Consider the following 72,089-nt stretch of genomic DNA (forward strand, 5'->3'; position numbering starts at 1 on the left):
AGAACCTCTGAGGGCCAGGAGAAAGATTTGAAACAGGCAACCTTGGAAGATAGGAGATAGGGGTACCCTCCAAAACGTACAAGAGATTTGGAAGGTGAGAGACTCTCAGGACTCAAAGGGAGGGGCCTTAGATAAAATGCCCTACAGTGAGGAGAGGGAACTTGATTTAATGTAAATATATTGATAATATATATAGAAGAATTAATAAATGTGCTTTGGCCACATACTACTTTTTTATCCTGACATTTCTTTTTGTTCTCATTTTTATTAGTTATTAGAGGGTTTTATACAATAAATTTTTATCATACTCCTTCAACATCTTCTAGGTCCACCATTTCCTTTTCCATCTAACTTTGACTTTGTCTGTCCTCTCTTTGTTGTTGCTGTTATTGTTGTTACAATTATTTCATATCAGTTGCAATTATTTGTGCTTGGTGTTAGCTATAAGTTATATGAAAGCGACTTATTTTAGGTTTCATTTTGTTTTTTTCCCATGATACATATTACAAGTTATAATCCATTCTTATATTTCTCACTTCTTTTTACTAAATAAAGTCAGAGATAGAGTAGAAATGAAGTCTATGATGAGTCAAATTATAAGAGAATTCATATATTTCAGTCTTTCCTTTTGGAACAAATAAGCTATAAAGCTAAACCTCTAAGAAAAGCAGCATTCAGCAAAATGTAAACAATGAGTGAATTCTCCAAATCACATCTGTCCAGTGGACTAGTCCACAGACACAATTGTGGGAATGTCGTAGAACTGAAACACATATTGTAACTAGTATTTTGAAAGAGTTCCTCAACAAAACATGTGAGAAGAACTTCCTATTCCAAAATTGCTGATGCCAAGAAGCACTTGATGACAGAAGGCTGGTATAGTTGTCCCCTGAGAGGCTCTGGCAGAGCCTGACCAACAAAGATGTAGATGCTCAGATGCTCACAAACAGCCATCAGACTGAGAACACTGGCGCCAATGGAGGAGGTAGGGTAAGGACTACAGGAGCTGAAGGCGTTTGCAACCCCATAGGAAGAACAACAAAATCAATCAACTAGAAGGCCCCCCTCCCCCCAAACTTCCAGTAACGAAATCACCAGCCAAAGAGTACATGGAGGAACACATTGTTCCAGCCGCATATGTAGAAAAGGATTCCCTTTTCTGGCATCAATTGGAGTGGAGGCCCTTGGTCCTGTGAAGGCTTGATGTCCCAGCATAGGGGAACACTAGGGCAGTGAGGCAGTGGGTGGGTGGGTGAGAGAGTACCCTCCTAGAAGCAGGTAGAAGGAGTGATGGGATAGGGGTTTTGCAGAAGGGGAATCAAAAGGGAGATAATATTTGAAATGTAAATAAAGTAACCAATAAGAAAGAAAAATTATGATATCCTGATCCATCCTAGATGACTCGCTGCACTCAGGACAGTTAAGCAGTAGAGGACCATCTACACTCAGAGCAGTTAAGAATCAGCTGCACTCGCAGCATTTGGACAACAGCTTGACTGCTCCACTGAAGACCCAACAGTCTGAAGGCCTCCCAGGAGACCTACTGGAGCCAGAGCAACAGAGAAGCCACTTCTTTGCCCCTGTGATGAGCCTCCAGGTGGAATGCCCCACATGTGGTCTGATACATCCAGGGCCTCAGGCATACTGGAGACCTGAAGAAACCCAGGGACAAAAGAGGCAGAATTCAGACAATCAACCAGAGCAACAAACACCAGGGATATCCAGATGGGGAAAGGCAAGTGCAAGAACAGAAGCAACAGAAGCAAAAATACATGGGCACCATCAGAACCCAATTCTCCTACCACAGAAATCCCTGAATATACCAACACACCTGAAAATTAGGAATCTGCCCTAAAATCCTATCTCGTGAAGATGATAGAGTCCTTTAAGGAGGATATCAATAACTCACTGAAAGAAATACAGGAAAACTTGTAAACAGATGAAGGACTTGAATAAAGCCAATCAAGACCTAAAGGAGGAAGTAGAAACAATAAAGAAAACACACATGGAGACAAAGCTGGAATTGGAAAAGCTAGGAAAGAAGTCAGGAATTACAGATTTACAGTATTACAAACTAAATACAAGAGCTAAAAGAGAGAATCCGAGGTGTAGAAGATATTGACACAACTGTCAAAGAAAATTCAAAACATAAAATACTCCTAACACAAAGCATCCAGAAAATTTGGACACAATAAAAAGACCAAATCTAAGAATAATCCAAATGCAGGACAACAAAGATTCCCAGCTCAAAGGACCTGAAAATGTTTTCACCCTAAACTCCCCCAACCTAATAAAAGAGATGACCATAAAGTTACAAAAAGCTTGTAGAACACCAAATAAATGGAAAAGGAAATCTTCTCATCACATAATTATCAAAACACTAAATGCACAGAATAAAGAAAGAAAAATAAAAGCTGCAAGGGAAAAGGCCAAGTGACATACAAAGGTAGATCTGTCAGACTTACACCTGACTTCTCAACAGAGACTATGAAAGCCAGAAGAGCCTGGCCAGAGGTAATGTAGACTATAAGAGAACACAAATGCTAGCCCAGGATACTATACCCAACAAAAGTCTCAACCAATACATATGGAGAAACTAAAAAATTTCCAGTACAAAACCAAATTCAAACACTACCTATCTACCAACCAAGCCCTACAGAGGATCCTAGAAGGAAAACTCCAACACAAGGAAGGTACCTGAACCATAAAAAGGACAAGATATTAAGTACTTCACAACAAATCCAAAAGCAGAGTCACAAGCACATAAACCTATAAAAACAATCATACCAAGAACCAACATTCTTTCTTTAATATCTCTTGATATTAATGGACTCAACTGCCCTATAAAAAGACATAAGCTAACAGACTGAAAACACAAACAAAAGCCAGCATTTTGCTGCGTGCAAGAAACATACCTCAATAACAAAGACAGAAATATCTCAGAGTAAATGGATGGAAAAGATCTTCTCAGCAAATGGTCCCAGGAAACAAGCAGGAATTGTCATCCTAATATCGAATAAAATGTCAAATAAAACAGATTTTTTTAAACCAAAGTTATAAAGCATGATGAGGAAGGACACTTCATATTAATCAAGGGGAAAACTTACGAAGAGAAAGTCTCAATTCTGAACATCTAATCCCCAAATGCAAGAGCACCCAAATTCATAAAAGAAACTTTACTAAAGCACAAAACACACATTGAAGCACACACAATAATTCAACTAATAATTCAAGCTATTTCAACACCCAACTCTCACCAATGGACAGGACATTGAAACAGAAACTAAACTGAACAGAGTGAAACTAAGAGAGGGTATGAACCAAATGGATGTAACAGATATCTATAGAACATTTTACCCTAAAACAAAAGAATACACCTTCTCAGAACCTCATGGTAACTGCTACAAAATTTCCCATATAATCGGTCAGAGAACAACCCTCAACTAATACAAGAAGCTAGAAATAATACCATGCATAATATAATATCACCATGGCCTAAGGCAAGTCTTCAATAACAGCACAACCAACAGAAGCCCACATGCATGTGGAAACTGAAACACTCTTTACTCAATGATAACTTGGTCAGAGAAGAAATAAAGTAAGAAATTAAAGACTTCCTGGAATTTAATAAAAATATTGACACATCATACCCAAACTTATGTGGGACAAAATGAAAGCTGTGCTAAGAGGAAACTTCATAGCACTAAGTGCCCTGGTAAAGGACCTGGAGAGATCTTACACTTACAACTTAACAGCACACCTCAGATCTCTAGAACAAAAAGAAGCAAACTCACACAAGAAGAGTATTAGGCAGGAAATTCTCAAACTCAGGCCTGAAATCAACCAAATAGAATCAAAGAAAACAATAAAAAGAATCAACAAAACCAAAAGCTGATTCTTTGAGAGAATCAACATGATAGATAAAGCCCTAACCAACCTAACTAAATGGTCAAGAAGCTGTATCCATACCCCGGAGCTCTTGACTCTAGCTGCATACGTATCAAAAGATGGCCTAGTTGGCCATCACTGGAAAGAGAGGCCCACTGGACAGGCAAACTTTATATGTCCCAGTACAGGGGAATGCCAGGGCCAAAAAAATGGGAATGGGTGGGTAGGGGGGGGGGTGTGGGAGGCTTTTGGGATAGCATTGGAAATGTAATTGAGGAAAATATGTAATAAACAAAATTAAAAAAAAAAAACAAAAAACAAAAACATAGACTTAGCTATAGGTCTGTTGGTAGCAGATCCCAAGCTAAGTCCATGTTTTAGAATTTTATGCCAACTGTATTTTGTGATAATTTATCAAAGTCATGACTTATAACCTTCATTCAGATGATTAGTTTATCATAGCACAAGCAGCATATCCAACCCTGTCACACCTTTGCTTATGCCCATGACATACTAATAAAAAATTCAATTAAGAAAAAAAAAAAAGAAGCTGTATCCAAATTAACAAAATCAGAAATGGAAAGGGAGACATAACAACAGAAATGGAGAAAATTAAAAAAAAAAAAATCATGAGATCCTACTATAAAAGCCTATACTCAACAAAACTAGAAAATATAGATGAAATGTATGGTTTTCTAGACAGATGACACATACCAAAATTAAATCAAGTACATGAAAACTATCTAATCAGGCTGATATCACATAGGGAAATAGAAAAAATCATTAAAAACTGCCCAAAAATGCCCAGGGCCAGATAGATTTAGTGTAGAATTCTACCAAACCTTCAAAGAAGACCTGATACCAATTTTCCTTAAACTATTCCATAAAATAGAAACAGAAGGAAAACTACCTAACTTGTGTTAAGAAGCCAGAGCTACTCTGATACCTAAACCAAATAAGGACACAACCAAAAATAGAGAAATTCAGACCAATTTTACTTATGAATATCTATGCAAAAATACTCAATAAAATTCTTGCAAACTGAATCCAAGAACACAACAAAACAATCATCCCCTATAAGTTTCACCGTCCCTGGTTTTATGTGGGATGATTGTCTTGTTGTTTTCTCTACTGGGCATATACCCAGAAGATGTTCCAACTACTAAGAAGGATACAGGCTCCACTATGTTCATAGCAGCCTAAGTTATAATAGCCAGAAGCTGGAAAGAACCCAGATGTCCCTCAACAGAGGAATGGATACAGAAAATGTGATATATTTACACAATGGAGTACTACTCAGCTATTAAAAAGAATGAATTTATGAAATTCCTAGACAAATGGATGGACCTGGAGGGCATCATCCTGAGTGAGTTAGCCCAATCACAAAAGAACTCACATAATATGTACTCACTGATAATTGGATATTAGCCCAGAAACTTAGAATACCCAAGATACAAGATACAATTTGCAAAACACATGAAACTCAAGAAGAACGAAAACCAAAGTGTGGACACTTTGCCCCTTCTTAGTATTGGGAACAAAACACTCATTGAAGGAGTTACAGAGACAAAGTTTGGAGCTGAGACAAAAGGATGGACCATCTAGAGACTGCCATACCCAGAGAGCCATTCCATAATCAGTCTCCAAACGCTGACACCATTGCATACACTAACAAGATTTTGCTAAAAGGACCCTGATATCGCTGTCTCTTGTGAGGCTATGCCAGGGCCTAGCAAACACAGAAGTGGATGCTCACAGTCAGCTATTGGATGGATCACAGGGCCCCAATGGAGGAGCTAGAGAAAGTACCCAAGGAGCTAAAGGGGTCTGCAACCCTATAGGTGGAACAACAATATGAACTAACCAGTACCCCCGGAGCTTGTGTCTCTAGCTGCATATGTATCAGAAGATGGCCTAGTAAGCCATCATTGGAAAGAGAGACCCATTGGTCTTGCAAAGTTTATATGCTTCAGTACAGGGGAACGCCAGGGCCATGAAGTAGATGTGGGTGGATAGGGGAGTGGGGGGAGGGTATGGGCGACTTTGGGATAGCATTGGAAATGTAAATGAAGAAAATTCCAAATAGATAGATAGATAGATAGATAGATAGATAGATAGATAGATAGATAGATAGATAAAACAATCATCTCAGGCTTCATCCTCGGGTACAGAGGCTGGTTTAATATATGAAAATCCATTAATGTAATCCACTATGTATAGAAACAAAAAAAAAATCACATGATCAACTCCTTAGATGCAGAAAATGCATTGTACAAAATACAACCCTTCATGTTAAAAGTATTGGAGAGATCATTAATTAAAGGACTATACCTAAACATAATAAAAGCAATATACTGTAAACAAATAGCTAATATGAAATTAAATGGAGATATGTCGCAAGCCGGCCTGTGGCTTACAAGAACCCGGATACCCCTGGGAGGCAGGCTGGGCCTGAAAAGAGAGAAACTAGATGGTCGAGAGAAATAATGGAGTCAAGATAAAGGTTCTGATCAAGGCCAACGAGTTTATTAAGAGACTGTGCTTATAAGGGGGAATGCCCATACCCCACCCACCCACCCTCTTCCATGCCAGGCTTCTTGATGTATTGTTGCCAATTTGTTAGCACTAGTCTGCCAGTTCCACACTTGATGTCTGGAGCCATTTCCTCAGCACTAGGTCACCAGGCTGGCTGCTTATTCAGGAATCTCTCAGGAAAACAGGTTCAGCCTCTCAGCAGGTAGCAGAAGAACAGGGCAGTTGTCACTTTAAAAAGGAGCCAGCCAAGTCAGAAAGCTGCACCGCAGGTGGCCCCACCTCTGTGGCTACTAGGTCTGTACTGGTCAGCTTCAGGCTGGGGGAGCCTACAGAGATATACTTGAAGCAATCCCATCTGAAATCAGGGACAAGTCAAGGATGCCCACTCTCCCCTTATCTAATCAATATAGCACTCAAAGTGTTAGCTAGAACAATAAGACAACAAAAAGAGATCAAGGGTATACAAATTGGTAAAGAAGAAATAAAAGTATCACAATTTGCAGATGATATGATTGTATACATAAGTGACCCCAAAAACTCTCCAGAGAACTTCTCCAGCTGATAAACAACTTCAGAAAATTGGTTGGATATAAAATTAACTCAAATAAATATACTAAGGAGAAACAGGCTGAGAAAGAGATTAGGAAAACAACTCGCTTCACAATAGCCACAAATAATATAAAATATCTTAAAGTAACTCTTAACTAAACAAGTGAAAGACCTATATGAAAATAACTTCGTCTCTCAAAAAATAAGTTGGAGCAAATCTCAGAAAATGGAGAGATCTCCCAAGGTCATGGATTGGCAGAATTAACAAAGTAAAAATGGTCATGCTGCCAAAGGCAATTTATAGATTCATCAAAATTCCAACACAATTCTTCAAAGACATGGAAAGAGCAGTTCTCAAATTCATCTGGAAAACAAAACAAAACAAACAAACAAACAACAAGAACAACAACAACAAAAACCAGAATAGCGAAAACAAGTCTTAACAATAAAAGAACACCATCCTTAACCTCAAGCTTTACTAAAGAGCAATAGTGGTATAAACTGCATGGTATTGCTAAGGAGGCAGACACATTGATCACTGGAATAGAATTGTAGACCAGAAGTGAAACCACATACTTATGGTCACTTGATTTTTGACAAAGACTTCAAAAATATACAGTGGAAAAAAGAAAACATTTTCAATAAATGGTCCTGGTCTAACTGGCTGTCTGTATGTAGAAAAATATAAATAGACCCATACTTGTCACCTTGTACAAAGCTCAAACCCAAGTGGATAAAGGGCCTCAATATAAAACCTGATACACTGAATCTAATATAAAATAAGTGAGAAAGAGTCTTGAACTTCTTGGCAAAGGGGTATATTTCCTAAAATGAACTCAAATGGCTCATGCTCTAAGGTCAAGAATTGATTATTAGAACGTCATGAAACTGGAAAGCAAAGGACATAGTTGATAAAACAAATCAGCAATCTACAGATTGGGAAAGATTCTTCACTAACTCCACATTCAATAGGAGGCTAATATCAAAAATATATAAAGAACTCAGGGAGTTAATCACCAAAAACAAACAAACAAACGAACAAACAACCCAATGAAAAAATGGGGTATAGTACTAAACTTAGAATTCACAACTGAGGAATCTCGATTGATTGAGAAGTGTACATAAAGAAATGTTCAAAGTGCATAGAGATCAGAGAAATGCAAATCAAAACGACCCTGAGATTCCACATCACACTAATCAGAATCCTTAGGAGACAGTCCATGATGGACAGGATGTGGAGAAAGAGGAACACTCCTCTGTTGCTGGTCTGATGAAAAACTGGTATACACACTCTGGAAATCAATCTGGAGATTCCACAGAATCTTGGAAATAGATCTACCTGAAGATCCAGCTATAACACTCTTGGGAATATACCCAAAAGATTCCCCACCAAGCCACAGGGGCACGTGTTCCACTATGTTCATATATGTCTTTTTGGGGATAACCAGAAGCTGGAAACAACCCAGATGTCCCATGGCAAAAGGATGGATACAGAAAATGTGATTCATTTACACAATGGAATATTGCTCAGCTATTAAGACTCTAGCTGCATATGTATCAAAAGATGGCCTATGCGGCCATCACTGGAAAGAGAGGCCCATTGGACTTGCAAGCTTTATATGCCCCAGTACAGGGGAATTCCAGGGCCAAAAAGTGAGAGTGGGTAGATAGGGGAGTTGGAGGGAGTGTATGGAGGACTTTTGGGATAGCATTGGAAATGTACATGAGGAAAATACCTAATTAAAAAAAATGAGGACATTCTGAGCTTTGCAGGCAAATGGATGGAACTAGAAACCATCATCCTGAGTGCGGTAACTCAGACCCAAATGACATGCATGGTATGTACTCACTAATAAGGGGATACTAGCCCCCAAAAAAAAAAAAAAGTACAGAATGCCCAAGATACAGTTCACAGAACTCAAAAAGCTCAACAAGCTGAAGTGCCCAAGTGAGGATGCCTAGTCCCACTTGGGAGATAGAAGAAAGTTATCACAAGTGGGGAGGAAGGGAGGAACCTGGCTTGGGGAGAGGCAGGAGGAGGGGAACCTGATCTGGAATTGTGTGAGTTAAAAGGACTGAAGCCCTGAGAGTCAGCAGAAGGAATGGAAACAGGCAACCTCAGGAGATAGGAGGTTGGGGAGACCCTCTGAAAGAAAGATGAAATTTCAAGACCTGTAAGTCATATAAAGTACTCAAAAATTGCTGGTTGTTTGTGAGCCTAGAGGCTGCCTGGGGCTGAGAACAAAGAAAAAAGAAACCCGGGCATGCCTCATAGTTAAAGCTTTCCTGGGAACAGCTTGACCATAAAGATAAAGAGGAATGTGAGGACATAACAGGGCTATCTGAACTGAGGCAACAACTCACAGAACCCTGACACCCTGACTTGCATCTTTTGCTGATGTTTGAATAAGCCAATAGTGTGCCGCTATGCTGAATTCCCCACCCCTAAGCCCTTTAACCTATAAAAACCCCTAGCTTTCGAGCCTCGGGGTCAAATCCACTGTCTCCTGCATGAGATACTTTTCAACCCAGAGCTCTGTCATTAAACTACCTCATGTGTTTACAGCAAGAAGGATTCTCGTGTTTCTTTGGGTGTGCTCTCTCTCCTGAGACTAGAGTGGGGGTCCTCGAAAGGGGTGGATCTTACACCTCCAGAATGCACTGGAGCCCTAGGAGGTGAGAGACTCTCATGACTTAAAGGGAAGGATCTTAAATGAAATGCCTGACAGTAGGGAGAGGGAACTTATAAAGCCTACCTCCAACACTGAGGGCATCAAATGAGGGAGAGAGGGTTGCCATCCCACTGTCACAATTCTGACCCATAATTGTTGTCTGAAAGAATTATTAGGTTGGAAATGGAGAGGAGCCTGGAAGGGGGCGGGGGGGTTGGGGAATGTCCAGCGACATGCCCAAAGTAGCATCCAGCTCAAGGGGAGGTCCCAAGGACTGACTATCAATGAGGCTATGGAGAGCTCACAAAAAGAGACCTGACATGACAGCCTTTTGAAAGGTTCAACAGCAGCAGAAAGAATCAGATGCAGATAATTGTACCCAACCAATGGACAGAAGCAGCTGACCTCTGTTGATGAATTAGGGAAGGCTGAAAGAAGCTGAGGAGAAGGGAGATCCTATAGGAGGACCAGCAGTCTCAAGTAATCTGGACCTGTAATATCTCTCAAACACTCGACCACCAAACAGACAACATATACCAGCTAATATGAGGCCCCCAACACACATACAGTAGAAGACTGCCAGGTCTGTGTTCATTCAGAGATGATGCACCTAACCCTCAGAGACTGGAGACCTCAGGGAGTTTAGAGCTCAGGTGGGGCAGGAGGTGGAGACATCCAAATGGAGACAGGTGGATGGGGAGTAGAAATGGGTTGGGGAACAGTCAGAGGTTGGATGGGGGTGGATAAAATATGGAGTGTGAAAATTTAATAATTGAAAAAAGAAAGGTGTATATATATATAATAAATTATTTTTCTGTGCAAAAAAAATAGAAAAAAGTTATTACAAAAGGGCATCTTATATATTAGCTGATTAAATCTTAAGAAGTTTTAACAAAAAGACAATTGTCTCTTTCAAGCATCTATGTCATTAAGACACAGGGTGCTACTATTGTAAAGATATTTTTTGCAAGTGAGATTTATTTCACATCTGAAATGTTATGCAACCCCTAATGTTGATTTATTTATCAAATCTTAATTATCATGATTATATATAAGTCATTAAAATCTTTTTCTCAGTTATTTGAAGTTCCAGGTAGACTTTTCTGGTTACTACTTAGAGAATATTTGGCAATATCTATAGATACTTTTTATCATCATGCCTAGGGTAAAACTACTGGTACATATTTGGTAGTAGCAGTCTTCAGTTTTCCTTTACCTTATTCACTTAATGGCTCTCTACAGCAAAGACTTATTAAACTCTTGTCGACCACTCCTCAGTTTAGAAATTCTACTGTACTATAATGGCAGTTTTTCAGGGCATTTTTATGACTTTTCTTGGTTAAAAATGTAAATTCAATTTTATACATTCATTTATTTGCTGATATCTTTGCACTAAGATAATTTGCTTCCAGAGAGGTTTTCAAATGAACTATTACAAAATACATATTTTTTAAAATTAGATGTGCTTTTAAAATTTGTTTTTCACTAAACAAATATATGATGGTTAACCTTGAATGTCAACTTAATAAAATTTAGAATCACCAAGAAACAATACTTTGGGAAAGTCCTTGGAAAAGTTGCTTAAAATAAAAACCTTTATTAAATTATTTAATTTGTTTACATTCTAAAAGTTCCCGCCCCTTACATGCCCTCTCTCCCTGAGTCTTTACCCCCTGCCCCCACTTCTGAGAGGGTGTTCCTTCACCCACCCACCCACCCTGTCCTCACCTTCACCAGTATCCCTCTTCCCTGGAATGTCAAATTAACAAGGATTAAATTCATCCTTTCCCACTGAGGCCATAAAAGGCATTCCTCTCCTATGGCAATGAACTAGACAATGTATGCTCCTTAGTTTTGGCTTGGTCTCTGGGAGCTCTGAGGAGTCTGGGTCAGTTGACACTGTTATTCTTCCTATGGGGTCAATTCCCTTCAGCTTCTTCAGTCCTTTCTCTTACACTTCCATATTGGTCCAGGACATCAATCAAGTGGTTTGCTATAAGTATCTGCATTTGTCTCAGTCTGTTCCAAGTAGAACTTCTCTGAGGACAGCCATGTTAGGCTCCTGTCTGCACACATAAAATGGCCTCAGTAATAGTGTCAGGTCTTGGTGTGCACATTTAGGATGGATCCCAAGATGGGCTAGTCATTGGGTACTCTTTCTTTCAGTCTCTGCTCCATCTTGTCCCCTGTATTTTCTTTAGACAGTAACAATTCTGGTTAAATATTTTAAAAATGGTTAGGTTAGGTGACTCCTTGCCTCAAGCAGGAGCCATGCTTATCTATTAGAAAAATGATCTCTTCTGGTTCCATCTTGCCTCTGTTGAGCATTTCGGCTAGTGTCATCTCCACTGTGTCCTGATAGACTTTCACATCCCAGGTCTCTGGGACTTTTTAATGGTTTTTCCATGCCCCCTAACCGCAACTCCCATGTATTTTGACTAATTCTCCTGGCCCATTGGGTGTGCCTCTCTCTCTTCTCATACGTGATCCTGCCTCTCCTCTTCCCCATTCCCCTCTCCCATCCAGTTTCTTTCCTCTACCTTCTGTGATTATTTTGTTCCCCTTCTAAGTGTGTTTCATGTATTCATGCTTGGCCGTTTCTTCTTGTAAATCTTCCTATGGTCTGTGAATTGTATCATGGGTATTTTGAAAGTTTGAATTAATATTCACATATACGTTAGTACATACTATTCATGTCCTTTTGCATATGGGTTACCTTACTCGGGATGACATTTTTTAGTTCCACCCATTTGCCTGCAAAGTTCATGATGACCTCATTCTTTAATAGCTGAATATTAATCCACTGTGAAATCAACCATATTTCTGTATCCATTCTTCAGTTGGGGGATATCTGGGTTGTTTCCAGCTTTGAGAGAATTTTGTCATTGGATTTATTGAGTTTACAAACCTCACCCTCAATGTAGGGAGCACCATGCCATGGGCTTGGATCTTGGAGGAAATTGAAATGATAAACCTAGTTAATCATCAGTATTTTATGTTTCTAATACCTGACTTGGCAATAAGACCAATTGTCTCTAGCTTTAGCCACCATACTTCCCAAAAGACTGAATCCTTAAAATCTGAGCCTAAATAAGCCATTTCCATATGGAAGCAATATGATTATAAAGAGCCAACAAATAACTGGTTCTAAAACATACGTACAGTTAAATTTGTTATAACATTTAAAGAAACAACAAAAATTGTTTGAAAAGGAAATATTGTATACCTAATATAGAAAATAAGAAACAAAAAATCCTGATTGCCTTAACTAAAAAGTAGGTAAGTTTTTTCCAACTATGTCTATTTAAAAATGCATTAAGATTTTTTAAATTTAAACATATTTCAGCATGCTGATTACTCACACACGCACACACACACACATTTAAAGTTGAAATTGTATATAAGGTCTTAACCTTTTATTAATAAAGTGGATTTTCACTTTGACTACAGTAGAGAGTTCTAAATTTGGTTTAACTTCAAACTATCACACTTGGAGATAATGAGATGGCTTAGTAAGTAAAGCACTTACAGCCAAGCAAGATACCCTGAGTTTAATCCTTACCTCACATAAAACAAAACAAGAAAACTGACTCCCACTAGTTGTTTTCTGACATGCACACAACCATTGAACTAACTCTTCAATAAATATGTAAATAAATAAATAGATAGATAGATAGATAGATAGATAAATGTAACATTTTAATAAAAATACACACTCACTAAAAACAAAAAAGAAACAAAAACAAAAACAATTTACAAACATTGAATAGGTAGTAATGAGAAAAATAGGCTGAAACTAATAAAAACCAGTCAGCCTAAATCTACATGATGCATACCACTGTCAATAGGTTTAGACTTCACACGATAAGCTATGGCCCTTCATAAAGCTATCTTCCCTCAGCCAAAAATTTCTCCTCCGGAGTTAGTCAGAGTGTATTCTCTTCTGACAAAGTGTAATTGTTATATACCACTGGTAACATGTGGACCTAAGCTAGTAATCATGTAGCCAACCTACATAATTTTTATTATATATATTTTTTTTATATACATTTCAAATGCTATCCCGAAAGTTCTCTATACCCGCCCTCTGCCCTGCTCCCCTACCCACCCACTCTCACTTCTTAGTCCTGGAATTCCCCTCTATTGGGGCATATAAAGTTTGTAATACAAAGGGGCCTCTCCAGTGATGGCCGACTAGGCCATCTTCTGCTACATATGCAGCTAGAGATACGAGTTCGGGGGGGGGGGGGCTACTGGTTAGTTCATATTGTTGTTCCACCTATAGGGTTGCAGACCCCTTCATCAACTTGGGTGCTTTCTCTAGCTTCTCCATTGGGGGACACTGTGTTCCATCTTATAGATGACTGTGAGCATATACTTCTGTATTTGCCAGGCACTGGCATAGCCTCATATGAGAGAGCTATAACAGGGTCACGTCAGCAAAATCTTTCTGGCATTGTGCAATAGTGGGTTTGGTGGCTGATTATGGGATGGATCCGTGGGTGGGGTAGAAAATGTTCAACATCTTTAATTATCAGTGAAATGCAAATCAAAACAACCCTGAGATTCCACCTTACACCAGTCAGAATGGCTAAGATCAAAAATTCAGGTGACAGCAGATGCTGGCGAGGATGTGGAGAAAGAGAAACACTCCTCCACTGCTGGTGGGATTGCAAGCTTGTACAACTACTCTGGAAGTCAGTCTGGAGTTTCCTCAGAAAATTGGACATAATACTACTGGAAGATCCAGCAATACCTCTCCTGGGCATATACCAAGAAGTTCCAACTGGTAATAAGAACACCTACTCTACTATGTTCATAGCAGCCTTATTTATAGTAGCCAGAAGCTGAAAAGAATCCAGATGTCCCTCAACAGAAGAATGGATACAGAAAATGTTGTACATTTACACAATGGAGTACTACTTCACAATTAAAAACAATGAATTTATGAAATTCTTGGACAAATGGAGGTACCTGGAGGATAACCTCCTTAGTGAGGTAACCCAATCACAAAAGAAGTCATTAGATATGCACTCACTGATAAGTGGATATTATCCCAGAAACATAGAACACCCAAGATACAATTTGCAAAACAAGAAAATCAAGAAGAGGGAAGACAAATATGTGGATACATCATTCCTCCTTAGAATAGAGAACAAAATACCCATGTATGGAGTTACAGAGACAAAGTTTGGAGTTAAGACGAAAGGATGGACTACCCAAAGATTGCCAACATATATATTAACAAACAAAATCCCATAAACATATTTAAATATCTGTCACATCAACAACCAAAAGCAGAGGACAAGTGTGCTTTTTCATTTTACAAATGTATGGACATGTGTCAAATTGAGATATCCATCTTTCCTAGGACTCTGGGACTCCTGATAATTCCTAGAATCTTTGAGAATATGTGATATGATTATCATGAAATTTGGCAGTTAAACATAATGAAGACAATAAAGATCTCTCATCTAAGAGCTGTGTCAATCATGAAAGTACCCTATGCCAAGCTATTCCTAAGAAGATAACTTTACAATTCTTCTTGTATCCATTCTTTCTTTCATCCTATAGTTTTCCTGTTCTACCATTCTCCAGACAACCTTTGTGCTTTTAGCCTTGCCCTTCAAGTTTGCTGCTGTGTTCCAGAATGCATGCCTCATTGTTTTAAGGCTGTTCTTTATTGTTTTGAGTTACATCCAAAATTTTAAACAAATTTTCCAAAGCTATAACAGGATTTGTGAGAAGAGTTTGAAACATAACTGGATGAAACTGCATCAGGATCCCTTGAGAGACTTGTGATCGTTTTTTTTCTTCTATTATTCTACAGTTTCATCATAATATTTCATTTTCTAATCATAACATTAGAAACACCATCAGAGTTCGGCTTCCCTTTTGTAGACAAAGCCTTTTGCATCCTAGGACAATTAAAATTCTACCATAATCTGTATTTAATACTCTTTGCCTCATGTTTGAATAAAGAAGCAAGAGTAGACATCTGCACTCTACTGCACTCTATTTCTGCTTTACTTTTCTCCTTCTCCTTCTCCTTCTTCTTCTTCTTCATCTTCTTCTTCTTCTTTCTCCTTCTCCTTCTTTCTCCTTCTCCTTCTCTCCTTCCCCTCCCCCTCCCCCTCCTCCTCCTCCTCCTTCTTCTTGGCACCTCTGATTGTGCTGCTTCCTGGGTTGGCTTCACAATGAAACATAGGTATTTCCTTTCTCATACCCTCTCACAATTATCTCTATACAACTGCCCAGAAATGACAGAGAAAAGCACAATGTCAGAGAATGTTCCAGGCTTCTTTCAGAATGTAACAGCATCAATAATGTTGAAGAAGAGGAAGTATACTTTGGAAGAAAATCGTTAGCTGGAATATATAATTGTAAAATTCTAAAATCAAGACAAGTTAAGAAATGATATATTTGGGGCCAAACAGATAATACCAATATTAATGTTAACTATGGATCAGGAAATAGCAGAAACAGAAGAAATTGATTTTATGCTATTTGATATCAAATGACTGACATATTAATTTATCTTCTCATTTGATGCTACAAGTAACAACTATTCAATACTTTGTAAGATTTATTATTTTATCCTAAACCACAGCATGTATATTATTTCTAAAATCTCATCAACACAAGCTGAAACATTTGCATGTATGCATTCTATTAAAATGTAAAAGAGAAAATTTGGAACCAAATTTTTATAAATTCAGACTAGACTTTTCATGAAACAATCATAAATTTTCAGATTGTAATTGGCTTTCTGGCAACAACAAGTAAATCATATAGCTGATTTTTTTTTTTTTTTTTGTAGTGTGAATGGGTGTTTTACCTGTCCACATATCTATGCAGCTTGTGCATACAGTAGCCACAAACTCCAGAAGAGAGCATCATATTCCTTGGAACTGAAATTACAAATTGTTCTTAGCTGCCGTGTGAGTGCATGGAATATAGCTTGGATTTTCTGGATAAGCAGTCAGTGTGTTTAATATTTGATCCAGCTCTCTAGCACCCCATATTTGAACCTTAGGTTTATGCCAGAAGCTAATTATTAGGCATAGTTTTTATTTGTTATTTCTTGACATATTATAATAGTTTATTGTATATTTTAAAAGAAATATAATAAAATGATGTACCACTGTTATAATTTTAAACAATATTCATCCTTATCAAATAATATATTTGTATCAAAGAGAAAATGAGGGTAAGAAAAATCAAAAGTTTTAACGATACTCTAATTAAACTAACATGTAGCTACAAATCCCCAGCTGCAGATGACTAATTAGACAGTTAAAGATTAATAATTTTTTCTCTTGTGTGAAATTAATTACAAAGAATTAATGGCCATGAAACCATTTTAGCTTTTAATATCTCTGAATCTACTAACAATGGAAAATTACTGCATCTTTTCATAAACTATTCCACATTTGAAGGTCTTTATGCTTTTAAAGGTATCACTCAAAAGAAGAATCATCTAACTACCTTAGTCATGAAATCTGCACTACAGTTATTCATATTAGACAAAGTATGAATGTAATGTCTCCTGAGAAAAGTAATAATCCATTCACACTTACTATAAACAATATTTTCTACATAGTTGAAATCTTAGTTTGGAGCTTAAATGTCTAGCTCTAATCATGAGAGTATTCATTTCTGATAATAATTGTATCAAATAAATGTAACTTTTGTTGCCAGGTTATAGACTACGGGTCAGAGAGGAGTAATAGCAGACAGTGATAATGGCAGGACGCCTTGGTCATTGTCACAGAGTAGTTAGGAGGAAGCCACACCAGTGTGTCATTAATGTAAATCATTTTGTGTTTTCTGCTTTACCCCTTGGAGCAGTTATTTTTTTTTTAATCCTCAACTTTTGCTTATACTCAAAAGGGCTAAAATACCAGGCATCACATCTAGATTCAATCAGAAAGTCTGATGAATAAAAACTTACCATTATGAAAGAGAGTCCCTGATGTTTCTCATGTTTATATTTATTTCACTGGACAGTAGAATCAGAAGGACTGCCAATATAATCTGTGTATTTCATATTTTATTGTGTCTTCTTTTCTTAATCGAAGAAGATAATGCAGTGGAGTAGATAATTAGCTGAATTTTTCTTTTTTTCTGGAGAACAGATCACTATCAGGCATAAATACCAATTTTCAGAAGGAAAACTATATATATATATATATCACAATAAAACCACATTTTCTTATTTTTTCAATATTGTAAACTATTTCTTAATAAAACTTATATACCATAAGAGAATATATTACAAAACTTCAGTTTTCACACTACATTCTTGGGATTACTTTTCAAAAAAATTATCTACTCTTATGATTATAGAAATTTGTTTGACTTGGGACAAGAATACTATAATATAAGCCTTTTAGATGTTGCACAAATATTTACATATGCATTGTTCTTGCTAATAAGTACATCGGCAATTTAATTTAGCTATGTATTTGAAAAACTTGACCTGTTCAAAAATATCATTTGCAAAAGTGATTAATCTTTATCCTCAAAAGTGAATTTATCTCTTGAGATACATAGCTCAGTGCACTTGTCTAGAACACAGGAGACATAGTTTAGCTAGCAGTTGAATGAAACAGAGTCATATGTAAGAAACGCTGAAGAATCTAATTGTGGAGAAAGAAGAGAATAACATAAGCTGTGTGGTCACTCTATTAGTCTCTACTTGCCACCCAGGAAAATTCTTCTTTAAAACTAAGTTCAAAATCTTATAATTTCTGGTTATTTTGGGTCACAATTGTTGCATTGCAGGTAGTGAGTGCACTTTTTCTTGGCTTAGCTATTTGTAAAAATGGATATAGAAAATGTGGTACATTTGCACAATGGAGTACTACTCAGCTATTTAAAAAATGACTTCATGAAATTCACAGGCAAATAGATTGAACAAGAAAGTATCATCCTGAGCCAGCTAATCCAGGCACAAAAGAACACACATGATATGTATTCACTGATAAGTGGATATTATCCCAAAAGCTTGTAATACCCACAATACAACTCACAGACCATATGAAGCTCAAGAAGAAGGTAGACCAAAGTGTGGATTCTTCCATCCTTCTTAGAAGGATAAACAAATAATCACAGGAGGTAGAGGGAGGGAGGGATCTGGGAGGAACAGAAGAGGAGGAGAGGGAAAGAGGCGGCAGGAGCAGATGTGGGAGGAGGCAGGGGAGAAGTACAGAGGATCAGGGAATTGGAAAGAGGTATATAGTGGTGGGGGATGAGGAACTGGAGACAGCGACTAGAAAGTCCCAGACGTCAAAGAACCAAAAGTTTTCCAGGACCCAATGGGAATGACCATATCCAAAAAGCCAACAAAGGGGAGATGTAACCTGTAGAGATCATATCCACTCGATAGGCAAGACACAAGTTGAGGGATGGTACAACCCACCCATTTCAAAAATTTTAACCCAGAAATGAAATGATAAAGAATAGAACTGAGACTTGAAGGAAAGGTCATCCAGAGACTGCCTCATCTAGGGATCCATCCAATCTGCAGACACCAAACCCTGACACTCTTACTGATGCCAAGAAGAACTTGCTGATAGGAGCCTAGTATTACTCTTCCCTGAGAGGCTCTAGCAGAGCCTGAATAATATACACGTGGATGCTCACAGACAACCCTCAGTCTGAACATGCTGCTTATGTAACAAAGATCCTGTAGAGGTGTAATGCCCCAACATAGGGGCATGCTAGGGTGTTGAGGTGGGAATGGGTAGATGGGTGGAAGAACACTCTCATAGAGGCAGAGGGATGGGGGATGAGATGAGGGGTAGTGGATGGAAAACTGGAAAAAAGGACAACATTTGAAATGTAAATAAATAAAATAACCAATAAAAATATATAACACCATGAAAAAGCAGCATTGTGAGGAAAGCTTTATTTCATGTTATAGGTTAAAATTCATTACTGAGTAAAGTCAAATAATGAGATCATACAATACAGAAACTCCAGCAAGCAGGAACTTGGGGCCGAACTCATAAAGGAATGCTTTACTCCTTTCTTCATGTCTGCTTTCAGCTACTTTTCTTATCACAGCCTCTGACACTTTCCTAATCATACTACCACTCCCAGGGAGCTGGGCCCACCTGTATAAATCATTAATCAAGAAAATATCCCACAAAGATATCCACGGGCTGCACAATGAAAGCAATTGCTAAACTGAAGTGCCTTCATTGCAGACATGTAAAGACAATCACAACCAAGATTAGTTATTACATTAGGAATCTATGATTCATTATTAATGCTATGGAAAGATGTGCTTAATTAATCCAAGATAGGCAATAAGCAACACATTATATTCTTCAAAAGAGGATTCTGAGATGGAATTTGGATGTTTATCTAAAAAAAGGCCTACCCTCAGTCAAACAATTATTTCAGCAGAGACAGACCCTTAGTCCTTAAGTAGTAAATTCTGCCTTCTGATTACCATTCCAATAGTTTGACAGAAATTCTCTTTTTGGTAATGTAAGAAACATGATTGGCTTATGACAATCCCAAAGCAGGCAGCCCTTAAATTTGGTGAACTTAGTTTTCCTGGGGAGACAATTAAGAGTAGCCATTTTGAGGTCATTGATAAATGTGTATTCACTCTGAATCTTAGCCCCGCCCCTACCCTTGATGATCTCAGTTGCTTAGTGTAATGGTGTGCCAGGCTAATATCCCTGAAGAATTGAGACCAAGAGTCATTGGATTGTTTTCTACCCTGCTTCACTTGGCTTGAATATTCAGTAAGAAGGGAATTGTCTGGATCCCACACAGTCAGCTTTTCCTTCATCTTATAATCTTTTTATGTCATCTCAATGACCAGGTTAATTTTCTTGCCTGATACACATGTTGACTTCTCTTTCCTGTTTGTCCGCATAAAAAACAAGATATATTTTGCACATGAACTATAAGTTATAATGCAGCTGAACTTATATTTTTCTTGGTTAAATTCTGTCATTGGAGACTGCAATTCTAACCACTGCGAACCCAGGAATGCAATGGCTTTAACTCATTCTCTTGAAGTGGGTCACTGAAAAAAGGCATAAATAGAGCCAATCATATCTGAAACTTTTGAATATGCGCCAGTATTTTTTCTTTACACGGAACACAATTCTATGTAACACACACACATGCATGCACTCATGCACGCACATACATACATGTAAACAAACAAAGCAGAGACCATTTGAAAAGAAAAAGGACAAGTTAGGGATGAGAAGGGGAAAAGAGGGAGATGAACACGCGAGTATGAGCAAATTACAATGATTTGGACATGTAAAAATGTCAATAGGAAACTCATTATTGGTATTTTTACTAAAAATTATAACAGACAAAATGAAAAAAAAATATGTACCTGTTCATTTATTAGAGAGAAGTTGGGTGGGTGAAATTATCTTCTCTATAGAACTTGGGCAACATTCTAAATTTTGTAAAAGTGACTTTAGAGTTACTTATACCAATATGTACACCTTGCAAAATAGCTTATCTTGCCCTGTGCCACTGCCTGTACCTGTTGTAAGCAATCTTGGGTCTCTTCCTTTAAACACTGTCCCTGGGCTTATCGGTCTCCACAATCCTTGGAATGTCAGCCACAGCCAGAGCAGTCAGTCTAATCATTTCTCCCAGGATTAGGCACTACTGAGCCATGTACACTCAAGAGTCAGCTGGGACATCTCAGCAGGCTTCTCTCAGCATCATTGAGCAAAGCTGTTCTTACAGGGTGGACAGACTATCCACCCCAGGGCAAGAGGCTTTGGGTGGTAGGATAAGCACATTTCTTCTTTCAAGCTTATCACTTGATCTTGGCAGTCTTAACTGCCATTAAAATTTCAGATTTAAAACCTTAAATGTAACTGCACCACGAAGTGCTGCAAATATCTCTCCATGGTGACTCTATCTCTGTTCTAAAACTTCAAATTATGTATTAAATTACTTTAAAGGAAACATGGGAGATGAGAAATATTAAAAATGTAAACACTCCATGATGATAAACTCTGGGATGGGGGTTAGTCTAAAGATTTTTGCATTATATGTAGAAATAGATTTCTGAAATTTAGGTATTTGTGTTTTCATTTTTCTTTTTTCATTTAAAAAGGTACTAAAAATACCCCTTAGTGTTTCTGTACAACTGATCTTAATAATAATTATATGGCCATAACATCACACTAATATCCTTCACATATTTACACATGGAAAGACTTTCAATCAAGACTGAGAAAGGTTATGTGTTTGTTCGGTGAAAATTGACTTCCAGTGGAAAAACAATGTTGACATTTTAAAAGGAAACAACAACAACAACAATATTCATTTCTATGTTAACAGACTGTTGTCTGTGAGCATCTGTATTTGTCAGGTTCTTGAAGAGCCTCTCAGAGGAAAGCTATACAAGGCTCCTGACAGCAAAAATTTCTTGGCTTCAGCAATAGTGTCTGTGTTTTGTGCTGCAGATGGGATAGATCCCTAGGTGAGGCAGTCTCTGGAAGGTCTTTCCTTCAGTCTCTGCTCCACAATTTGTCCCTGCTTTTCCTTTAGACAGGATCAATTCTGAGTTAATATTTTAGATGGGTGGCACCCCATCCCTCACCCAGGGGTACTGTGTCTCACCACTGGATATGATTTCTACAGGTCTAGCTCCCCTTTATTGTGTATTGCTAATGTCATCCCCGTTGGGTCTTGGGAATCTCTTGCTTCCCTGGCACCTGGGACTTTCTAGTGGCTATGCCCATTTCCCCATCCCTCACTGCAACACACCTATATTCAGTTTCCTGATCATCACTGTACTCCCCGCCCCCATATCCTCCCATACCTGATCCTCCCCCCTCCCCCCCTCCTCTCTCCCTCCCAGCCCCTTCCCTCACTCTACGTCCTATGATTACTAATCAGCTGTTAAAAGCAATGGCTCATGAAATTCACAGGCAAACCGATGGAATTAGAAAATATCATCCTAAGTGGGGTAACCAAGTCATAAAAGAACACGTGATATGTACTCACTGATAAATGAATATTAGCCTCAAAGCTCTGAGTACCCAAGCTCACACACCATATGAAGGTCAAGAAAAAGAAAGATCAAAGTGTGAATGCTTCAATCCTACTTAGAATGGAGAAGAAAATTAATCCTTTAAAACATTTTTTTTCTGTATCAGACACAGAGATATAATTTTGATTTTCCCTGTGAAGCTGGTAATGCAAATTTTTAAGGTTAAAAATATAAATATTTAACTGTGTTCTTCCAAGTGTTTAAGGAGTGACATCTTAAATAGCTGTTAAAAGCTGTCAACAACATTTATACTTAGCATCTTATGTTATTTGGGCTTTAGATTAAAATACAAATAGATAAACTTGTGAGGTTAAAAAATGTTAATGCTTTGCAAAGTATGCTTCTTTCTATTTTTATTTACTGTTTCCTTGAGAAAAGGATAATTAAATAAAAGTAATTGGGGAAAGATGCATTTACTATATATGTACACATTTCCAAAATAGTTCAATTGGGAAGTTAAGTCATTTATTTTTATTTATGGACATAATATGAAATACTGCAGTAGGTATAGCAGAAATGAAAGCCTTATTAAATGCTTCTAACTATATGGCTTAGTTTCCTCTATTTTATGGAGTTATTTGAATGTATGCTTAAGCACAATCGACCAGACATACAAGTGAAACATATAAAACCTTTCAGAGCAATATTTTTTTTCCATTTTTTATTAGGTATTTAGCTCATTTACATTTCCAATGCTATACCAAAAGTCCCCCATATCCACCCACCCCCACTCCCCTGCCCACACACTCCCCCTTTTTGGCCCTGGTGTTTCCCTGTACTGGGGCATATAAAGTTTGCAAGTCCAACGGGCCTCTCTTTCCAGTGATGGCCGACTAGGCCATCTTTTGATATATATGCAGCTAGAGTCAAGAGCTCCGGGGTACTGGTTAGTTCATAATGTTGTTCCACCTATAGGGTTGCATATCCCTTTAGCTCCTTAGCTACTTTCTCTAGCTCCTCCATTGGGAGCCCTATGATCCATCCATTAGCTGACTGTGAGCATCCACTTCTGTGTTTGCTAGGCCCCGGCATAGTCTCACAAGAGACAGCTACATCTGGGTCCTTTCAATAAAATCTTGCTAGTGTATGCAATGGTGTCAGCGTTTGGATGCTGATTATGGGGTGGATCCCTGGATATGGCAGTCTCTACATGGTCCATCCTTTCATCTCAGCTCTAAACTTTGTCTCTGTAACTCCTTCCATGGGTGTTTTGTTCCCAAATCTAAGGAGGGGCATAGTGTCCACACTTCAGTCTTCATTCTTCTTGAGTTTCATGTGTTTAGCAAATTATATCTTATATCTTGGGTATCCTAGGTTTTGGGCTAATATCCACTTATCAGTGAGTACATATTGTGTGAGTTTCTTTGTGAATGTGTTACCTCACTCAGGATGATGCCCTCCAGGTCCATCCATTTGGCTAGGATTTCATAAATTCATTCTTTTTAATAGCTGAGTAGTACTCCATTGTGTAGATGTACCACATTTTCTGTATCCATTCCTCTGTTGAGGGGCATCTAGGTTCTTTCCAGCTTCTGGCTATTATAAATAAGGCTGCTATGAACATAGTGGAGCATGTGTCCTTCTTACCAGTTGGGGCGTCTTCTGGATATATGCCCAGGAGAGGTATTGCTGGATCCTCTGGTAGTACTATGTCCAGTTTTCTGAGGAACCGCCAGACTGATTTCCAGAGTGGTTGTACAAGCCTGCACTCCCACCAACAATGGAGGAGTGTTCCTCTTTCTCCACATCCACGCCAGCATCTGCTGTCACCTGAATTTTTGATCTTAGCCATTCTGACTGGTGTGAGGTGGAATCTCAGGGTTGTTTTGATTCGCATTTCCCTGATGATTAAGGATGCTGAACATTTTTTCAGGTGTTTCTCTGCCATTCGGTATTCCTCAGGTGAGAATTCTTTGTTCAGTTCTGAGCTCCATTTTTTAATGGGGTTATTTGATTTTCTGAAGTCCACCTTCTTGAGTTCTTTATATATGTTGGATATTAGTCCCCTATCTGATTTAGGATAGGTAAAGATCCTTTCCCAATCTGTTGGTGGTCTTTTTGTCTTATTGACGGTGTCTTTTGCCTTGCAGAATCTTTGGAGTTTCATTAGGTCCCATTTGTCAATTCTCGATCTTACAGCACAAGCCATTGCTGTTCTGTTCAGGAATTTTTCCCCTGTGCCCATATCTTCAAGGCTTTTCCCCACTTTCTCCTCTATAAGTTTCAGTGTCTCTGGTTTTATGTGAAGTTCCTTGATCCACTTAGATTTGACCTTAGTACAAGGAGATAAGTATGGATCGATTCACATTCTTCTACACGATAACAACCAGTTGTGCCAGCACCAATTGTTGAAAATGCTGTCTTTCTTCCACTGGATGGTTTTAGCTCCCTTGTCGAAGATCAAGTGACCTTAGGTGTGTGGGTTCATTTCTGGGTCTTCAATTCTATTCCATTGGTCTACTTGTCTGTCTCTATACCAGTACCATGCAGTTTTTATCACAATTGCTCTGTAGTAAAGCTTTAGGTCTGGCATGGTGATTCCGCCAGAAGTTCTTTTATCCTTGAGAAGACTTTTTGCTATCCTAGGTTTTTTGTTATTCCAGACAAATTTGCAAATTGTTCCTTCCAATTCGTTGAAGAATTGAGTTGGAATTTTGATGGGGATTGCATTGAATCTGTAGATTGCTTTTGGCAAGATAGCCATTTTTACAATGTTGATCCTGCCAATCCATGAGCATGGGAGATCTTTCCATCTTCTGACATCTTCCTTAATTTCTTTCTTCAGAGATTTGAAGTTTTTATCATACAGATCTTTCACTTCCTTAGTTAGAGTCACGCCAAGATATTTTATATTATTTGTGACTATTGAGAAGGGTGTTGTTTCCCTAATTTCTTTCTCAGCCTGTTTATTCTTTGTATAGAGAAAGGCCATTGACTTGTTTGAGTTTATTTTATATCCAGCTACTTCACCGAAGCTGTTTATCAGGTTTAGGAGTTCTCTGGTAGAATTTTTAGGGTCACTTCTATATACTATCATATCATCTGCAAAACGTGATATTTTGACTTCTTCTTTTCCAATTTGTATCCCCTTGATCTCCTTTTGTTGTCGAATTGCTCTGGATAATACTTCAAGTACTATGTTGAAAAGGTAGGGAGAAAGTGGGCAGCCTTGTCTAGTCCCTGATTTTAGTGGGATTGCTTCCAGCTTCTCTCCATTTACTTTGATGTTGGCTACTGGTTTGCTGTAGATTGCTTTTATCATGTTTAGGTATGGGCCTTGAATTCCTGATCTTTCCAACACTTTTATCATGAATGGGTGTTGGATCTTATCAAATGCTTTTTCTGCATCTAATGAGATGATCATGTGGTTTATGTCTTTGAGTTTGTTTATATAATGGATTACATTGATGGATTTTCGTATATTAAACCATCCCTGCATCCCTGGAATAAAACCTACTTGGTCAGGATTGATGATTGCTTTAATGTGTTCTTGGATTCGGTTAGCGAGAATTTTATTGAGGATTTTTGCATCAATATTCATAAGAGAAATTGGTCTGAAGTTCTCTATCTTTGTTGGATCTTTCTGTGGTTTAGGTATCAGAGTACTAGTGGCTTCATAAAATGAGTTGGGTAGAGTACTTTCTACTTCTATCTTGTGAAAAATTTTGTGCAGAACTGGAATTAGATCTTCTTTGAAGGTTGGATAGAACTCTGCATTAAACCCATCTGGTCCTGGGCTTTTTTTGGTTGGGAGACTATTAATAACTGCTTCTATTTCTTTAGGTGATATGGGACTGTTTAGATGATCAACTTGATCCTGATTCAACTTTGGTACCTGGTATCTGTCCAGAAATGTGTCCATTTCGTCCAGGTTTTCCAGTTTTGTTGAGTATAGCCTTTTGTAGAAGGATCTGATGGTGTTTTGGATTTCTTCAAGATCTGTTGTTATGTCTCCCTTTTCATTTCTGATTTTGTTAATTAGGATTTTGTCCCTGTGCCCTTTAGTGAGTCTAGCTAAGGGTTTATCTATCTTGTTGATTTTCTCAAAGAACCAACTCCTCGTTTGGTTAATTCTTTGAATAGTTCTTCTTGTTTCCATTTGGCTGATTTCACCCCTGAGTTTGATTATTTCCTGCTGTCTACTCCTCTTGGGTGAATTTGCTTCCTTTCTTTCTAGGGCTTTTAGATGTGTTGTCAAGCTGCTAGTATGTGCTGTCTCCCGTTTCTTCTTGGAGGCACTCAGAGCTATGAGTTTCCCTCTTAGAAATGCTTTCATTGTGTCCCATAGGTTTGGGTACGTTGTGGCTTCATTTTCATTAAACTCTAAAAAGTCTTTAATTTCTTTCTTTATTCCTTCCTTGACCAAGGTATCATTGAGAAAAGTGTTGTTCAGTTTCCACGTGAATGTTGGCTTTCCATTATTTATGTTGTTATTGAAGATCAGTCTTAGGTCATGGTGGTCTGATAGGATACATGGGACAATTTCAATATTTTTGTATCTATTGAGGCCTGTTTTTTGACCAATTATATGGTCAATTTTGGAGAAGGTCCCGTGAGGTGCTGAGAAGAAGGTATATCCTTTTGTTTTAGGATAAAATGTTCTGTAGATATCTGTCGGGTCCATTTGTTTCATAACTTCTGTTAGTTTCACTGTGTCCCTGTTTAGTTTCTGTTTCCACGATCTGTCCTTTGAAGAAAGTGGTGTGTTGAAGTCTCCCACTATTATTGTGTGAGGTGCAATGTATGCTTTGAGCTTTACTAAAGTGTCTCTAATGAATGTGGCTGCCCTTGCATTTGGTGCGTAGATATTCAGAATTGAAAGTTCCTCTTGGAGGATTTTACCTTTGATGAGTATGAAGTGTCCCTCCTTGTCTTTTTTGATAACTTTGGGTTGGAAGTCGATTTTATCCGATATTAAAATGGCTACTCCAGCTTGTTTCTTCAGTCCATTTGCTTGGAAAATTGTTTTCCAGCCTTTCACTCTGAGGTAGTGTCTGTCTTTTTCCCTGAGATGGGTTTCCTGTAAGCAGCAGAATGTTGGGTCCAGTTTGTGTAGCCAGTCTGTTAGTCTATGTCTTTTTATTGGGGAATTGAGTCCATTGATATTAAGAGATATTAAGGAAAAGTAATTGTTGCTTCCTTTTATTTTTGTTGTTAGAGTTGGCATTCTGTTCTTGTGGCTGTCTTCTTTTTGGTTTGTTGAATGATTACTTTCTTGGTTGTTCTAGGGCGTGATTTCCGTCCTTGTATTGCTTCTTTTCTGTTATTATCCTTTGAAGGGCTGGATTCGTGGAAAGATATTGTGTGAATTTGTTTTTGTCATGGAATACTTTGGTTTCTCCATCTATGGTAATTGAGAGTTTGGCCAGGTATAGTAGCCTGGGCTGGCATTTGTGTTCTCTTAGTGTCTGTATAACATCTGTCCAGGCTCTTCTGGCTTCCATAGTCTCTGGTGAAAATTCTGGTGTAATTCTGATAGGCCTTCCTTTATATGTTACTTGACCTTTCTCCCTTACTGCTTTTAATATTCTATCTTTATTTAGTGCATTTGTTGTTCTGATTATTATGTGTCAGGAGGAATTTCTTTTCTGGTCCAGTCTATTTGGAGTTCTGTAGGCTTCTTGTATGATCATGGGCATCTCTTTTTTTATGTTTGGGAAGTTTTCTTCTATTATTTTGTTGAAGATATTAGCTGGCCCTTTAAGTTGAAAATCTTCATTCTCATCAATTCCTATTATCCGTAGGTTTGGTCTTCTCATTGTGTCCTGGATTACCTGGATGTTTTGAGTTAGGATCCTTTTGCATTTTGTATTTTCTTTGACTGTTGTGTCGATGTTCTCTATGGAATCTTCTGCACCTGAGATTCTCTCTTCCATTTCTTGTATTCTGTTGCTGATGCTCGCATCTATGGTTCCAGATCTCTTTCCTAGGGTTTCTATCTCCAGCGTTGCCTCACTTTGAGTTTTCTTTATTGTGTCTACTTCCCTTTTTAGGTCTAGTATGGTTTTGTTCATTTCCATCACCTGTTTGGATGTGTTTTCCTGTTTTTCTTTAATGATTTCTACCTGTTTGGCTGTGTTTTCCTGCTTTTCTTTAAGGGCCTGTAACTCTTTAGCAGTGCTCTCCTGTAATTCTTTAAGTGACTTATGAAAGTCCTTCTTGATGTCCTCTATCATCATCATGAGAAATGTTTTTAAATCTGGGTCTAGATTTTCGGTTGTGTTGGGGTGCTCAGGACTAGGTGGGGTGGGAGTGCTGCGTTCTGATGATGGTGAGTGGTCTTGATTTCTGTTAGTAGGATTCTTATGTTTGCCTTTCGCCATCTGGTAATCTCTGAAGCTAGCTGTTTTAGTTGTCACTGTTAACAGCTTGTTCTTCAGGTGACTCTGTTAGCCTCTATAAGCAGACCTGGAGGGTAGCACTCTCCTTAGTTTCAGTGGGCAGAGTATTCTCTGCAGGCAAGATCTCTTCTTGCAGGGCAGGTACCCAGATATCTGGTGTTCGAACCAGACTCCTGGCAGAAGTTGTGTTCCACTCACTGGATGTCTTAGGATCTCGTGTGGAATCCTGTGTGGGCCCTTGCGGGTGTCAGGCGACTCCGCTGGCAAGGTAGCCTGGGGCTCGAGTGGAATGGAAGGGGTTTGTGCCCCAGATCAAGCCCGGGTAGCCTGCTTCCCTATGTACCGCAGTCTCAGGTTCTGCGCGATTGGATTGGGGCAGGCGCTGTGTTCCACTCACCAGAGGTCTTAGGATCCCGTGGGGAGTCCCGTGTGGGCCCTTGCGGGTGTTGGGCAAGACTCTGCTGGCAAGGTAGCCCGGGGCTCGAGTCGAGCGGAAGGGACTTGTCCAGAGCAATATTTTACAGAATGGAGTTTAATTTTTTTTTGTTAATTTCTTTTCAGACTTGGAAACAGAGCCTCGCATGGGTGGAATATAACACAGAATCTTCCCCTCTTAGATTAAAACATTCTGATTCTGTGGTACTAAGCCTGAGTAACTCAATAATCTTAAACACAGCTCTGCTTGGCAATGAAAGATTAATAACAGGATAAAATGAACTGAATGACCTAAAAATAAAATCTTCTTGAGTCCAGTTATGTTTTCTTCTGTACTCAATATGAATGAAAAGCCATTTCAAATTTTAGAGGTCCACACCACATTATTATCACCTGCTGGAGAAGAAACCATCTTAAATTGCTGTGTCAATATTCTAGTTGATTTATAAGCTTCCTTTATAGATGCCAAAAGATTATTGTTTCTACTCATGTTTAAATCGGAATCACTTTGTTTAACTTCCTTAGGCAGATTTTAATGTTATTTCCTCTAATCTATTATGGGTAACCTGACTGGATTTCCAGTCCTGTCATTTTCAAATCACCAAATAAATTCATATCATAATCTACCCTAGATCTGAGGTTTGTGATATTTTTTTCTCCAAATTGTATTTACACGGAAGTAACTGGTTTACGGTTATTCTTTTATACTTCTGATTTTAGTATGCTTTCATGTTATAGATTCTTATAGATCATTCCCCAATGATTTTCCTTAAGCAAAGGGATCATATGAATTCCCAAGCATCTGTGATTCAGCCATACCTGAAAAAATTATTAATGAATATGATGCTCATCTTGGTTTATGAAAAAGTAATCACTTACATTCAACTACACCTTAATCATCTGGGAATCCAAGGAAGTACTCTGTGTAGAATGATTTATATTTTTCCATTTAAAAGGAAATATATATTTGAAGTGACAATTGTATCTTTTTAAAAATGAGATAAAGAAGAGAATAGAAAGGAAATTAATAAATGAAAGAAATTCATAAAGCAGATATTCCATTTTGAATTTAAATTAAGGAATGCATGAAGAAAATGTTACTTTAGAATCAAAGACACAGAAACACAAACACACACAAAGACACACATATACTGGTTTTACCACAAAGTCTTCTAACACAATGTTTGAAAAGTTCCAAAAAAGTTGGAAAGGAGTTGTCAAACATAATCTAAACAGTCAATTGACAACAAAATGACAAAAGAGAATAATTATGGGAAATTTTTCATTGCTTTATTGGTGGCTAATTAATAAATATTAAATTTATTATCACAGGAAAATACATAAAATAACTTTTTTCATTTCTTTATTTATTCAATCTGTATTCCTCTGCTCCTCACAGTGCCCCCCTCACACAAGATTTCTCTCCATTACCCTCCCATTCTCCTCAGAGAAGAAGGAGGCCCAACACACACAAACATCAAGTCCCTGCAGGAGTAGGTAAATCCCCTCCAATGAAAGCCAGGCAACACCTCCCAGATAGAATTCAAAGGCAGGCAACAAATTCAGGGACAACCCCAACTCCAGTTTTTGGAAGACCTGCATGAAGAACAAGTTGTACATCTGCTACATATGTGAAGGGATTCTAGGTCCAGTCCATGGCATGCTCTTTGATTGGCAGTTCAGTCTCTGGGTGCAACCAAAGGTCCAGGTTAGTTGACTCAGTTGTTCCTTCTGTGGAGTCCCTGTCTGTGTTGCATTGCTCAGTCCATCTCCCATTCTCTTCTACAAAACTCCAGCCAATGTTTAGCTGTGGGTTTCTGCACCTGTTTTGGTTAGATGGTGGTAGGAGCCTTTCAGACCACAGTTATGTTAGGCTCCTCTATACAAGCATAATAGAATACCATTAATAGTGTCAGGGATTGGTTCTTGCCCATGGGCTGAGTCTTAATTTGGGCCAGTCAATGGTTGGCTATTCCCTCTCTCTCTGCTCTACCTTTGTAGACATGACCATGCCCCACCCACTCCAAATTTCTGTTGTCTTTCTCCTGCTTTTCCTACAGGAGATTCTCATTCCCCTGCCATGTTTCCCTCACCATCCCTTGTCCCATCCAGTTTCCTCATTTGTTCCACTTCTGATATCTATTTTATTTCCCCTCTATGAAGGATTCAACCATCCTCCCTTGGACCCTTCTTGTTATTTGGCTTCTTGTGTCTGTGGATTGTAGTCTGATTCTGCTGTACTTTATTGCTGATATCTACTTATAAGTATTCACTTAACATACATGTCCTGTTGGGTCTGGATTAGCTACCTCACTTAGGACAATACTTTCTTGTTCTATGAATTTGCTTGCAAAATTCATGATATCCTTGGTTTTAATACTCATTGTGAAAATGAACCACATTTTTTGTATTCATTCTTCAATTGAGTGTCATCTAGGTTGTTTTCAGTTTCTGGCTATGATGAATAAAGCTTCTATGAACAGAGCTGAGTGTCTGTACCCAGGAGAGATACACCTGGTTTTTGGTGTAGAACTATTACCAATTTTCTGATAAAAGACAAAATTGATTTCAAGAGTGTCTGTACAAGTTTAAAATTTCACCAGCAATGAGCAGTATACCCCTTGGTATACATCCTTGTCTTCACATGTTATCAGTTTAGATTTTTTATCTTAGCCACTCTGACAGGTATAACATGGAATGTCAGAGACATTTTCATTTGCATTTTCATGACAATTAAGGATGTTGGATATTTTTTTAAGTGTTTCTAATCCATTAGAGGCTCATTTGTTGATAATTCTTTTTTTTTACTCTGAACCCCAGTTTTCAAATTGAGTTATTTGGGTTGTTGTCAATTTTTTTTGAGTTCTTTATATAAGTTGCATATTAGCCTTCTTTCAGATTGGTAAAAATATTTTTCTAAGCTGTAGAGTGTCGTATTGCCCTATTGATGGTGTCCTTTAACTTACAGAAGATTTTCAGTTCCATGCAGTCTAATTTATTAATTGATGAACATAGTGTCTGAACAATTGGTATTTTGTTCAGAAAGCTGTCCTTGTATGAGTCAGTTCAAGGCTCTTCTCCATCTTCTGTTGTATTAGATTTAGTGTATCTGATTTTACACTGAGGTCTCTGATAGACTTGGAATCAAGTTTTATGGAGGATGACTAATAGGGGTGTATTTACGTTTTTCTACAGGAAGACATCCAGTTATTCCAGAACTATTTCTGGAGATGTTCTCCCTTTTCCATTCTATTGTTTTAGCTTCTTTGTGAAAAAAAATCCAGTGTCCATAAGTGTGTGGGCTTATTTCTTGGTCTTCAATTCAATATCTTTGATCAATTGTTTCTATACCAATACCATACAGTTTTTTATTACTATTGCTGTATAGTAGAGGTTAAATTCAGGGATAACGATACCAGTAGGAGTTCTTTTATTGTAGAGTATTGTTTTAGCTTTCCCAGGATCTTTGTTTTAACATATGAAGTTGAGAATTGTTCTTTCAGGGTCTGTAAATATTTGATTTGGTATTTGGTCATAAATTCATTGAATCTGTAGATTGCTTTTGGCAAGTTGCCTCTTTTCATTGTATTAATCCAACTTGCTCTACCTACAATCTTAGAGGCCTGCTGAAATCAGAGAGTACCAACTCTACCTACAGCCCCATAGGTCTATGTCCATCAGGGTCTTCCAGGCCTTCCAACACTAGGGACAACCACATGGCTAAAGTTCAGCAGAGTAATATGGCATCACCAGAACTTGGCTATCCTGTGACAGCAAGACATGAATATCCCAACACACATCATTCACAAGAAAATGACCTTAAATCTAATCTTAGAAAAATGGTAGAGGACTTTAAAGAGGAAATAAATAACTTTAATAAAGAAATACAGGAAAATACAATCAAGCAAATTAGACCCTTAAACAAAAATGAGCAAATATAAAGAAATGCAAGAAAATATAACAGGTGAAAGAAAGAAATAAAATTGTACAAATTATGAAAATGAAAATAGAAGCAATAAAGAAAACACAATCTGAGGCAATTCTAGAATTTCTCTAACTTAAAGAAATGTTGAAGCATATAGAATACCAAATAGAGTGGACCAAAAAGAAAATATCTTTGCTTCATAATAATCAAAACACTAAATATTCGGAACAAAGAGAGAATATTAAAAGTCTGAAAGGATAAAGTCAAAGTAACATATAAAGGCAGACATAGTAGAATCATGCCAGAGTTCTAGACAGAGAGTTGAAAAAGCAGAAGGGTCTGGGAAGATGCCATATAATTTCTAAGAGATCATGTATGCCAGCTTAGAATTCTATGCCCAGCAAAATTTTCAATCACCATAGTTGGAGGAAACTAAGATATTCCATGAAAAAAAATTAAACATCTTCATCTTTCCACTGATCCAGTCCTTCAGAGAATGCTAGAGGAAAAAAAAAAAAACTCCAACACAAGGAAGGTGACTACAATACAAGAAATACAAGAAATAGATAATTCTACACCAGAAAACAACAACAAGAAAAAAGTCACACACACACACCATACACACACACACCATACACACACACACACACAGTACCACCACCAATATCAAAATTGCAGGAACTCATAATCATTGGTCATTAAAATAATATTTATCAACATCAATGATCTCAATTATCTAATTTAAAAAAGATGCAGGCTAACAGTATATGAAAAAGTAAAATGGCATATATTGACTAAGATACAATCAAATTTCAATTAAGCATTTTCTTGTAAAAATAATGCCTTGAACAAAAAGCACACTCATTTTCCCACATGGCAAGAAATCACAGGTGAGAATGATGTGGTAATGATGAAATAACATCCATTCTTTCAGTGCCTCTCTGGTCTGTAGTTATAAATTATGATGTCTTTCATAGTTGCATCATGTGCATTTCAAGTCTGGAAAACGCATTGCCATATCCTAGTATGTCAGATTCTTCACTAATGAAAAAAACTATTGAGAGAAGAATGCTTTCTATTTTAGTGAATCTGTCTCACGGATCTTGTAATCTACATTCTTAACTATTCAAAGTAGATTATATTTTCATTCTGCTATTAATAATTAGCTTAAACAAATGCAATACCCACATTGCTTCTCCTAAGCCAGGTTTAAAAGGCATACCTTAGTGAACACATTGTTACCAAACTAACAATTGCACATATTTGAGGAAAGTACAGAATACCTAGGATCCAAAGAAATAAAGAAGGTTAATAAGCAGAAGAGCCAAAGGAAGGATGCCTAAATTCCATTTGTGAGGGAGAAGAAAGCAGTCACAGGAGGCAGAGGGAGGAAGAGACCTGAGTGCGAGAGGGGAGGGGGAAGGGAAAAGTGGAAACATGTTTAGGTATTGGGGTTAGGAACAGACATGAGACAAGCCCTGAGGGACCGCAGAATGCATGGAAATATGCAACATTGAGGGGTGGAAGGTAGGGCAACCACTAGAAGGTATCAGAGACATAAGAGATGAGATTCTCAGGACTCAAAGAGAGTGACCTTAGATGAAATTCCCAACAGCGGGGTGAGTAAACTCATAGATTCCACCTCCATTAGATAGACAGGACATCAAATGGAGTGATGGGGTTGCCATCCCACAGTCAAACATCCTGACCCAGAATTGTACCCGTCTAGAACCACAGTGACAAAAATGGAGAAGAGGCTGAGGGAAAGGAGTTCCAGTAACAGGTCCAACTTTGGATCCATCTCAAAGGGAGGCTCCAAGGCCTGACACTATTATGAATGCTGTGGTGTGCTTAAAGACAGGATCATAGACTGACTGTCTTCTGAGAGGCCCAACAAACAACTGGCCTAAACAGTTTCAGAGAGTTATACCCAGCAATTCAACTGAAGTGGTGGAAATTTGTGGTTGAATTAGGCAAAGACTGGAAGAACCTGAGGAGGAGTACAACCCCAAGGAAGACCAGAAGTCTCAACTAACCTGGAACCCTGAGATCTCTTAGACACTGAGCCACCAACCAGGCAGCATATATGAGCTGGTCGGAGGCCTCTGACACAGTACAGCAGAGCCTGGCCTTAGTAGGAGAATACATACCTAACCCTTAAAAGACATGAGGCCCAAGGGAATAAGGAGGCCTGGTAGGGTGTGTGGGGAGGTCTCAGGGTGGGGGCATCCTCTTGAGAACAAGGGGAGGAGGAATTGAATGTGGAACTGTGGGAGAGCAGACCCAGAGGGAGGGGGCAACAACTAGACTATAAAAAAATAAAAGTAATAAAAATGAATCACAAATAAAAAAAATTGCAAGTTGGAATTGCAAGATGGAAAGTTAAAGATAATTCTGATACTGAAAGAAATAGGGGTTTTCTAAGAAAATGGTATGATTATATTAACATAATTCAGATAAGCATGCTTATAAAATAAAGTGCTTGTGAAGTAACAGTTGTTCATTTCGGAGAATAGCATGCAGGTACAGGGAAGGAAGGGAATGGAAACTAACTAGAGAGTAGCTATCACCAAATCACTACTGTACTTGGGGAAATGGAACTTCACTGATTATCCACACTTAACCCCATTCTCCATTGCTCTACCTACCTGTCATTTCAAAGTGTGGAAGCTGGTTGGTTTTTTTAGTTTTACAAATATTAACCATGCATGAGGTGACATGTAGAGAACATTCCAATTTTTACATCTCTGTTTAGATTTCTACTGGAAGAACTTAACATAGTCTTTACTTCAAGCATTTCAAGTATACAGTTTTATAACATTAATAACACACATAATACTACAATAATCATCACCATGCATTTTCATATTTTTCTTGTTACAAAATTGAAATTTGACCCACTAAAGCACAAGTGTATCCCAGTGACTAATAGCAGGATGAAAATCTAACCTACACTGAACAGTTAAGTCAGCAGACTGTAAGGGAATATATTCTATTTCCTCCCTATATGAGTGGTTTTGCTGTAGGTTTCAGTGCAGCCAGATATACATGAAAGAGTTTCCTTGGTCACTGACTTATTTCAGTTAGTAAAATGCCTCCAAATCCATCCACATTGTATTGCCTGTCAGAATCTCCTCATATTTAAGGTCTGAATAACATTTCATTTTTTAATGTATAATATTTTATCTAATTATTAAATTATAGACATTGGAATTATTTTCATATTTTATCTATTAATAATAATACTGCTATGGACCTGGCATACTGATGCTGTGGAATGAGTTATGTTTCCACAGAACTCATAAATCGGAGCCCTATTTCCCAGCTTGATTGAATTTGTTTATAAGACTTAAAGAGGCATCTGAGGTTACATAAATTTGTTAGGAGAGAAACTTCCGGTTTCACAGAATTAAAGTTCCTAAAGAATAGAAAGAGATTTCATGATTGAGAGTGCCCTGTGAAAGCAAAGCAGGAATATGGCAGCCTGTAATGTAGGAGAAGAATTGTCAGGTGTGTAGCACCTTGGTCCTAGGCAACCCATTCTCAGGGACTATGACAAATAATTGATAGGGTTTAACCCACCCAGTTGAGTGGGTTATTAAGCAACACCACAATGAAAGAAAGAACAAATATCAGTTCAACTGTCTTTATTCTCAATTTTATGTAAAAAACCTATATGAGAAATTGCTAGAAATATCACAACTATTTCTAATATTTTAAGAGTGATTTTTCTGTAAAGTGTTATGATCCATATGAAAGAGGCCCACTAAACTATAGATTTTCAACTGAAATGAACCATTCAAATATCTCTACTTCATCAAGAATAATAAATTTTTGGGAGATGTTTAGTTTGTTTCTTTTTCTATTTACTGATTTTTATGTGATGCATTAGTAGGTGTGAAATAGTATCTCATCTAAGTTTTGATTTTATTTCTCTAATTAAATTTAATACAAAGCATGTGTTGTAAATGGATATTTATCAATAACAAAATACAAAACAGTCATATTATTCATTAAAATAATAAAATAGTGAACAAAAGAGTACCAAGCAACAGAAAATAAATAAGAAAGATGAAGGGATGAAATAGCAATAGGAGGAGTAAATGACACACACATGTGAAGTATTTATATAATACTAAACAAAAATATGCTTTGAATAACCAGTGGCATAATGATAATTTGGACTGATTAAACACAACGATATGTAGGCATATAATCTTCCATGACAAAAACACAACATTAGCTAAAAAAGAAAAAAAATCACAAAGTTTGATCAATCCATTATCAAAATGGATTATGACTGATGCTATTGTCATACACAATCTTTAAAAAACTGAGCTTCTTCTTAGCTGTAGTTCCACTTCATTGAAGACCATCGGTTTAGAAAAGCTATTGAACAAATTGTGTAGGTATGTTTTCTCTTCTTAGGATTTCTATTGAGGCCTTTTTTAAACAAATTTGGGACAGTGATGGTCCATGACTTTATTTTAATTTATGAAGAATTATGGCCATTGCATCTTCTCAGCTGAGGAAAAGTATGCATTCTTAATGACTTTGTCTTGTGACTCAGTCTACCTTGAGACTGGCCTTTAATTTCTGAGTGACTATTTTTTAAAGAGGCTTTCAATTTAATATGTTTATTGGTTTTAATAGGCTTACTATTGCCTCCAGTGATTGGAGGAGTTCCAGATCCTTACCACATACTTAAACTGTAGTCTGGCTAGCATGAGTCTTTGTCACTATGAACACATTTTATTATCTCTGTTTCAATGAACTTCTCAGCGTTATAAAAATAATGACATGGTTATAGAGGTATTTTCATTTTATATTAGTTGAAATAAAGTAAATGTAAGGGTTTTAAACTATTTTTATTGGTTATTTTGTTTATTTACATTTCAAATGTTTTCCCCTTTCTCCATTTCCCTTCTGCACACCCATTTACCCATGCTCCCTTCCCTCCACTGCTTCCATGAGGGAGCGCCCTCACCCACCCAACCTCTCCCTCTTCACTGCCCTAGCATTCCCCTAATTTTGGACATCAATTCTCTACATGATCAAGGGCTGCCCTTCCCATATTGTTTTGCATGTGTAAAGTATTTCTAATAACTTGTTAGGATCATGGTAAATCCTGTTCCTATTTAACAAAAACTTCTGTAAACTTCGTTTTATTGCACTTTAGTGTTTATTACTTAGATGAGAAATTTTGTAGCGTAGTTATCCTTATGATACAGTAGAAATTTTATTCTTTTTTATTATATATTTTCTATATTTACATTTCAAATATTATTCTCTTTGCTACTATCCCCAACGAAAACCCCATATCCATCCCCCTTTCCCGTGTTTAACAGCCCATCCATTCCTGCTTCCTGGTCCTGGCATTCCTCTATACTGGGGCATAGAACCTTTTCACAGGACCAAGGTCCTCTCCACCCACTGATAACCAATTAGCCTATCCTCTGCTACATATGCAGCTAGAGCCAAGAGTCCAACCATGTGTTTTCTTTGCTTGGTGATTTAGTCCCAGGGATCTCTGGAGATACAGGTTAGTTCATACTATGGTTCCTCTTATGGGGATGCAGATCCCTTCAATTCCTTGAATACTTTCTCTAGCTCCTTCACTGGGGATGCTGTGTCCTGCCCAATTGATGGCTGTGAGCATCCACTTCCGTATTTGTCCGGCACTGTCAGAGACTCTCAGGAGACAGCTATATCAGGCTCCTGTCATCAAGCTCTTGTTGGTATGCTATTTTGCATTATATCTAGTTTTAGTGGTAGTTTATGGGATGTATCTGCATGTGGGGCAGTTTCTGGGTGGTCATTCCTTCAGTCTCTAAATCACACTTTGTCTCTGTAACTCTTTCCATGGGTATTTTGTTCCTCTTCTAAGAAGGACCAAAGTATCCTCATTTTGGTCTTCCTTCTTGAGTTTCATGTGTTTGCGAATTGAATTTTGGATATTCTGAGCTTCTGGGTTAATATCCACTTATCAGGGAGAGCATATCATGTATGTTCTTTTGTGACTGGGTTACCCCACTCGGGATGATATCTTCCAGATCCATTCATGTGTCTAAGAATTTCATAAATTCATTATTTTTAATAGTTGTATAGTACTCCATTGTGTAAATGTACGACATTTTCTGTGTCCATTCTTCTGTTGAGGGACATCTGGGTTCTTTCCAGCTTCTTCACCAGCATCTGCTGTCACCTGATGCTTTGATCTTAGCCATTATGTCTGGTATGAGGTAGATCTCAGGGTTGTTTTGATTTGCATTTCCGGGATGACTAAGGATGTTGAACATTTTTAGGTGCTTCTCAGCCATTCATTATTCCTCAGTTGAGAATTCTTTGTTTATCTCTGTACCCCATTTTTTAATCAGGGTTATTTGGTTTTCTGGAGTCTATCTTCTTGAATTCTTTGTATATATTAGATATTAGCTTTCTATCAGATTTAGAATTGGTAAAGATCTCTTCCTAATCTGTTGGTTGTATTTTGGTCTTATTGACAGCGATTTCTGCCTTACAGAAGTTTTGCCATTTTATGAGGTCCCATTTGTTAATTCTTGATCTTACAGTACAAGCCAATTTTGTTGTGCTCAGTAATTTTTTTTCCTGTGCCCATATGTTAAAGGATCTCCCTCACTTTCTCCTCTATAAGTTTCAGTATCTTTATTTTTTTGTGGAGGTTTTTGATCCACTTAGACTTGAGCTTTGTACAAGGAGATAAGAAGAGTTTAACTAGCGTTCTTTTACATGTTAACTGCCATTTGAGCCAGCACCATTCTACATCCTTTCTTTTCTCCACTGGATGGTTGTATATTGCTAAAAATGCTAATTCAGTTAAAAGCACAACTTAAGTAAATAATAGAAAGAAGGTGAGAGAATAAAAATTGTAAACTTGTACTCCTGTATCCGGAAGAAAAAAATAGTTGGTAATGATGGATAATTCTCACTGGAAAATAAGTTTTCATACTGGATTCACTGTGCACTGTGGTCCTTCAACCACTGACCTATTCCTTGTTATGGTGGTTGACATTACCAAGCATACAGTCGTGTGTTTTCAACCTAATCATATAGTTTTCCAACAGCTGTTCTCATAAGTCACGGGTACAAAGTCTTATCACTGTATCAATTTCTTTATATTTGTTTAACCTCTATTATTTCTATTATGGCATATTAACATGAATATATTTTACATATGAGTTGCCGTTCCTAATTTAGCCATCTTCTGCTTTGTGGGAAGCCGCCCCCACATTCGCCGTCACAAGATGGCGCTGACATCCTGTGTTCTAAGTTGGTAAACAAATAATCTGCGCATGAGCCAAGGGTATTTACGACTACTTGTACTCTGTTTTGCCCGTGAACGTCAGCTCGGCCATGGGCTGCAGCCAATCAGGGAGTGATGCGCCCTAGGCAATGGTTGTTCTCTTTAAAATAGAAGGGGTTTCGTTTTCTCTCTCTCTTGCTTCTCTCTCTTGCTTCTTACACTCTGGCCCCATAAGATGTAAGCAATAAAGCTTTGCCGTAGAAGATTCTGGTTGTTGTGTTCTTCCTGGCCGGTCGTGAGAACGCGTCGAATAACAATTGGTGCCGAATTCCGGGACGAGAAAAAACTCCGGACTGGCGCAGGAGGGATACTTCATTTCAGAACCAGAACTACGGATCACGTTTATAAAGGTTCCCGTAACACAGACTGTTGAGAAGGATTCAACTGCCGAATTCAGAACTCATCAGCTGGGGAACGACGGTGATAAAGGTTCCCGTAAAGCAGACTGTTAAGAAGGATTCAACTGTATGAATTCAGAACTTTTCAGCTGGGGAACGAGAGTACCAGTGAGTATGTTTGGCCTTGAATTTTTTCTGGTGTTAGGAGCCCTTTTGTTCTTTTTCACATGCTATCAAGTGATTAAGATAGGGCTGAAAATTCTAGAGGAAATTCAGGACAGTCTATCAGAAGTAAAGCGGGGAGAGAGAGTAGGAGCAAGGAGAAACGGTAAGTATACAGGCCTTTCCAAGGGTCTTGAACCCGAGGAAAAGTTTAGGTCAGGTAAGAATACCTGGAGAGAGATTAGAAGAAAAAGAGGAAAAAGGGAAAAGAAAAAAGATCGATTAGCGGAGGTCTCTAGGAGATACTCGTCACTAGATGAGCTCGGGGAGCCAGCTCTTAGTAACTCTGAAGCAGGTGAATCCTCCTCTGAGGAAACAGACTGGGAGGAAGAAGCAGCCCATTACCAGCCAGCTAATTGGTCAAGAAAAAAGCCAAAAGCGGCTGGCGAAAGTCAGCGTACTGTTCAACCTCCCGGCAGTCGGTTTCAAGGTCCGCCCTATGCGGAGTCCCCGCCCTGCGTAGTGCGTCAGCCCGTAGTGCGTCAGCAATGCGCAGAGAGATGCGCAGAGAGGCAATGCGCAGAGAGGTGCGCAGAGAGGTGCGCAGAGAGGCAGTGCGCAGAGAGGCAGTGCGCAGACTCATTCATTCCCCGAGAGGAACAAAAGAAAATAGAACAGGCATTTCCAGTCTTTGAAGGAGCCGAGGGTGGGCGTGTCCACGCTCCGGTAGAATACGTACAGATTAAGGAAATTGCCGAGTCGGTTCGTAAATACGGAACCAATGCTAATTTTACCTTGGCGCAGTTAGACAGGCTCGCTGGTATGGCACTAACGCCTGCCGACTGGCAAATGATTGCAAAAGCCGCTCTCCCTAGTATGGCCAAATATGTGGAATGGCGAGCTCTGTGGCAGGAGGCGGCACAGGCGCAGGCCCGAGCAAACGCTGCTGCTTTAACTCCAGAGCAGAGAGATTGGACTTTTGACTTGTTAACGGGTCAGAGAGCTTATTCTGCTAAACCTGATAAGAGGTATCAATGGAAGGTCTTACCACAGGGAATGTCCAATAGTCCTACTATGTGTCAACTTTATGTACAAGAAGCTCTTTTGCCAGTGAGGGAACAGTTCCCCTCTTTAATTTTGCTCCTTTACATGGATGACATCCTCCTGTGCCATAAAGACCTTACCATGCTACAAAAGGCATATCCTTTTCTACTTAAAACTTTAAGTCAGTGGGGTTTACAGATAGCCACAGAAAAGGTCCAAATTTCTGATACAGGACAATTCTTGGGCTCTGTGGTGTCCCCAGATAAGATTGTGCCCCAAAAGGTAGAGATAAGAAGAGATCACCTCCATACCTTAAATGATTTTCAAAAGCTGTTGGGAGATATTAATTGGCTCAGACCCTTTTTAAAGATTCCTTCTGCTGAGTTAAGGCCTTTGTTTAGTATTTTAGAAGGAGATCCTCATATCTCCTCCCCTAGGACTCTTACTCTAGCTGCTAACCAGGCCTTACAAAAGGTAGAAAAGGCCTTACAGAATGCACAATTACAACGTATTGAGGATTCGCAGCCTTTCAGTTTGTGTGTCTTTAAGACAGCACAATTGCCAACTGCAGTTTTGTGGCAGAATGGGCCATTGTTGTGGATCCATCCAAACGTATCCCCAGCTAAAATAATAGATTGGTATCCTGATGCAATTGCACAGCTTGCCCTTAAAGGCCTAAAAGCAGCAATCACCCACTTTGGGCAAAGTCCATATCTTTTAATTGTACCTTATACCGCTGCACAGGTTCAAACCTTGGCAGCCGCATCTAATGATTGGGCAGTTTTAGTTACCTCCTTTTCAGGAAAAATAGATAACCATTATCCAAAACATCCAATCTTACAGTTTGCCCAAAATCAATCTGTTGTGTTTCCACAAATAACAGTAAGAAACCCACTTAAAAATGGGATTGTGGTATATACTGATGGATCAAAAACTGGCATAGGTGCCTATGTGGCTAATGGTAAAGTGGTATCCAAACAATATAATGAAAATTCACCTCAAGTGGTAGAATGTTTAGTGGTCTTAGAAGTTTTAAAAACCTTTTTAGAACCCCTTAATATTGTGTCAGATTCCTGTTATGTGGTAAATGCAGTAAATCTTTTAGAAGTGGCTGGAGTGATTAAGCCTTCCAGTAGAGTTGCCAATATTTTTCAGCAGATACAATTAGTTTTGTTATCTAGAAGATCTCCTGTTTATATTACTCATGTTAGAGCCCATTCAGGCCTACCTGGCCCCATGGCTCTGGGAAATGATTTGGCAGATAAGGCCACTAAAGTGGTGGCTGCTGCCCTATCATCCCCGGTAGAGGCTGCAAGAAATTTTCATAACAATTTTCATGTGACGGCTGAAACATTACGCAGTCGTTTCTCCTTGACAAGAAAAGAAGCCCGTGACATTGTTACTCAATGTCAAAGCTGCTGTGAGTTCTTGCCAGTTCCTCATGTGGGAATTAACCCACGCGGTATTCGACCTCTACAGGTCTGGCAAATGGATGTTACACATGTTTCTTCCTTTGGAAAACTTCAATATCTCCATGTGTCTATTGACACATGTTCTGGCATCATGTTTGCCTCTCCGTTAACCGGAGAAAAAGCCTCACATGTGATTCAACATTGTCTTGAGGTATGGAGTGCTTGGGGGAAACCCAGACTCCTTAAGACTGATAATGGACCAGCTTATACATCCCAAAAATTTCAGCAGTTCTGCCGTCAGATGGACGTAACCCACCTGACTGGACTTCCATACAACCCTCAAGGACAGGGTATTGTTGAGCGTGCGCATCGCACCCTCAAAGCCTATCTTATAAAACAGAAGAGGGGAACTTTTGAGGAGACTGTACCCCGAGCACCAAGAGTGTCGGTGTCTTTGGCACTCTTTACACTCAATTTTTTAAATATTGATGCTCATGGCCATACTGCGGCTGAACGTCATTGTTCAGAGCCAGATAGGCCCAATGAGATGGTTAAATGGAAAAATGTCCTTGATAATAAATGGTATGGCCCGGATCCTATCTTGATAAGATCCAGGGGAGCTATCTGTGTTTTCCCACAGAATGAAGACAACCCATTTTGGGTACCGGAAAGACTCACCCGAAAAATCCAGACTGACCAAGGGAATACTAATGTCCCTCGTCTTGGTGATGTCCAGGGCGTCAATAATAAAGAGAGAGCAGCGTTGGGGGATAATGTCGACATTTCCACTCCCAATGACGGTGATGTATAATGCTCAAGTATTCTCCTGCTTTTTTACCACTAACTAGGAACTGGGTTTGGCCTTAATTCAGACAGCCTTGGCTCTGTCTGGACAGGTCCAGATGACTGACACCATTAACACTTTGTCAGCCTCAGTGACTACAGTCATAGATGAACAGGCCTCAGCTAATGTCAAGATACAGAGAGGTCTCATGCTGGTTAATCAACTCATAGATCTTGTCCAGAAACAACTAGATGTATTATGACAAATAACTCAGCAGGGATGTGAACAAAAGTTTCCGGGATTGTGTGTTATTTCCATTCAGTATGTTAAATTTACTAGGACAGCTAATTTGTCAAAAAGTCTTTTTCAGTATATGTTACAGAATTGGATGGCTGAATTTGAATAGATCCTTCGAGAATTGAGACTTCAGGTCAACTCCACGCGCTTGGACCTGTCGCTGACCAAAAGATTACCCAATTGGATCTCCTCAGCATTTTCTTTCTTTAAAAAATTGGGTGGGATTAATATTATTTGGAGATACACTTTGCTGTGGATTAGTGTTGCTTCTTTGATTGGTCTGTAAGCTTAAGGCCCAAACTAAGAGAGACAAGGTGGTTATTGCCCAGGCGCTTGCAGGACTAGAACATGGAGCTTCCCCTGATATATCTATGCTTAGGCAATAGGTCGCTGGCCACTCAGCTCTTATATCTCACGAGGCTAGTCTCATTGCACGAGATAGAGTGAGTGTGCTTCAGCAGCCCGAGAGAGTTGCAAGGCTAAGCACTGCAATGGAAAGGCTCTGCGGCATATATGAGCCTATTCTAGGGAGACATGTCATCTTTCATGAAGGTTCAGTGTCCTAGTTCCCTTCCCCCAGGCAAAACGACACGGGAGCAGGTCAGGGTTGCTCTGGGTAAAAGCCTGTGAGCCTAAGAGCTAATCCTGTACATGGCTCCTTTACCTACACACTGGGGATTTGACCTCTATCTCCACTCTCATTAATATGGGTGGCCTATTTGCTCTTATTAAAAGAAAAAGGGGGAACTGTGGGAAGCCGCCCCCACATTCGCCGTCACAAGATGGCGCTGACATCCTGTGTTCTAAGTTGGTAAACAAATAATCTGCGCATGAGCCAAGGGTATTTACGACTACTTGTACTCTGTTTTGCCCGTGAACGTCAGCTCGGCCATGGGCTGCAGCCAATCAGGGAGTGATGCGCCCTAGGCAATGGTTGTTCTCTTTAAAATAGAAGGGGTTTCGTTTTCTCTCTCTCTTGCTTCTCTCTCTTGCTTCTTACACTCTGGCCCCATAAGATGTAAGCAATAAAGCTTTGCCGTAGAAGATTCTGGTTGTTGTGTTCTTCCTGGCCGGTCGTGAGAACGCGTCGAATAACACTGCTTAAACCTTAATTTTATGGCTCTGTTTTAAAATCCAAGATGGGCCTCTAATCCACTCACATGATATCCCCAGGGATGCTTATCAAAAACAAATTATGATCACATAACTTGCTATATTAAAAGTCTTTGTTAATTTTTACTGTCTGCAAAGCAAAATTCAAACTATTTACCTCCTCTAAATCTAACACAAACCAGACTTTTAAACATCAACAGAAATTCTTCTGTAAGATAGCTGTTCACACCAGACTTTGTAGTCATATTATCTTAGAGAGAGAAAGAGAGAGAAGAGAAGGAGAACAAGAAGGAGGAGGAGGAGGAGGAACCACAGGAGGAGGAAGAACAGGAGGAGAAGGAAGAGGAGGAGGAGAAGAAGGTAAGGAAGGAAGGTAGGAAGGAATGGAGAGAGGAAGGAAGGAAAGAAGGAAGGAAGGAAGAAAGGAAGGAATGGAAAAATCCTACTACTTATGAAAGAATTTGCTTTCTGTACTGGCTAGTTTTGTGTCAATTTGACACAGCTGGAGTTATCACAGAAAGAGGAGCTTCAGTTGAGGAAATGCCTCCATGAGATCCAACTGTAAGGCATTTTCTCAATTAGTGATCAAGGGGGAAAGGCCACTTGTGGGTGGGACCATCTCTGGGCTGGTTGTCTTGGTTCTAAGAGAGCAGGCTGAGCAAACCAGGGAAGCAAGACAGTAAGGAACATCCCTCCATGGCCTCTGCATCAGCTCCTGTTTCCTGACCTGCTTGAGTTCCAGTCCTGACTTCCTTGGTGGTGAATAGCAGTACGGAAGTGTAAGCCGAATAAACCCTTTCCTCCCCAACTTGCTTCATGGTCATGATGCTTGTGAAGAAATAGAAAGCCTGACTAAGACATGTTCTTTCTCCTAAAAAGCTGCTTTCCCTTAAAGCACAATTCAGTTGTCACCATTCTCTCAATATCTTCCATAGCTCTTAAAGACAAATTTTACTACCTATCCATTTGTATTATTCAATTACCTTCTGTGTTATTATATGGATAAAACATTTGATCTGTAATATTAATTCCCATCTCCCCTTTTATTATAGTATTGTACATCAAATTCATGAAAGGAAGTACAATATATTGATTCAGATCTAATATTCTGTGGTCAGGAAGACCTGGCTACCAAGCATTATAATAAATTCTATTTCTGGAAAGTGCTAGGTGTTGTTGAGTGAGATTGAGTGATCTCAGGAACATCTCATGTATCTTTATATCAGAAATATATTTATCTTTTGAAAGAACTAGCATAGCACTTTAATATGTCATTCCTTTTTAAATTTTAACAAATCAATGGCCTGACATATATCAAACTGAATAGAGTTAGGAAACCAACATAACAAGTGTCTTTTCTGCACAATTTGATAAAGGGTTCTTTGATAAATAAATGGTTGACTTACACCATGTGTGCTCCCTCTCCCTTCCTTTTACCCGTTCTCTGACCTCAATGGGCATATCTATGTTGTGTGGTAAGGTTATATGTAACCATGCTTTCTATAGATTTTTTTTATGACATCATTAAATTATAATTGTTCATCATCTAATCATCATGTAATTATGTCATTAACACATGAAATATATGATTAGAGCTATTTACATTAAACATGCAATTAGATCAAATTATGCTAATAGGAAAATGCAGCATAATTAACTAAAATTAATCTTAAAAGCAGAGAAATTAACTCAGAAAACTACAGTTAAATTCCATTGTATATTTAAAAGTAAACAGGTAAATACTGCAGTTTAATCTACACTATGTTAAATTCCAATCAACTTGTCTTACTGGCCCCATTATTTTCAGGCCAAATACTGTAAGCTAATAGTTACCTTGTCTAAATGTATGGAAATAGAAAATCCAGTGTTAGACCCAAAAGGATACCCATGGTGAGTATTTACTTATAAGTGGATATTAGCCATAAAGTACAGGATAACCATGCTACAATCCACAGAATTAAAGGATCTAATTAGCAAGGAAGGAACAGGGGAGAATGCTTGAATCAACTCAGAAGCAGAAATAAAATAGATGTGGATGTATCAAGGGAATGATCTGAGAGAGAAAGAGGATGGGGAGGAGAAAATTGGAGATGAGGTATAAGGAAAATTTGAGAGAGAGGGCCTGGAGAGTAAATGAAAATCAACATCTGGTAGGCTGTGAAGAGGATCATTTCTAAGACATTCCAGAGTTCATGGATGGGGGAGGTTCCAGGAAACCTTTGAGGGTAACTGTAGGTGAAACTTTTAGCAGTGGAGGACATGGGGCCTGATGCAGCCACTTCCTGTAGCCGGCAGGATTCTAGGGGATAGATAAGAACACCAACTCATCCACAAAACCTACAACCCAAAATTTGTCCTGCCTACTAGAAGTTCTGAGACAAAGATGGAGCAGAGTCTGAGGGAATGGCCAACCAATGGCTGGTCCAAATTGAGACCTACCCCATGGGCAATACCCAATCCCTGACATTATTAATGATATTGTTATGCTTGCAGAGAGGTACCTAGCATAACTGTCTCAGAGAGGCTCTACTCAGCAGCTGAATGAAGTAGATGCAGAGGCACACAGCTAAATATTAGATGGAGTTAGGGAGTCTTATGGAAGAGTTGGGAAAACCATATGTAGCAAATGTGTACTTTGTTCTTTACAAGGCTCCCCCAACAACTGGCATAGGATCTGTCCCTGTCTCTGTTGCCTGCCAGTACCCCTAACTGGGTTGTGTTGTCTTGCTTCAGTGGGAACTGATGTGCCTAGTCTTGAAGTGACTTAATGTTCCAGGGTGTGCTGGCACCCGCAGGAGTCCTCCCCCTTCTCAGAGGAGACGAGGATTGGAAATGGTGGTGGGACTATGTGATGGGGGAAGTGGGGCTGTGATCACAAATGAATGAATGAATGAATGAATGAATGAATGAATAAATAAATGGAAAAATCATTACCTTACCTATATGTTCATCTGCTCATCCATCACTTAATATCCTTATTACAAACCTATAATGGGGAGTTAGAGAGGTGGTTCCATTGGTAAAGTACTTGCTTACAATCATGAGCACCAGAGCTCAACCGCAAAAATGCTGGTGCTCTGCTGTATTCCCAGCTCTTGAAAGGCAGAAACTTCGGCTTCTTTAGAATTTTCTGACTAGCCAGTCTAACAAAATTTGTGAGCTCCAATTTCAGTAATAAAAACTTTCTCTGGAATAAAACCTACTTGGTCAGGATGGATGATTGCTTTAATGTGTTCTTGGATTCGGATAGTGAGAATTTTATTGAGTATTTTTGCATTGATATTCATAAGGGAAATTGGTCTGAAGTTCTCTATCTTTGTTGGATCTTTCTGTGGTTTAGGTATCAGAGTAATTGTGGCGTCATAGAATGAGTTGGGTAGAGTACCTTCTACTTCTATTTTGTGGAATAGTTTCTGCAGAACTGGAATTAAATCTTCTTTGAAGGTCTGATAGAACTCTGCACAAAACCCATCTGGGAGACCATTAATGACTGCTTCTATTTCTTTAGGGGATATAGGACTGTTTAGATCGTTAACTTGATCCTGGTTTAACTTTGGTACCTGGTATCTGTCTAGAAATTTGTCCATTTCGTCCAGGTTTTCCAGTTTGGTTGAGTATAGCCTTTTGTAGAAGGATCTGATGGTGTTTTGGATTTCTTCAGGGTTTGTTGTTATGTCTCCCTTTTTATTTCTGATTTTGTGAATTAGAATGCTGTCCCTGTGCCCTCTAGTGACTCTGGCTAAGGGTTTATCTATCTTGTTGATTTTCTCAAAGAACCAGCTGCTCGTTTGGTTGATTCTTTGAATATTTCTTCTTGTTTCCACTTGGTTGATTTCACCCCTGAGTTTGATTATTTCCTGCCGTCTACTCCTCTTGGGTGAATTTGCTTCCTTTTTTTCTAGAGCTTTTAGGTGTGTTGTCAAGCTGCTAGTGTGTGCTCTTACTAGTTTCTTTTTGGAGGCACTCAGAGTTTCCCTCTTAGAAATGCTTTCATTGTGTCCCATAAGTTTGGGTATGTTGTGGCTTCATTTTCATTAAACTCTAAAAAGTCTTTAATTTCTTTCTTTATTCCTTCTTTGACCAAGGTATCATTGCCCCTTCTTCGAATTGGGAACAAAACACCCATGGAAGGAGTTACAGAGACAAAGTTTGGAGCTGAGACAAAAGGATGGACCATCTAGAATCTACCATATCTAGGGATCCATCCCATAATCAGCCTCCAAATGCCGACACCATTGCATACACTAGCTAGATTTTGCTGAAAGGACCCTGATATAGCTGTCTCTTGTGAGACTATGCCGGGGCCTAGCAAACATATAAGAGGATGCTCACAGTCAGCTATTGGATGGATCAGAGGCCCCCCAATGGAGGAGCTAGAGAAAATACCCAAGGAGCTAAAGGGATCTGCAACCCTATAGTTGGAACAACATTATGAACTAACCAGTATCCCGGAGCTCTTGACTCTAGCTGCATATGTATCAAAAGATGGCCTAGTTGGCCATCACTGGAAAGAGAGGCCCACCGAACTTGCAAACTTTTTTTTTTTTTTTTTTTTATTAGGTATTTAGCTCATTTACATTTCCAATGCTATACCAAAAGTCCCCCTTACCCACCCACCCCCACTCCCCTACCCACCCACTCCCCCCCTTTGGCCCTGGCGTTCCCCTGTACCGGGGCACACAAAGTCTGCGTGTCCAATGGGCCTCTCTTTCCAGTGATGGCCGACTAGGCCATCTTTTGATACATATGCAGCTAGAGTCAAGAGCTCAGGGGTACTGGTTAGTTCATAATGTTGTTCCACCTATAGGGTTGAAGATCCCTTTAGCTCCTTGGGTACTTTCTCTAGCTCCTCCATTGGGAGCCCTGTGATCCATCCATTAGCTGACTGTGAGCATCCACTTCTGTGTTTGCTAGGCCCCGGCATAGTCTCACAAGAGACAGCTACATCTGGGTCCTTTCGATAAAATCTTGCTAGTATATGCAATGGTGTCAGCGTTTGGATGCTGATTATGGGGTGGATCCCTGGATATGGCAGTCTCTACATGGTCCATCCTTTCATCTCAGCTCCAAACTTTGTTTCTGTAACTCCTTCCATGGGTGTTTTGTTCCCACTTCTAAGGAGGGGCATAGTGTCCACACTTCAGTCTTCATTTTTCTTGAGTTTCATGTGTTTAGGAAATTGTATCTTATATCGTGGGTATCCTAGGTTTTGGGCTAGTATCCACTTATCAGTGAGTACATATTGTGTGAGTTCCTTTGTGATTGTGTTACCTCACTCAGGATGATGCTCTCCAGGTCCATCCATTTGGCTAGGAATTTCATAAATTCATTCTTTTTAATAGCTGAGTAGTACTCCATTGTGTAGATGTACCACATTTTCTGTATCCATTCCTCTGTTGAGGGGCATCTGGGTTCTTTCCAGTTTCTGGCTATTATAAATAAGGCTGCTATGAACATAGTGGAGCATGTGTCCTTCTTACCAGTTGGGGCTTCTTCTGGATATATGCCCAGGAGAGGTATTGCTGGATCCTCCGGTAGTACTATGTCCAATTTTCTGAGGAACCGCCAGACTGATTTCCAGAGTGGTTGTACAAGCCTGCAATCCCACCAACAATGGAGGAGTGTTCCTCTTTCTCCACATCCTCGCCAGCATCTGCTGTCACCTGAATTTTTGATCTTAGCCATTCTCACTGGTGTGAGGTGGAATCTCAGGGTTGTTTTGATTTGCATTTCCCTGATGATTAAGGATGTTGAACATTTTTTCAGGTGCTTCTCTGCCATTCGGTATTCCTCAGGTGAGAATTCTTTGTTCAGTTCTGAGCCCCATTTTTTAAGGGGGTTATTTGATTTTCTGAGGTCCACCTTCTTGAGTTCTTTATATATGTTGGATATTAGTCCCCTATCTGATTTAGGATAGGTAAAGATCCTTTCCCAGTCTGTTGGTGGTCTTTTTGTCTTATAGACAGTGTCTTTTGCCTTGCAGAAACTTTGGAGTTTCATTAGGTCCCATTTGTCAATTCTCGATCTTACAGCACAAGCCATTGCTGTTCTGTTCAGGAATTTTTCCCCTGTGCCCATATCTTCAAGGCTTTTCCCCACTTTCTCCTCTATAAGTTTCAGTGTCTCTGGTTTTATGTGAAGTTCCTTGATCCACTTAGATTTGACCTTAGTACAAGGAGATAAGTATGGATCGATTCGCATTCTTCTACATGATAACAACCAGTTGTGCCAGCACCAATTGTTGAAAATGCTGTCTTTCTTCCACTGGATGGTTTTGGCTCCCTTGTCGAAGATCAAGTGACCATAGGTGTGTGGGTTCATTTCTGGGTCTTCAATTCTATTCCATTGGTCCACTTGTCTGTCTCTATACCAGTACCATGCAGTTTTTATCACAATTGCTCTGTAGTAAAGCTTTAGGTCAGGCATGGTGATTCCACCAGAGGTTCTTTTATCCTTGAGAAGAGTTTTTGCTATCCTCGGTTTTTTGTTATTCCAGATGAATTTGCAAATTGCTCCTTCTAGTTCGTTGAAGAATTGAGTTGGAATTTTAATGGGGATTGCATTGAATCTGTAGATTGCTTTTGGCAAGATAGCCATTTTTACAATGTTGGTCCTGCCAATCCATGAGCATGGGAGATCTTTCCATCTTCTGAGATCTTCTTTAATTTCTTTCTTCAGGGACTTGAAGTTTTTATCATACAGATCTTTCACTTCCTTCGTTAGAGTCACGCCGAGATATTTTATATTATTTGTGGCTATTGAGAAGGGTGTTGTTTCCCTAATTTCTTTCTCAGCCTGTTTATTCTTTGTGTAGAGAAAGGCCATTGACTTGTTTGAGTTAATTTTATATCCAGCTACTTCACCGAAGCTGTTTATCAGGTTTAGGAGTTCTCTGTTGGAATTTTTAGGGTCACTTATATATACTATCATATCATCTGCAAAAAGTGATATTTTGACTTCCTCTTTTCCAATTTGTATCCCCTTGATCTCCTTTTGTTGTCGAATTGCTCTGGCTAATACTTCAAGTACTATGTTGAAAAGGTAGGGAGAAAGTGGGCAGCCTTGTCTAGTCCCTGATTTTAGTGGGATTGCTTCCAGCTTCTCTCCATTTACTTTGATGTTGGCTACTGGTTTGCTGTAGATTGCTTTTATCATGTTTAGGTATTGGCCTTGAATTCCTGATCTTTCCAGAACTTTTATCATGAATGGGTGTTGGATCTTGTCAAATGCTTTTTCTGCATCTAACGAGATGATCATGTGGTTTTTGTCTTTGAGTTTGTTTATATAATGGATTACATTGATGGATTTTCGTATATTAAACCATCCCTGCATCCCTGGAATAAAACCTACTTGGTCAGGATGGATGATTGCTTTAATGTGTTCTTGGATTCGGTTAGCGAGAATTTTATTAAGAATTTTTGCATCGATGTTCATAAGAGAAATTGGTCTGAAGTTCTCTATCTTTGTTGGATCTTTCTGTGGTTTAGGTATCAGAGTAATAGTGGCTTCATAAAATGAGTTGGGTAGAATACCTTCTACTTCTATCTTGTGAAAAAGTTTGTGCAGAACTGGAGTTAGATCTTCTTTGAAGGTCTGATAGAACTCTGCACTAAACCCGTCTGGTCCTGGGCTTTTTTTGGCTGGGAGACTATTAATAACTGCTTCTATTTCTTTAGGGGATATGGGACTGTTTAGAAGGTCAACTTGATCCTGATTCAACTTTGGTACCTGGTATCTGTCCAGAAATTTGTCCATTTCGTCCAGGTTTTCCAGTTTTGTTGAGTATAGCCTTTTGTAGAAGGATCTGATAGTGTTTTGGATTTCTTCAGGATCTGTTGTTATGTCTCCCTTTTCATTTCTGATTTTGTTAATCAGGATTTTGTCCCTGTGCCCTTTAGTGAGTCTAGCTAAGGGTTTATCTATCTTGTTGATTTTCTCAAAGAACCAACTCCTCGTTTGGTTAATTCTTTGAATAGTTCTTCTTGTTTCCACTTGGTTGATTTCACCCCTGAGTTTGATTATTTCCTGCCGTCTACTCCTCTTGGGTGAATTTGCTTCCTTTTTTTCTAGAGCTTTTAGATGTGTTGTCAAGCTGCTAGTATGTGCTCTCTCCCGTTTTTTCTTGAAGGCACTCATAGCTATGAGTTTCCCTCTTAGAAATGCTTTCATTGTGTCCCAAAGGTTTGGGTACGTTGTGGCTTCATTTTCATTAAACTCTAAAAAGTCTTTAATTTCTTTCTTTATTCCTTCCTTGACCAAGGTATCATTGAGAATAGTGTTGTTCAGTTTCCATGTGAATGTTGGCTTTCTGTTATTTATTTTGTTATTGAAGATCAGCCTTAGTGCATGGTGATCTGATAGGATACATGGGACAATTTCAATATTTTTGAATCTGTTGAGGCCTGATTTGTGACCTATTATGTGGTCAATTTTGGAGAAGGTACCATGAGGTGCTGAGAAGAAGGTATATCCTTTTGTTTTAGGATAAAATGTTCTGTAGATATCTGTCAGATCCATTTGTTTCATCACTTCTGTTAGTTTCAGTGTGTCCCTGTTTAGTTTCTGTTTCCATGATCTGTCCATTGGTGAAAGTGGTGTGTTGAAGTCTCCCACTATTATTGTGTGAGGCGCAATGTGTGCTTTGAGCTTTACTAAAGTTTCTTTAGTGAATGTGGCTGCTCTTGTATTTGGAGCATAGATATTCAGAATTGAGAGTTCCTCTTGGAGGATTTTACCTTTGATGAGAATGAAGTGTCCCTCCTTGTCTTTTTTGATGACTTTGGGTTGGAAGTCAATCTTATCAGATATTAGGATGGCTACTCCTGCTTGTTTCTTCATACCATTTGCTTGGAAAATTGTTTTCCAGCCTTTCATTCTGAGGTAGTGTCTATCTTTTTCTCTGAGATGAGTTTCCTGTAAGCAGCAAAATGTTGGGTCTTGTTTGTGTAGCCAGTTTGTTAGTCTATGTCTTTTTATTGGCGAGTTGAGACCATTGATGTTAAGAGATATTAAGGAAAAGTAATTGTTGCTTCCTGTTATTTTAGTTGTTAAAGGTGGCATTCTGTTCTTGTGGCTGTCTTCTTTTAGGTTTGTTGAGGGATTACCTTCTTGTTTTTTCTAGGGCGTTGTTCCCGTTCTTGTATTGGTTTTTTTCTGTTATTATCCTTTGAAGGGCTGGATTCGTGGAGAGATAATGCGTGAATTTGGTTTTGTCGTGGAATACTTTGGTTTCTCCCTCTATGATAATTGAGAGTTTGGCTGGGTATAGTAGCCTGGGCTGCAGTTTGTGTTCTCTTAGTGTCTGTATAACATCTGTCCAGGCTCTTCTGGCTTTCATAGTCTCTGGTGAAAAATCTGGTGTAATTCTGATAGGCTTGCCTTTATATGTTACTTGACCTTTTTCCCTTACTGCTTTTAGTATTCTATCTTTATTTAGTGCATTTGATGTTCTGATTATTATGTGTCGGGAGGAATTTCTTTTCTGGTCCAGTCTATTTGGAGTTCTGTAGGCTTCTTGTATGTTCATATGCATCTCATTCTTTAGATTTGGGAAGTTTTCTTCAATAATTTTGTTGAAGATGTTTGCTGGACCTTTGAGTTGAAAATCTTCATTCTCATCCACTCCTATTATCCGTACGTTTGGTCTTCTTATTGTGTCCTGGATTTCCTGGATATTTTGAGTTAGGATCTTTTTGCATTTTCCATTTTCTTTGATTGTTGTGCCGATGTTCTCTATGGAATCTTCTGCACCTGAGATTCTCTCTTCCATCTCTTGTATTCTGTTGCTGATGCTCAAATCTATGGTTCCAGATTTCTTTCCTAGGGTTTCTATCTCTAGTGTTGCCTCGCTTTGAGTTTTCTTTATTGTGTCTACTTCCCTTTTTAGGTCTAGTATGGTTTTGTTCATTTCCATCACCTGTTTGTATGTTTTTTCCTCTTTTTCTGTAAGGACTTCTACCTGTTTGATTGTGTTTTCCTGTTTTTCTTTAAGGACTTGTAACTCTTTAGCAGTGTTCTCCTGTATTTCTTTAAGTGATTTATTAAAGTCCTTCTTGATGTCCTCTACCATCATCATGAGATATGCTTTTAAATCTAGGTCTAGGTTCTCAGGTGTGTTGGGGTTCCCTGGACTGGGCGAAGTGGGTGTGCTGGGTTCTGGTGATGGTGAGTGGTCTTGGTTCCTGTTAGTAAGATTCCTCCGTTTACCTTTCGCCATCTGGTAATCTCTGGAGTTAGTAGTTATAGTTGACTCTGTTTAGAGATTGTTCTTCTGGTGATTCTGTTACCGTCTATCAGCAGACCTGGGAGACAGATTCTCTCCTCTGAGTTTCAGTGCTCAGAGCACTCTCTGCTGGCAAGCTCTCTTACAGGGAAGGTGCGCAGATATCTTGTATTTGGACCTCCTCCTGGCCGAAGAAGAAGGCCCAAAACAGGACCTTTCTCATACACTGTGTTGCTTTGGCAGTTCCCAGGTGGTACAGACTCTCACCTAAGCAGACTAAATTCCTAAGTTCCTTGGAGTCCCGGGACCAAGATGGCGACCGCTGCTGCTGTGGCTTAGGTCGCCTCCCCAGCCCGGCGGGCACCTGTCCTCTGGTCCGGAAGGTGGCCGGCTGTCCCCGGCCCACACAGGGTGCTGCCTCAGCGCCTCTGTGCTTCCGCCTGTTCCAGAAGCTGTCAGGTTCTCTGGCGCACCCTCTCACCTGTTCAGACTAATTTCCTAAGTTCGGCGGGTCCCGGACCAAGATGGCGACCGCTGCTGCTGTGGCTTAGGCCGCCTCCCCAGCCGGGTGGGCACCTGTCCTCCGGTCCGGAAGGTGGCCGGCTGTCCCCGGCCCACACAGGGTGCTGCCTCAGCGCCTCTGTGCTTCTGCCTGTTCCAGAAGCTGTCAGGTTCTCTGGCGCACCCTCTCACCTGTTCAGACTAATTTCCTAAGTTCGGCAGGTCCCGGACCAAGATGGCGACCGCTGCTGCTGTGGCTTAGGTCGCCTCCCCAGCCGGGCGGGCACCTGTCCTCTGGTCCGGAAGGTGGCCGGCTGTCCCCGGCCCACACAGGGTGCTGCCTCAGCGCCTCTGTGCTTCCGCCTGTTCCAGAAGCTGTCAGGTTCTCTGGCGCACCCTCTCACCTGATCAGACTAATTTCCTAAGTTCGGCGGGTCCCGGACCAAGGTGGCGACCGCTGCTGCTGTGGCTTAGGCCGCCTCCCCAGCCGGGCGGGCACCCTCGAACTTGCAAACTTTATATGCCCCAGTACAGGGGAACGCCAGGGCCAAAATGTGAGAGTGAGTGGGTAGAGGGGTGCGGGGGAGTGTATGGGGGAATTATGGGATAGCATTGGTAACGTAAATGATGAAAATACCTAATAAAAAATGCAAAAAAAAACTTTCTCAAAAAATAAGGTGGGATAAAATTGAAGAAGACATTTGATGTCAACATATGGCTTACACATGCACAGCACACACAAACCACATGCACATCTATGTGCAAAGACCTTCTCACATACATTCATGGATAGATGAACTGGCATATCTACAGGAGAAAAAAGAACAACTGCAGTGGTATCTGAACTTTATGGACTGTGTCTATAATAACAGCAGTAGGGAAGACAGGTCATAATAATTATTAATTCAAGATTAGCAGGAACTGCATGGTGCGTTCCAAACTAACTTGAATTACATATGAAGATCTTTTTTCACAAAATGAATAAATATTGCAACACCCCAGTAGCATTCTGCCCTTATTATAAACTATCTGAATTCTCCTTAAATGCTAGTTTTCCACAATTTCTATGAAAGTTTCTAGTGAATTATAGAGGAAAAAATGAGGCAAAACATGAACATGGAATATTGTCTTTAATGTGAAAGTATTGTGTTAGCACTTTCCATTAACTGTTTCAGTTGAATCTTAGGTACTTGCAGTTGGCATTAAATGTCTTAGGCTAATTGTCACTGAAGAGGATTATGTCTTTAAATTGAGTATGAATAACTATGTGTTAAGGAATTTAGTCAAGTACATGGAATTCTTTCCTCTTCATGCCCTAATTAGATATTTCTTTAATATGAATACTACAACGAGATTTTTCTAGGTCTTTTTCATTGCCTAAGTTCAAGCTCACATCTACATATTTATAAGCTAGTTCCACCAACATTTCAAAACTTGCTACAAAAAACAACAATAACAACAACAACAAAAAAAAACAAAAACAAAAACCTCCATGCCCTGTAAGGTTTGTGGTGTCTTGAGTCTGCCCAGCCACTGGGCTTGGGCCACTCAGGGAGGCAGGATATGTAAAGTTGTGACTGTGCTAACCCCACACCAACCACACCAATGCTGAGCAGGTGTCAGACTATAGGAAGCCACAAGACACCACTCTGGGGGTTGGCGAGCAAAGTCTGAGGTCTCCAGGAAAAAGAGAGAGCTGGCTCTGTGGTCCCCAGTCCTGCAGAGAGGCCATAAACAATTGTTTCTCAGGCTCTTGGGCACCCAGGAGCAACGGGGGTCTAAGGGGAAAAGAGGGAAGAGTTCAGCTAGGTTCCACAGGGAGAGGAGTCCTTGGCTTGTTCACAGGTGGCTTGGCTTGGTGGAGGCCGTGGTAGGGAGCCCTGAGAGGTTCTGTGGGAGATTAGGCCACAGGCTCTTTAGGCAAAGATCTGTTTCCTTGCTTCCCATGGTAGATCCTGGTGAAAAGAGGCAGTCCATGGTTTTAAGGCATTTATTCTCATAGTGGAGAGTGGTAAAGAGTAAAACCATACCCCACTTCTCAGGGCCAGGTCTGAGTTTAAAAACCTTTTGCAGGTATGAGTGTCTGAGAAGGAAAGCTTAATTGGCTAAGCCCTTCAGGCTTTTAGGTACCTCATTAAAATGGAGATCTGTCTTGAGGTCAGGTCAAATTGCCTGCCATCCCTCAAGGTCACTGGGGTTTCCAGGCTGTGCTTGACCAAGAACCAGGCTGCCTTTCACAGTCCTACAATACCCCTCCCTCAGTGGCGTGGCACTCAAGGTATTTTATCGTTTCTTTGCTTCTAGGAACATCATCATAATTGTGTGTGTTTTTTTTGTTTTGATTTCACCCCAAATTTTAAATACTCTTTGATAATATGAGTTTTGGGAAAGAAGAATAATTCAGCCCAAAACCTTAAACTTGTACATCAATAAACTCATTAGTTCTAAGTGAGAATTTAGAATAAAAAGAGGACAAAAATGCCAAAGCAGGCTACTCTACCCAGAAAAACTCCCAAATATCATAGAGGGAGAAACAAAGGTATTCCGTGACAAAACCAAATTTAAACAGTATTTTTCTACAAATTCTGCCCAACACAGGATAATAGCAGGAACATTCCAACACAAGGAGGGACACTACACCCAAGAAAAAGCAAGAAAGTATCTTCTCAAAACGATACTAAAATAAGAGAACAACACAATCATAGTTCTACCTCAACAACAAAAATAATAAGAAGCAACCATAATTGGTCCTTAATATCTCTGAGCATCAATGAACTCAATTCTCCAATAAAAAGGCACAGACTAGCAGGCTGGATATGTAAACAGGACCCAGCATTTTGCTGTACATAGGAAACACACTTCAGTGACAAAAACAGACACAATTTCAAACTAAAAGGCTAGAAAACGTTTTCCAAGCTAACGATCCCAAGAACAAGCTGAAGTAGCAATTCTAGTATCCAATAAAATCGACTTTCAACCAAAAGTTATCAAAAGATGGAGAAGGACACTATATATGTATTAATTAAAAAATCTACCAATATGAACTCTCAATTTGGAACATCTATGCCCCAAATGCAAGGACACCCGTATTGGTAACAGAAACATTGCTAAAGCTCAAAGCACACATTGAACCACACAATAAGAATAAGAGATTTCAATACTCCACTCTCACCAATGGACAGATTATGGAAACAGAAACTAAATAGAGGCACAGTGAAACAAACAGAAGTTATGAACAAATGGATTTAACAGATACCTACAGAATATTTCACCCTCAAACCAAAGAATATACCTTCTTCTCAGCACCTCATGGTACCTTCTCCAAAACTGACCATATAATTGGTCACAAAACAGGCCTCAACCACTACAAGAAGACTGAAATAATCCCATGCATCCTATCACATCTCTGCGAACTATGTCTGATCTTTAACAACAACAACAACAACAAAAAAAAAAAAAACATAGGGTATACATATAAGTGGAAGCTGAGGAACTCTACTCAATTATAACTTGGTCAGAGAAGAAATAAAGAAATTAAAGACTTTTTAAAATTTAATGAAAATGAAGGTACAACATATGCAGACTTATGGGACATAATGAAAGCAGTGCTAAGGGGAAAACTCATGGCTCTTTAGGCATCAATAAAGAAATTGGAGAGAGTATACACTAGCAGCTTAAAAGTACATCTGAAAGCTCTAAAAAAAAGAATAAGCAGGGGCTGGTGAGATGGCTCAGTGGGTTAGAGCACCCGACTGCTCTTCCGAAGGTCAGGAGTTCAAATCCCAGCAACCACATGGTGTCTCACAACCATCCGTAACGAGATCTGATTCCCTCTTCTGGAGTGTCTGAAGACAGCTACAATGTACTTACATATAATAAATAAATAAATCTTAAAAAAAAAAGAAAAAGAAAAAAAGAAAAGAAAAAAAAGAATAAGCAAACCCACCCAAGAGGGGTAAATGGCAGGAAAAAATCAAACTCAGGGCTGAAATCAATGAAATACAAACAAAGAAAACTATACAAAGAATCAACATAATCAGGAGCTGGTTCTTTGAGAAAATCAACTAGATACACAAACTCTTAGCCAGACTAACAAGAAGGCCTAGAGACTGTATTCAAATTAACAGATTCAGAAAGGAAAAGGGAGACATAACTACAGATACTGAAGAAATTCAAAAATTATCAGTTCCAAAATTACAGATTACAAAACTAGATTACAAAAGTCTATATTAAACAAAACTGGAAAATCTAGACAGTCTCCAGGCACGAAAGTTAAATCGGGATCAGATAAACCATATAAACAGTCCCATAACCCATAAGGAAATAGGAGAAGTCATTAAAAGTCTCCCAACTAAAAAAATGCCTAGGGAACAAAATGGTTTTAGTCCAAAATTCTAACAGACCTTCAAAGAAGGCCTAATACCAATTCTTCTATGAACCCACAGTTACACTGATACATAAATCATAAAAAGACTCAATAAAGAGAGAACTTCACACCAATTTTCCTCATGAAGATTGATGCAAAATTACTAAATAAAATTCTTGTAAACCCAATCTACGAACATATCAAAACCATCATTCACCATGATCAAGTAGGTTTCATACCAGGGGTGCAGGGATGGTTCAATATACAGAAATACATCAATGTAATACACTATATAAACAAATTTTAAAAAACTCACATGATAATCTAATTAGATGCTGAAAATCCTCTAACAAAATACAACACCCTGTCATGTTAAAAGTATTTGCAGATGATACAGTAGAATACATAAGCTGTAGAGGAAAACTCCTACAGCTAAAAAACAACTTCAACAAAGTGGCTAGATAAAACATTAACTCAAAAAATCATTAGCCTTCCTCTACTCAAAGGATATACAGGGTGAGAAAGAAATTAGGGATACAACACCCTTCACAATAGTCACAACTAATACAAAATAGCTTCATGTGACTCTAATCAAGCAAGTGAAAGATATGTATGAAAAGAACTTCAAGTCTCTGAAGAAAGAAATCAAAGAGGACCTTAGAAGATGGAAAGATCTCCCATACTCATGGTTTGGTAGGATTAACATAGTAAAATTCGCCACCATACAAAAAGCAATCTACACATTCAATGCACTCTCCATCAAAATTCCAACTCAATTCTTACCAGAGATAGTTCTCACATTTATTTGGAATTACAAAAATCCCAGGATACTAAAAACCATTCTCAACAATAAAAGGACTTCTGGGGAGATCACCATCCCTGACCTCAAGCTATACTACAGACCAATAGTGATAAAAACTGCATGGCATTGGTACAGAGACAGGCAGGTAGATCAGAGGAATAGAATTGAAGACGCAGAAATGAACCCACATGCCTATGATCACTTGATTTTGACAAAGAAGCCAAAGTCTTTCATTGGGAAAAAAGATGAATATCTTAAAGATAAAGTGAGGAAGAGCCACAAGCACACAGGCACAGGGAAAATCTCCTGAAATTCCCACTGGCTTATACTCTAATATAAACAATCCATAAACGGACCTCACAAAATTTAAAAGCTTCTGTAAGGCAAAGGACACAAACAATAGGAAAAAAAAAAACCCCAGCACCCCACACATTGGCAAAAGATCTTTACCAACCTAGCATCTGATAGAGAGCTATTATCCAAAATATACCAGTCAAAATGGTCAAAATCAAAAACTCAGCTGATAGCAAGGATGTTGAGAAAGAGGAACACTCCTCCATTGCTGGTGGGATTGAAAGCTGGTACAAGCATTCTGGAAATCATTCTCAGAGTTCCTCAGAAAATTGTTAATAGTTCTACCTAAGGACCAAGCTATACCACTCCTGGATGTATACCCAAAAGATGCTCCAACATGTAACAAGAAAACATACTCCACTATGTTCAAAACAGCCTTATTTATAATTGCTGGAAGCTGGAAACAACCACGATGTCACTCAACTGAAGAATCGATATAGAAAATTTGTTCATTTTACCAATAAGTTATTTATTATTCAGCTATTAAAAATGAGGACTGTTGGGAGCCGCCCCCACATTCGCCGTTACAAGATGGCGCTGACATCCTGTGTTCTAAGTGGTAAACAAATAATCTGCGCATGTGCCAAGGGTATCTTATGACTACTTGTGCTCTGCCTTCCCCGTGACGTCAACTCGGCCGATGGGCTGCAGCCAATCAAGGAGTGACACGTCCGAGGCGAAGGAGAATGCTCCTTAAGAGGGACGGGGTTTTCGTTTTCTCTCTCTCTTGCTTCTTACACTCTGGCCCCATAAGATGTAAGCAATAAAGCTTTGCCGTAGAAGATTCTGGTTGTTGTGTTCTTCCTGGCCGGTCGTGAGAACGCGTCGAATAACAATTGGTGCCGAATTCCGGGACGAGAAAATCCGGGACGAGAAAAAACTCCGGACTGGCGCAGGAGGGATACTTCATTCCAGAACCAGAACTGCGAATCAAGGTTATAAGGTTCCCGTAACACAGACTGTTGAGAAGGATTCAACTGCCGAATTCAGAACTCATCAGCTGGGGAACGACGGTGATAAAGGTTCCCGTAAAGCAGACTGTTGAGAAGGATTCAACTGCCGAATTCAGAACTCATCAGCTGGGGAACGGAAGTGAGAAATGGCTTTACCAGGTATGTTTGGCCTTGAACTTTTTCTAGTGTTAGGAGCCCTTTTGTTCCTTTTCACATGTTATATAGTGCTTAAGGCAGGGCTAAAAATTCTAGAGGAAATTCAGGACAGTCTATCAGAAGTAAAGCGGAGAGAGAGAGTAGGAACAAGGAGAAACGGTAAGTATACAGGCCTTTCCAAGGGTCTTGAACCCGAGGAAAAGTTAAGGTTAGGTAGGAATACCTGGAGAGAGATTAGAAGAAAAAGAGGAAAAAGGGAGAAGAAAAAAGATCGATTAGCGGAGGTCTCTAGGAGATACTCGTCACTAGATGAGCTCAGGAAGCCAGCTCTTAGTAGTTCTGAAGCAGATGAAGAATCCTCCTCTGAGGAAACAGACTGGGAGGAAGAAGCAGCCCATTACCAGCCAGCTAATCGGTCAAGAAAAAAGCCAAAAGCGGCTGGCGAAGGCCAGTTTGCTAATTGGCCTCAGGGCAATCGGCTACCAGGTGCACTCCCGCCCTATGCGGAGTCCCCGCCCTGCGTAGTGCGTCAGCCCGTAGTGCGTCAGCAATGCGCAGAGAGGCAGTGCGCAGAGAGGCAGTGCGCAGACTCATTCATTCCCCGAGAGGAGCGGGGGAAAATACAGCAGGCATTTCCAGTCTTTGAAGGAGCCGAGGGTGGGCGTGTCCACGCTCCGGTAGAATATGTGCAGATTGGGGAACTTGCCGAGTCGGTCCGTAAATGTGGAATCAGTGCTGGTTTTGCCTTGGTGCAGTTGGACAGGCTTGCCGGCGTGGCACTGACTCCTGCCGACTGGCAAATGATTGCAAAAGCCGCTCTCCCTAGTATGGCCAAATATGTGGAATGGCGAGCTCTGTGGCAGGAGGCGGCACAGGCGCAGGACCGAGCAAACGCTGCTGCTTTAACTCCAGAGCAGAGAGATTGGACTTTTGACTTGTTAACGGGTCAGAGAGCTTATTCTGCTGAACCTGATAAGAGGTATCAATGGAAGGTCTTACCACAGGGGATGTCCAATAGTCCTACAATGTGCCAACTTTATGTGCAAGAAGCTCTTTTGCCAGTGAGGAAACAATTCCCCTCTTTAATTTTGCTCCTTTACATGGATGACATCCTCCTGTGCCATAAAGACCTTACCATGCTACAAAAGGCATATCCTTTTCTACTTAAAACTTTAAGTCAGTGGGGTTTACAGATAGCCACAGAAAAGGTCCAAATTTCTGATACAGGACAATTCTTGGGCTCTGTGGTGTCCCCAGATAAGATTGTGCCCCAAAAGGTAGAGATAAGAAGAGATCACCTCCATACCTTAAATGATTTTCAAAAGCTGTTGGGAGATATTAATTGGCTCAGACCTTTTTTAAAGATTCCTTCCGCTGAGTTAAGGCCTTTGTTTAGTATTTTAGAAGGAGATCCTCATATCTCCTCCCCTAGGACTCTTACTCTAGCTGCTAACCAGGCCTTACAAAAAGTGGAAAAAGCCTTACAGAATGCACAATTACAACGTATTGAGGATTCGCAGCCTTTCAGTTTGTGTGTCTTTAAGACAGCACAATTGCCAACTGCAGTTTTGTGGCAGAATGGGCCATTGTTGTGGATCCATCCAAACGTATCCCCAGCTAAAATAATAGATTGGTATCCTGATGCAATTGCACAGCTTGCCCTTAAAGGCCTAAAAGCAGCAATCACCCACTTTGGGCAAAGTCCATATCTTTTAATTGTACCTTATACCGCTGCACAGGTTCAAACCTTGGCAGCCGCATCTAATGATTGGGCAGTTTTAGTTACCTCCTTTTCAGGAAAAATAGATAACCATTATCCAAAACATCCAATCTTACAGTTTGCCCAAAATCAATCTGTTGTGTTTCCACAAATAACAGTAAGAAACCCACTTAAAAATGGGATTGTGGTATATACTGATGGATCAAAAACTGGCATAGGTGCCTATGTGGCTAATGGTAAAGTGGTATCCAAACAGTATAATGAAAATTCACCTCAAGTGGTAGAATGTTTAGTGGTCTTAGAAGTTTTAAAAACCTTTTTAAAACCCCTTAATATTGTGTCAGATTCCTATTATGTGGTTAATGCAGTAAATCTTTTAGAAGTGGCTGGAGTGATTAAGCCTTCCAGTAGAGTTGCCAATATTTTTCAGCAGATACAATTAGTTTTGTTATCTAGAAGATCTCCTGTTTATATTACTCATGTTAGAGCCCATTCAGGCCTACCTGGCCCCATGGCTCTGGGAAATGATTTGGCAGATAAGGCCACTAAAGTGGTGGCTGCTGCCCTATCATCCCCGGTAGAGGCTGCAAGAAATTTTCATAACAATTTTCATGTGACGGCTGAAACATTACGCAGTCGTTTCTCCTTGACAAGAAAAGAAGCCCGTGACATTGTTACTCAATGTCAAAGCTGCTGTGAGTTCTTGCCAGTTCCTCATGTGGGAATTAACCCACGCGGTATTCGACCTCTACAGGTCTGGCAAATGGATGTTACACATGTTTCTTCCTTTGGAAAACTTCAATATCTCCATGTGTCCATTGACACATGTTCTGGCATCATGTTTGCTTCTCCGTTAACTGGAGAAAAAGCCTCACATGTGATTCAACATTGTCTTGAGGCATGGAGTGCTTGGGGGAAACCCAGACTCCTTAAGACTGATAATGGACCAGCTTATACGTCTCAAAAATTCCAACAGTTCTGCCGTCAGATGGACGTGACCCACCTGACTGGACTTCCATACAACCCTCAAGGACAGGGTATTGTTGAGCGTGCGCATCGCACCCTCAAAGCCTATCTTATAAAACAGAAGAGGGGAACTTTTGAGGAGACTGTACCCCGAGCACCAAGAGTGTCGGTGTCTTTGGCACTCTTTACACTTAATTTTTTAAATATTGATGCTCATGGCCATACTGCGGCTGAACGTCATTGTTCAGAGCCAGATAGGCCCAATGAGATGGTTAAATGGAAAAATGTCCTTGATAATAAATGGTATGGCCCGGATCCTATCTTGATAAGATCCAGGGGAGCTATCTGTGTTTTCCCACAGAATGAAGACAACCCATTTTGGGTACCAGAAAGACTCACCCGAAAAATCCAGACTGACCAAGGGAATACTAATGTCCCTCGTCTTGGTGATGTCCAGGGCGTCAATAATAAAGAGAGAGCAGCGTTGGGGGATAATGTCGACATTTCCACTCCCAATGACGGTGATGTATAATGCTCAAGTATTCTCCTGCTTTTTTACCACTAACTAGGAACTGGGTTTGGCCTTGATTCAGACAGCCTTGGCTCTGTCTGGACAGGTCCAGACGACTGACACCATTAACACTTTGTCAGCCTCAGTGACTACAGTCATAGATGAACAGGCCTCAGCTAATGTCAAGATACAGAGAGGTCTCATGCTGGTTAATCAACTCATAGATCTTGTCCAGATACAACTAGATGTATTATGACAAATAACTCAGCAGGGATGTGAACAAAAGTTTCCGGGATTGTGTGTTATTTCCATTCAGTATGTTAAATTTACTAGGGCAGCTAATTTGTCAAAAAGTCTTTTTCAGTATATGTTACAGAATTGGATGGCTGAATTTGAACAGACCCTTCGAGGCTTGCCATCATTCAGGTCAACTCCACGCGCTTGGACCTGTCCCTGACCAAAGGATTACCCAATTGGATCTCCTCAGCATTTTCTTTCTTTAAAAAATGGGTGGGATTAATATTATTTGGAGATACACTTTGCTGTGGATTAGTGTTGCTTCTTTGATTGGTCTGTAAGCTTAAGGCCTAAACTAGGAGAGACAAGGTGGTTATTGCCCAGGCGCTTGCAGGACTAGAACATGGAGCTTCCCCTGATATATCTATGCTTAGGCAATAGGTCGCTGGCCACTCAGCTCTTATATCTCACGAGGCTAGTCTCATTGCACGAGATAGAGTGAGTGTGCTTCAGCAGCCCGAGAGAGTTGCAAGGCTAAGCACTGCAATGGAAAGGCTCTGCGGCATATATGAGCCTATTCTAGGGAGACATGTCATCTTTCATGAAGGTTCAGTGTCCTAGTTCCCTTCCCCCAGGCAAAACGACACGGGAGCAGGTCAGGGTTGCTCTGGGTAAAAGCCTGTAAGCCTAAGAGCTAATCCTGTACATGGCTCCTTTACCTACACACTGGGGATTTGACCTCTATCTCCACTCTCATTAATATGGGTGGCCTATTTGCTCTTATTAAAAGAAAAAGGGGGAGATGTTGGGAGCCGCCCCCACATTCGCCGTTACAAGATGGCGCTGACATCCTGTGTTCTAAGTGGTAAACAAATAATCTGCGCATGTGCCAAGGGTATCTTATGACTACTTGTGCTCTGCCTTCCCCGTGACGTCAACTCGGCCGATGGGCTGCAGCCAATCAAGGAGTGACACGTCCGAGGCGAAGGAGAATGCTCCTTAAGAGGGACGGGGTTTTCGTTTTCTCTCTCTCTTGCTTCTTACACTCTGGCCCCATAAGATGTAAGCAATAAAGCTTTGCCGTAGAAGATTCTGGTTGTTGTGTTCTTCCTGGCCGGTCGTGAGAACGCGTCGAATAACAGAGGACATCCTGACATTCGCAGCAAATGGATAGAATCTGAAAATATCTTTTTATTTAAAATTGTAATAAATATTTTCTTTATTTATATTTCATTTAATCACCTCTCCTGGTTTCCCCTCTGAAAACCCCCAATTACCTCCTGCCTCCCCCTTCTCACCAAACAAGGCACTCCTGCTTCCTGGCGCTGGCATTCCCCTCTACTGGGACATAGAACCTTCACAGGACAAAGGGCCTCTCCTCCCATTGATGACCCCCTAGGCCATCCTCTGCTACATATGCAGCTAGAGCCATGAGTCCCACCATGTGTTTTCTTTGGTTGGTGATTTAGTCCCAGGGAGCTCTGGAGATACGGATTAGTTCACATTGTTATTCTTCCTATGGGTTTGCAAACACCTTCAGCTCCTTGTGTACTTTCTATGCCTTCTTCATTGTAACCCTGTGATCCATCCAATGAATAGCTGTGAGAATCCACTTCTGTATTTGTCAGGTGCTGGCAAAGCCTCTTAGAAGACAGCTATATCAGGCTCCTGTCAGCAAGCTCTTGTTGGCATCCACAACAGTGTCTGGTTTTGGTGGATGTATATGGGATGGATCCCCATGTGGGGCACTCAATGGATGGTCATTCCTTCAGTCTCTGCTCCAAACTTTGTCTTTGTAACTCCTTCCATGGGTAATTTGTTCCCCCTTCTAAGAAGGATTGAAGTGTCTTCCTTCTTGAGTTTCACATGTTCTGCAAATTGTATCTTGGGTATTCCAAGCTTCTGGGCTAATATCACTTATCAGTGAATGCATATCATGTGTGTTTTTTGTGATTGGGGTACCTCACTTGGCATGATATCCTTCAGGAGTGGTATTGCTGGATCCTCCAGTAATACTATGTCTAATTTTCTAAGGAACCATCAAACTGATTTCCAGTGTGCTTGTACCAGCTTGCAATGCACTAGCAATGGAGGAGTCTTCCTCTTTCTCCACATCCTTGCCAGCATCTGCTGTCACCTGAGTTTTTGATCTTAGTCATTCTTACTGGTGTGAGGTGAGATCAGTGTTGTTTGATTTGCATTTCCTAGATGACTAAGGGTGTTGAACATTTTCTAGGTGCTTCTCAGCCATTCCTCAGTTGACAGTTTTTTTTATCTCTGTACCTCATTTTTAATAGGGTTATTTGGGTCTCTGGAGTCTAACTTCTTGAGTTCCTTGTATATATTGGATATTAGCCCTCTATCAGATTTAGGATTGGTAAATATCTTTTCCAAATCTTTTGGTTGCCTTTTTTTCTTATTGACAGTGTTCTTTACCTTACAGAATCTTTGCAATTTTATGAGGTCCCATATGTCAACTATTGATCTTATAGCACAAACCATTGGTGTACTGTTCAGGAATATTTCCCCCCTGCCCATATGTTTGAGACTTTCTTCTCTATAAGTGTCAGTGTCTCACATGTGATATGTACTCACTGATAAGTGGATATTAGCCAAAAAAAAATTAGTTCAGAATAATCACAATACCACTCACGGGTCATATGAAACCCAAGAAGAAGGAAGTCCAAACCAAATTGTGGATGCTATAGTCCTACTCAGAAGGGGGAAGAAAATCAACTTGGGAAGTAAAGGGTAAGAGGGAGTTGGGAGAGAGAGATTATGGGGAGGGACAAGGGAGTGGCTGGTTCTGTAAAAATACACCATCAGTACTATTTTTGAGGTTCTATTAAGTATGTAGGCTTCTTTGGGTACTATGAACATTTAAGTTTATCGCTTCTTTCAACTTGTGACCACAGGATTTCCTTATGCTTTTTGTATATTGGTTGGTTTATTGTATGTGTATGAACATATATCTGTGTGAGCTTGTACTTCACTTTCAATATAAGAGCTTTATAGTATTAGGTGAAAAGAAATTCCATCCTTTAATTAGTTATGTTATTATTAATAATATCAGTAGTGACCGTAGTAGTGGTAGTAGTAGTAGTAATGTGAGAAAATTAATCTGTGCAGTACATAATAGCCTTCAACTTACTATGTAGCTTAGGGTAGACTCAAAGTCCTAATTCTTCCATTTCTGCTTCACCAGTATTACAATTATAGTCATACTCGCACTTCCGGATTTGTTACATTTATTCTTAGCTGATTTTGTAGCTATTGTAAATAGAATTGCTTTCTCAGTTTCCATTTTAGATAAATTGTTATTAGTGTCAGACAATGCTCTTGATTTTTGTATGTGGGTTTTGAGTTCTGCATCACTGCTAAATTTTCTTATATTGTTTTTTTGTGTGGAGTTTAGAGTTTTTATGTTAAAACTTTTAATGTACAAACTGACTATTTGAAAACCATCTTTCCAGCATGGATGCTGTTCATGTCCTTTTACAGCCTGGACACTCTAGTGACAGCTCTCAGGACCATGGAGAATAATAAGTCTAGAATGTTTTTCTTGTTTGGATCTTAAGGAAAATAATTTAAGTTTCCCTGTTCAGCCTAGCTTTGGCAGAGGGATTATTATACATGGCTTTCACTGTCATGGTTTATTATGGGTTATAGCTCCTTATTATTTTATTTTTATCATTATTTTATTATTTTATTTAATATTGAATTGTCATCGGTGTATATATATTTCTGCTTATGCATTTTTGATTTGGATATTCTGTTTAGTACTGTATTTGTAAATGCATTGTTAGGTAGAATAAACACTAAGAATCTTTTGTCTTATTTAGTATCTGTTATATCTTTCTTTTATTTTTTTTTAATGACTTTTTTTTTTTAGTTTTCAGTTTTTATTTATTTATTTTTTTCCATTTTTTATTAGGTATTTAGCTCATTTACATTTCCAATGCTATACCAAAAGTCCCCCATATCCACCCACCCCCACTCTCCTGCCCACCTACTCCCCCTTTTTGGCCCTGGTGTTCCCCTGTACTGGGGCATATAAAGTTTGCAAGTCCAATGGGCCTCTCTTTCCAGTGATGGCCGACTAGGCTTTCTTTTGATATATATGCAGCTAGAGTCAAGAGCTCTGGGGTACTGGTTAGTTCATAATGTTGTTCGACCTATAGGGTTGCAGATCCCATTAGCTCCTTGGCTACTTTCTCTAGCTTCTCCATTGGGAGCCCTATGATCCATCCATTAGCTGACTGTGAGCATCCACTTCTGTGTTTGTTAGGCCCCGGCATAGTCTCACAAGAGACAGCTACATCTGGGTCCTTTCAATAAAATCTTGCTAGTGTATGCAATGGTGTCAGCGTTTGGATGCTGATTATGGGGTGGATCCCTGGATATGGCAGTCTCTACATGGTCCATCCTTTCATCTCAGCTCCAAACTTTGTCTCTGTAACTCCTTCCATGGGTGTTTTGTTCCCAAATCTAAGGAGGGGCATAGTGTCCACACTTCAGTCTTCATTCTTCTTGAGTTTCATGTGTTTAGCAAATTATATCTTATATCTTGGGTATCCAAGGTTTGGGGCTAATATCCATTTATCAGTGAGTACATATTGTGTGAGTTTCTTTGTCAATGTGTTACCTCACTCAGGATGATGCCCTCCAGGTCCATCCATTTGGCTAGGAATTTCATAAATTCATTCTTTTTAATAGCTGAGTAGTACTCCATTGTGTAGATGTACCACATTTTCTGTATCCATTCCTCTGTTGAGGGGCATCTAGGTTCTTTCCAGCTTCTGGCTATTATAAATAAGGCTGCTATGAACATAGTGGAGCATGTGTCCTTCTTACCAGTTGGGGCATCTTCTGGATATATGCCCAGGAGAGGTATTGCTTGATCCTCCGGTAGTACTATGTCCAATTTTCTGAGGAACCGCCAGACTGATTTCCAGAGTGATGTCTAGTTATAATTCCTTTCTTCCAATACCAATAAGACTAATCCAGGATTTGTTTTTCCTTTGGTATATGTGACCTGTTACTTTTAAATTATCTACATCAGCATTGGTGAAGTGAATCCCCTACATACACACATTTCTACCATGTTTGTCCCCTTTCCTTTGCAACTATTTTTATTGCTATGCTTGGCAAAATTATGTTAGCTGTAAATATGTATAGTTTTAGGGTTTGTTTCTTTTTTATACTTTTATTTTCAATTTGCCTTTCCAATTACTTTATTATTTTACACTCATATATTTTGTTCTCATAATGTCTTTTGTAATTTCAATTTCTAAGTTTCTGAAGATTATTAGTGACTATTACAGAATTTCTATTTTTTAACTTTCAATAACTTATATGCACAAGTTTACTACTTTAATGTTAATGATAAAATATTACAGCTTTGTAATAATCTCCCAGTTATCAT

This window comes from Mus musculus, chromosome 6 (assembly GCF_000001635.26).
Source record: "Mus musculus strain C57BL/6J chromosome 6, GRCm38.p6 C57BL/6J".
Taxonomy (NCBI): domain Eukaryota; kingdom Metazoa; phylum Chordata; class Mammalia; order Rodentia; family Muridae; genus Mus; species Mus musculus.